This window comes from Cajanus cajan, chromosome 1, assembly GCF_000230855.2.
Source record: "Cajanus cajan strain Asha chromosome 1, NIPB_CcT2T_4, whole genome shotgun sequence".
Lineage (NCBI taxonomy): Eukaryota > Viridiplantae > Streptophyta > Magnoliopsida > Fabales > Fabaceae > Cajanus > Cajanus cajan.
Window position 1 is genome coordinate 83,186,587 of NC_138517.1, and position 72,089 is coordinate 83,258,675.

The 72,089-nt window shown below is 33.7% G+C and overlaps 4 protein-coding genes across 5 annotated transcripts; all 4 read left to right on the forward strand.

The window, feature by feature from the left end:
• Positions 1–19,882: 19,882 nt before the first annotated feature.
• Positions 19,883–33,007, forward strand: LOC109791374 (DUF21 domain-containing protein At4g14240). 2 transcript variants are annotated; one of them, XM_083065099.1, is made up of 13 exons: positions 19,883–20,241; positions 20,418–20,494; positions 20,908–20,991; positions 21,095–21,208; positions 21,633–21,716; positions 21,912–21,983; positions 22,586–22,653; positions 23,543–23,630; positions 23,730–23,803; positions 29,618–29,978; positions 30,074–30,120; positions 30,218–30,299; positions 30,404–32,192. In XM_083065099.1, the coding sequence occupies exons 1-13, from the start codon at positions 20,004–20,006 to the stop codon at positions 30,638–30,640; spliced, it is 1,626 nt and encodes a 541-aa protein (XP_082921225.1). In that variant the 5' UTR covers positions 19,883–20,003; the 3' UTR covers positions 30,641–32,192. The 2 variants fall into 2 exon arrangements, with proteins under 2 accessions (XP_082921225.1, XP_020206260.1); XM_020350671.3 differs by lacking the exon at positions 30,404–32,192 and adding an exon at positions 32,699–33,007 and having other exon boundaries at positions 19,894–20,241.
• Positions 33,008–40,870: 7,863 nt separating this feature from the next.
• On the forward strand, positions 40,871–45,750 carry LOC109819000 (Serinc-domain containing serine and sphingolipid biosynthesis protein). Its single transcript, XM_020384570.2, has 6 exons — positions 40,871–41,165; positions 41,671–41,907; positions 43,253–43,364; positions 43,433–43,607; positions 44,888–45,125; positions 45,225–45,750. The coding sequence occupies exons 1-6, from the start codon at positions 40,991–40,993 to the stop codon at positions 45,515–45,517; spliced, it is 1,230 nt and encodes a 409-aa protein (XP_020240159.1). The 5' UTR covers positions 40,871–40,990; the 3' UTR covers positions 45,518–45,750.
• Positions 45,751–59,852: 14,102 nt separating this feature from the next.
• MEF18 (mitochondrial editing factor 18) lies at positions 59,853–62,440 on the forward strand. Its single transcript, XM_020348237.3, has one exon. The coding sequence runs from the start codon at positions 60,014–60,016 to the stop codon at positions 62,141–62,143; it is 2,130 nt and encodes a 709-aa protein (XP_020203826.1). The 5' UTR covers positions 59,853–60,013; the 3' UTR covers positions 62,144–62,440.
• Positions 62,441–65,936: 3,496 nt separating this feature from the next.
• LOC109795065 (uncharacterized protein At5g19025) lies at positions 65,937–68,475 on the forward strand. Its single transcript, XM_020354475.3, has 2 exons — positions 65,937–66,579; positions 68,185–68,475. Exons 1-2 carry the CDS (start codon positions 66,011–66,013, stop codon positions 68,225–68,227), a joined length of 612 nt encoding a protein of 203 aa, XP_020210064.1. The 5' UTR covers positions 65,937–66,010; the 3' UTR covers positions 68,228–68,475.
• The last annotated feature ends 3,614 nt before the right edge of the window (positions 68,476–72,089 follow it).

Below are 72,089 nucleotides of genomic sequence, written 5' to 3' on the forward strand. Positions count from 1 at the left end.
ATTTAATTAATATCGTATTATCATGTTATCACAATACATAAAATTAATAAGGCAATTGTTCAAATTATTTACTTTTTATTTTTTAAAAAGAAAAAAAGACAACATTAACTGCGACGAAAATAATACAATAACTTTGGTAACAATAATTTAATTTTTTAGACACAAGAAACTAAACATCAATAGCATTAAGTTGTCGCATTTTTAATGTAACAAATATAATTATTATATTAATAAGACTAAGATGTTACGCCTAAATTAACACATTTTGTTATTAAATTGATAAAAAGAAAAGTAGTACCTATACTTCTATTTACATAATATTTATAGTATACATATTTTTTAATTTAGACTATTTTTTCCTGGTAATTATCGTCAAACTACTTTTTTCACCTTTATTATTTTTTATTTAGTTAGCTTTTGTTCTTTTATCTCTACTTTCCTGTAAATTTCACTCGTGATCTTCCACTCTCCAACTTATCACGATGGTAATATGTATGTTAAAAAATAAAATCATCTAGTTATCAAAATTCTCATGTTCCAAATTTAATTATGAAATTAATATTAATAAGGTGTCACTCTTAAATTAACCTCTTATTATTATATAAATATCTTTTTAGTGAAAGAGTTAAAACAATAATAACCATAATAATAATTATTTATTTTACTAAAGGAAATTTTGGAGCACCAACTTATCATAATTCAAGTGCCAAAATTGCCTTATTAAATTAATAAAATGACAATGAAATTAATAATTATAATATGATAAGTACGTTTGTTAGTTTGAGGATACTTAACTTAGTTTTTTTAAATAACTTTTTTATTCAAGTGTTTTATATATATATATATATATATATATATGTGTGTGTGTGTATACTTAAGAGTGGAGATTTCGCTAAATTGTGCCCAGCCAGGTTTCTGAAACTTCACTAATTAATAAACATTTAATACTAATAACGTAGTTAGAGAGAGAGAGATAGAGAGACAGAGAGAGAGAAAAAAAGAATGATGTTTAAGCATCAGAATGATGTTTAAGCATCAAATTGGGGGGTCTAATGCTATTTTAAAGAATGATGTTTACGTAAAAGATATAAAGCCTCTTGAATCGAGTGTTTTTCCTTAAAAATTAAATTTATCTAATGAATCACAATGCACTCTCCAACTCAAATGCAAACTCAACAATCAATATTGGATGAATTAAAAGACAAAAAAGAAAAATAATGGAAAGACATGAAAGGAGAACATGCTTGTTGAAAAGGTATGAAATGCAAGACATCAACCAATGTCCCAAGTAACTCAAACATTATCCTAGTTAGTTATAAGAATGATCCCACCACTCTCAAGTCTTGCTTTTCTCACCAAAGAAAAGATCGATTCCTACTTATTTTTAATGTTGAATGTCATACACAATGACGGCCTTAAGCATAGCTTAATAGGATAATCGCCTAGAGTTCCATTGTTGGAGGACACAAAAAAAAATATTATTTAGTATTTAATATGTTATTTAAGGTTCTATTGTTGGAGAAGCATAAAAAAATAATATAAAAAAATACATAAATAGATTATAAAAAAATTAACAGAGGACATAAATTAATTACGAACAATTAATGAATAGTCAATTTTTCCACTGGTAAACAAAAAGCTATGAATAATTTTAAGAAAATAGATCAATAATAATAGAGAGAAAAATACAATATATTATTGATTTGTTTTCTTTTTTGGTATAAACTTGCATAAGTGTTAACATGAATAAAATCACAAATAAGAGTTATCTTTAATTTTCTTCTTTTCTTTTATCTTTAATTTCTTTGATTTTTTTTAATATTTTTAAAATCATGATCTATCTTATTTCGTTGAAATCTTATAATTAAATTATAAACATTCATTTCTTCGTCACAAGATTTTTTTGTAATGTGTCACTATTAATCTAACTTATCCCATTGAAATCTTAAAATCAAATTACTAATTTCTACTTCTCTGTCGTGGGTCTCTTTATGATGTATAATCATTATTGATTTATTTTTTATTGCATATAATAATCTTTAATGATAATTTATAGTCTCGAATAACTGTATGCTACAGATAGCCATTTTTATGTAACTGCATATTTAACTATTTATATATCTATATTTTTAAATTTAAAAATTAGAATCATGAATAATACTCAAATATTTATTTAAGCATTATTTTTTCACTTTACTCTGAGGTCGTCAAGAGGAGACTTTTTTTTTATCAATTGTCACTACCTTTTTTGTTGAGTTTTAGCAGGAAATCAAACTTTAAGTTGCCGCTAATTCTTCCATGAAATATATATAGTCAAATTTATTACTTTCTAACACTTCATAGCTCACTGTCTCACTCATCTCATTCATTCTTATCATGCATTATTCTTAACTTGTGATTCATCCTCCAATGGGAGTTCCTAATGTTATTCCTTTCCATACCAAGACCCCATATTGGCTATGATTGCTTGTGTTGATGAAAATTGATAATAATGGAATAACCGGAAAATTCTGTTTTTTCTAAGGTACAACCATTTCTTTTCTGTTTACATTTGAAAGATCTAATTATCCCAAATCTCTCCACCAATAAATACAAGTTACTACCTCTTCCATATTCTTTTAAATTTTGATTTCACCCTTCTATTCCACAACTTATCGCCTTGAAAAATCTCCATTACCCCAAAAAATGCTAAAATAAATTACCCTAAATTCTTTATCCCCAAGCATCCTTGCTTCTTAGCCCTAAAAACTATATCTCAACATTTAACCCATAAAATTTTCATTGTTTTTTGATCTTCCTCCACAAGATATTAATGTCTTTAAATTTGGTTGAACTAGAGAAACGGTTGCCTTGTCTAAGAGCTTTGAAGAAAAAGAGAGGAAATAATATGGAAGATAAATATAGACGACATATGATGATTATACCACAAGATAAAATTTTGCTTCTACATCCTGTCAACCTATTTTGCACCAAATCAAATAAAAAGATCACAAGTAGAAAGCCTTCTTGGGTTTGCTTTGTACAATACTACTTAAAAGAAACATTCCAATGTTATAATTTAGAGTTTTAGGGCTTTGTAGCAGCTTGAGGTAAGGTTCGTGAGGCACATTAAACTCAACCAAACAACTTTTGAAGTAGATATATTTCAACCCTTTTGCCCTAAAGCCAGTTCATAAAACATTCTCAAGATGCATCTCACAATCTATATATGAGTTGATGCTGTCATGTTGAAGAAGATCAGAAACACTGCCCTCCCATTAAAGCCTTGAACACAACCTTAACTTCTGCACTACTAACTAAGTCACTAAAATCAGTGGCTACTATTCAGAAAACAAGAAACGCGTAACATGATCTTCTTGTCTAAGTTCAGCTAATATTAAGAACAGGAAAGGTGTCAAGGATCTTTTGTAATTTTGAACTATTTTGTTGGAGTACTACCACTTGATACTGATACATAGGAGGTGTTGAAGCGCGCCTGAAATTCAGCACCTCCACTTGTCACAAAGGCTCAATCTATCAAGGGATTCAAGACATATAGGTCAAAAAACCCAACTAACGGAATCGTACGTTTTTTGTTTTGAAAATGAAACACGGCCTTCTATGCTCCCAACATAATCAACAATCTCATTTATGATACAATGTCGATTTGACATCGCCACATCATTGGTTTAAAATCCGAATCCCCATAATTGCAATAATTTTAGAAGCCTAAAACCGTCAGTGCAATAATTGACTATAGAATTTGCCGCCGTGACACGACACTCTTTGTTGCAGTTTTGGCACGAGGATTTGACGAGAGCCCAATTTTGAGCAGGTTCTTAGTATGTGCGAGTCCTACATGACGAAACCGAACGATCCATCATTTAATAGCCTGTTCAAAATGCATACTCGGATGTACCCTTCTGAATGTGACCCTCTAACCACTCCCTTCACGTAACATCAAAATGCATCAACCAGAATACTACACGTGTGGACGCTTTTGCCAAAACCAACAGCTCAGAAAGTCAAAAAGCGTGTCTAGGAACTTCTAATTTGGGTCATGTGTTCGTCTCTATTTTGAGTAACCTGATGCCGGATTATTTGTGGTGCATCCCTTAGTGCATGTTGATCGCTTTGTTTTCTTCGTACGTATATCCTTCTGTACTTATTTTGCTTCCTGTGTAACTCTATCCAAAGTATAATAATATACTTTGTCCTAGATTTACACGACCCTTACTATCATCTAAATAGAATACATAAGTGAACATAATTTTTAATCTTATCAATTAATTTCTTAAATCTTATAAAATTAAATTAGATCAAAATTTATATTATTATAAGATAATATTATAATTTATTCTAGTAATTATCATCAATTTATCACACTCGAAATATCGAATTCTAAATACACGAATGTGCGAACCAGTAACCTAATTGTAAGATACTTTAAGGTGTGCACCTTGTAACAATTCTTTTTCTCTACCCTACTGTCCCGGCTCCTTTCGTTTCTTCTGAGCTACATTTGTAGCCTTTTGCTAGGCCTTCTATTGCTAGCATGTGTCTTTAGTGGTTGAGAGTGATATGTGTAGACCACATTAGTTGATTCTCGCCACCAGATTAAAAACGCGTAAGCTAGTAGTGCTATAGTAGCCTCAGATTCTAAGAAGATCCGGGAAGAAACACGGTTTTGGAGTCACTAGAATCTACCACTCCACTCATCAAATCATTGTAAGCTCAAAATTCAACTTTGACGATAGAAACAGGGAGAGAATAAAATATCATATGCCCGAATTACACCCGCTATCGACATATAGTGACATGATTATGTGAATTACGCAGTCAAATTATAAATTAAAGTTGGCAGGGACGTTATTCTAATCAACATATATATAATCAAATAAAGGAAGGGATCAAAATATATAGGGTAAGGTTTTTACATTTATATATACTTTATCATACTAAACGTAAACTCTCAAAAGCACGATTGGACTGATAAAATACTAAATATAAAAAGTTAATAAGTGAAGAAAGTTAAACAAAAGTTACACTCATAATAATTGAAAATTCCTTCTTATGTAGCAGATCTTATAGTAACAAAAGTTAATTGATATAAGGTTTGGATAAACTTATATAGAAGAGCTTATAGGAAAGGAGTTTATATATATAAAAGTTTTAATATAAACTGTTCTTCCTAGATAAGCTAATTTTGTAATTACTAGCTTGAGTTTTTTTTTTTACCATGTTATAGATGTAAATGTTTCACCAACTTTAATTGAGGACAAACGATAAATAGTAAGATCTTGAATTTAGAAATTTTTTTTATAAGAATGTTAGTCTAATTTCATTAGAACTAACGTAATGTTAGTGTTGAAGTGATTATTTATTAAATGTTATCTTCAAAAAAAAAATTGGTAAAAGAAATATTTGAAATTTTTTTACGGAGAAAAACATTTACTCATAAACATAGTTTTAAAGACGTTACTCGTTTTGCGAAATTAAAATAGTTTTAAATTTTTGCAAAAGTAAGTTTTGAGCCTTGGCTCTCTTTGAATTTACCGCTAGACCAAATGCATTTATATATTAGGATAATATATGTGTATTTGACAGATGTTCTGCTGAAGAAAAATAAAAGCATTTTAAAAAAAATAGAACTTGAATCTTGGTGGACGTAATTGTTTAACATACTAATGACTAACAAATATGATCGATTATTATACCATTAACTATAATAATTTATATAGTATGATTTTAATTTAAAATTATATCTTAATTTATACAGTTCATTCGACCTATAACTATAACTTAATTGCTCTGACTTTAATATATTAATTAAAATATTTTTTTCAAATTTCTTTAAGGCATGATGTTAATTTTATTGAAATTTATATGTGAAATATATATCTCAAACATATTTTTACAAAACTTTAATAGGACCTGATCATGCAATTCAATTAGTAACCTATCGATTTAACATTTGATCCATTAATTCAATATTATAACCAGTTTGATAATTAGTCCAATTTTTTTAAAACACTACATATAAAATTTCATTATTTCTTATATATAAAAATATAATTTTTTTTGGCTCCGTATATTAGTAATTTACACATTAAAAATATAACCATTCCTACATTATTTTTGCAACTTGTAATATTAATCACTCACCTTCCAAGTAAGAATGTAATATAAAATATTGGTTTATAACATTAAATATAAAATGTCGTTAACCTTATAATAGTATCATTAATATAAATAATAATAATAATAATAATAATAATAATAATTTGTCGATATATATATATATATATATATATATATATGTTAGTCCCTTAGCCTCAATTAACTTAAGAGGGGGTGAATTAAGTTTGCTAAATTTTTTCTTATAAAAACTTTTCCAATTACTTCTTAATCAATTTATTTCCTTAGACAAATTTGTATGTAAAGAATGAATGATGATGCAAACTACACAATTATAATTATTAACAAGAAATTAAAAGTGTAGGGAAAGAATAGAATTGCAAACTTGATTTTATACTGGTTCGGCCAATCCTGCCTGCATCCAGTCCTCAAGTCTCCCACTTGAGATTTCCACTACTCTTGTAAACCTTACAAGAAAATGAATCATCCAACACTTCGGAACTCCCTTTCCTTGTGTTGAGATTCAAACACCAACAAGGAGAAAAACTCTTTCTCCTTTACAGATCCAATTATCTATTAAGTATTACAGAATAACTCTCTTGAAGAGTGGATATTACACTTTCATGATCTTTGATGAACTCTTTAGAGATTTTGCAAATGATTTTGGCCAAGTGATTTGTAAAGATTATTTTCACAAATAGAGTTCGTCACCTTTCTCTGAAAAATTATAGGTATTTATAGACAATTGTTTTTTAGGTTATGTCTTTTCATGAAGAGTTGTAATTTTCTATAGTTTTTCAGAAAATAGGCTCTGGTAATCGCTTACAAGACTTGGTAATCGATTACAACGGTTAAAGTTCAAAATGATTGAAACGTTGTATAATTTAAATTCAAATTTTGAAGTTTTATCTTCTGGTAATCGATTACAAGGGTCTGGTAATCGATTACCAGAACACATTTTGTATTCAAAATTTGAACTTTGAAATTTTCTGTTCTGGTAATGGATTACAAGGTCTGGTAATGGATTACCAGAACATATTTTTATTGTTTCAAAAACTTTTATGTAGAAAACTTCATCTCAATAATTTCTTTCACAAATCTCTTTTAAGAAATGATTTGAACTATTCTTTAAAGCTTTTGTTAAGTCTTTTGAAAATATTTTTACTTACTTTCAAAAGATTTAAAACTTGTTTAAATTTAAAGAGATTAATTTGAGATTTTTGAAAACTTATTCTCAAGGCCAAACATACTTGCAATTTCAAAAGATTCTTTTACATACTTAGCTAAGTTGACAAGACTTATCTATGTACCAATTGAGATCTTGTTCTTGCATCAACTTGTTTTAGCTCAACCTTGATTCTTCTTCAATGCTTTATAATCACTTTGGCATCATCAAAACATTTGTGCATATTTTCTTCCACAATATATATATATATATATATATATATATATATATATATATATATATATATATATATATATATATATATATCATGAACATAGAACCATGTCATCTAATAAAAAAAAATCCATTGAAATCAAACTAATATTAAAGGCTTGAAACAACTCATGCACTCTACTTAATCAAATGAATTAGATTTCATTGATTTAGAAAAAAAAAGTATTTAAATATGATAATTAATTTCAAGATAAATATAAGAAATTAAGCATGCATAGCAAACTTGTTTTTATTGGACTCTTTGACTTGTTCCAATTATAAATCACTTTGAGCATTAAATTATTTTTACATGACATTCTTAGGGTCAATTTTATCTTCCTTTTCATCATTATTAGTTTCATAATTTTCATTACATGAATCAAATTCTTCATCAATCCTGCGATTTCTTTTAATAAGGTTATGTAAAATCACGCATGCATGCAATGAATTGACTTTGTATCTTCAAAACAAAGAGAAACATATTGTATGTCGAATATCATCCTAACAACCAAATGTGCATTAAATTTCACTTTGAAGAGAATAATGGTATACACTACATGAAAGGACTAAATAGTCACTAAACTTATTTATTATAATAAAAAATAAGAGTTTTATAAGCACCGCAAGAAATGTTATGTATAATGACACATAAAACGTATCCCTCTATATATAATATAAGTAAGTATAAACCTATTTAACATATATTAATACATGATTTTATTGTTGATTTTGAATGAAATTCATTAACATATTTTTTTTTTGTTAGGCATTCATTAACATATATATTGTATGTCATTATAACGTATACATATATTTTTAACAATATATCAATATTTATTGTATCTATAATATAGATAAAAAATAATTTTTATTAACAAGTATTATGTCACTACATATTTTTTTAGTAGTAATGTAATCACTAAGGTCAACCTAACGAAGGGTGAGAGTTGCGGTAAGTATACGAGTTTAGGTTCAATTTTTTTATTATTGTCATAATATTTTTTATATATAGATTCTTCATGTATGATACTCTTGAGTATATCTTTCATTTTCCTTTTCATCATTATTATCTTTGTATTTTTCATTACATGAATAAAATTCTTCATCACTCATGTCGTTTCTTTTAATAAAGTTATGTAAAATGATGCATGCAAACAATGAATTGACTTTGTGTCTTTAAAACAAAGAGAGACATATTACATACCGAATATCATCCTAACAACCAAATGTGCATTAAATTTCACTTTGGGACAATAATGGTATACACTACACGAAAAGACTAAATAGTCACTAAATTTATTTATTATAATAAGAATAAGAGTTTTATATGCACTACCAACAATATTATGTATAATGACACATAAAAAGTATCCCTCTAAATATAATATAAGTAAGTATTTAACATATATTAACGCACGATTTTAATGTTTATTATGTATAATGACACATAAAAAGTATCCCTCTAAATAAATATAATATAAGTAAGTATTTAACATATATTAACGCACGATTTTAATGTTTATTTTGAATGAAATTCATTATATATTGTATGTTATTATAACATATACCTATATTTTTAATAATATATTAATATATATTGTATCTATAATATAGATAAAAGTAATTTTTAATAACAAGTATTGTGTTACTACATATTTTTTTGATAGTGATGTAATCACTAATGTCAACCTAACTAGGGGTGAGAGTTGTCGCAAATATATGAGTTTAGGTTCAATTTTTTATTATTGTCATAGTAATTTTTTTTAATAGATTCTTCCCGTATGACACTCTTAAGCATATCTTTCATTTTCCTTTTCATCATTATGATCTTTGTATTTTTCATTACATGAATAAAATTCTTCATCACTCATGTCATTTCTTTTAACAAAATTATGTAAATCATGCATGCAATAACTTGACTTTGTGTTTACAAAACAAAAGAAGTCATTATCAAATATCACCGTAACAACCAAATGTGCATTAAATTGTGCATAAAATTATGTAAAATCACACATGCAATAAATTGACTTTGTGTCTACAAAACAAAAAAAGTCAAAAACCAAATGTGCATGAAATTGCGTTTTGGAGATAACAATTGTACACTCACAAAAAAAAAGACTAAATAATCATTGAATTATTTATTAATAAGAAAAAAATGTTATATATAACCACTAAAACTAACCTAGCTAAGGATGAGAGTTGCAATAAATATGTGAGTTTAAGTTCAATTTTTTTTGTTGTCATTGCAATAATTTTTGTTGATATAAAGAGAGAGAGAAGTTTTATATTTATTGATTTTCTATAATGATGTACCAAAAAAATATATTTGAAAATTTAATTAAAATAAAAGGATGAGTTTCATTAAATAGCAAGTATTATTCTTTAGATATAGTACTTATTAATTTTTTTTTTTATTGTAATAGAATACGATATAATAATAACTACTTATGTATCTTTTTTGAAGATTATGTAATCATATGATCGAAGTGACTGTAATGTGATGGCATGTGAACACATGATGCCTATAAAAAATAATCTTTAAATAGGTATTATTTATCTATTATAAAATAAATGTTGCATAAATTTTCAAATTTAGTGAAATGAAATTAAGGATTCTTTTTACAAATATTAAAATTAAAATTTGGTCACTTTATTTTGACTAGAAATTATAATTTAAAATTTAAAATGACAAAAAAAATACAAAATTACAACCAAAATTTATTCATTTTTCATAAAAGCAAAACGATTTATATTTAACCTTTTTTTTTAAGCGAGGTGCTTTGACTGCTTTCCCTTTTATAAGAGTTAAGTTTTGGCTACAGTAGCACTAAGATACAAATTCTGGGCCATTTCTCATAATGGGCCTGATTCACTCGTAGTATACATCACCTTTGGGCCATAGCCTGATCATTGATTTCAAATTTCAACATATTGAACATATATACTAATCAGTAGGGAGTTTTAACTTATAACTTTACACGAGTAGTTCATGATTCATCGCTTCTAGCACCACTAGTGTTCAAATTGCACCTGACAATATTTTAAATTTTTGTATTTATATTCCTTTTAATAAACGTTAAATAAATAAGGTTCATAAAATTTAATAAAGAAAATATACATATTTCTTTTCTTTTTTACGAGAAAAGAAACATTTCAACACATAAACAATGTAAGATATTTTTTATACCATCATATACAATCATATATAATAATTACAAGAAATATTACATATAATTACATACTAAAACTGCCACTATAGATATAATATATATATATATATATAGTTATATATAGTTACACAAAATTTTAATATTAACTTTGAATAAAATTTAATAATATATTTTGTGTGTTACTATAATTTATACTCATATTTTTTAACAATATATCAATATATATTGTATTAATTGTATGGAATTTTTGTCACTATAGAATATATGTCATTATATAATAATTTTTCTTGTAGTGATAAAATTATTAATTTTATAATAATTATCTAAAATTTATATTTAAAATGATTTATAATTAATTGATAATGTTAAAATATTTACATAGATAATAAATGGAAGTTGAACTTATTCTTACTCACATATAAAGAAGATACTAAATTTTTTAATCGTTTTTTTAATTTCTATTTTTGTAAGACAAATTTTACTTTCAAAAACATGTAAATATATTAATTATCTTTATTTTTTTCATCACTTTTGTTTTTTTACATTCTTTATTTTCTTTATTTTTATAAATTTTTCACTTACACTTATCTTTATTTCCACTCATTACTCACATAATAACCAACCATACTTTATTATTTTTTAAAAATTCTAGAGGCATAAAGTGCGTCATTTCTCTATGAATGTATAAGATATCCATTCTCATCACCAATTTATTTTCGCTTTTAACTTTCGTTTGTTTATTCTTTTTGATGTTTTAATGCCGTGATGTTATTTTCAAGAAATAAGAAAAGTATTCCCAAAAAAAATTTGTTGTGTAATTTAATTTGTTTTTATTTTTGGCTATGGTAATTTAAATATATTAGAAACCAGAAAAGTCATTCTTCAAAAAAAAAGTAACATATATATTATAAAAAAATCACTTTTGTGTAGAATTTTAGGGTAAAATTAAATTTGATTAAGTTTTGATGTGCAGGCTTATATATATTTATTTCTATAGCATACACTAAAATTGTTAGTATGTTTCAAGTAATAACCAATGGGAAATATTTTAGCGTAGATTAATTTAAAATATAAATAAAGACGAAAAATATAGGGAAGCTATCTGGTTGAATACTCTATAATCTATAGTTGCATAGGGTCAAGTCAAACCAGTAATTTGACAACTTATAATAAAAATATGTAGTTTTGGCCTGTTGTGAGTTGACTTGCATCTGGCATATATAGTTGCACATTTTATTTATGACTATATCTATTTTGAAATCCTAAGGTATGAGTGGTTGAGATCTCACTTCACTCACTTTCTTATGAACCAATCAATATTTTTAATAGTGACGAAATAAATGATATCTTAAGTTTATTCTAGAAAAAAATTACGATACCAGCATAATTAAGTCAATGTTATGAAATTAACATATTTTAATACTTTTTATTTAAAATTTTAACTGCATTGCAATTTATTAGATTACCTATCATATATTTTCATATTATAAATTTGGCATATTAAATTATTGTCAAATTTTAATAATAGTTTTTAATATTAATTTCATTTAGAACAAGTAATTACACATGTAAATTATATGAAATATAATAAAAAAAATTGTGACATCATCTACCCAATATACATAGACATATAAAATAATAAAAATAAAAAAGTGTTCAAAAATAAATCTTGTTGATTTAACAAAGATTCACAAATTCTCCTAGATAAATGAATCACATAGAAATACATCATCAAATTTCAAAAACTAAAACAAGTATTCAATATAATAATTACAAAACAGAATCTAACATGAAGTCCTAAACACAAAGAAATCAACAAAATGAAATTCTTAACTAAACTATGATGTCACATTCTATCAAAACGTGAACCTCAAGCAAGGTTTAAATCTTGTCCCCAACATTGTAATATCATGTTGAATCTCACCTACAACAACATTCTCATAAAACAAATACAAGAAATAGAGAATAATTAAAAAATATTTCACTTTGAATCCTGACGCAAAATATAATAGGATGGTCAACACACAATAATACAATAAGACAAATGGAACATAATAACAATGTAACATAGTATCATAATTTATCATATAACAATAAGGTAAGACACAAATGATAATACAACATGTTCCATTACAACACATCAATAATTCACTACATAGTCTCACTTCACACATGTAATGCAATGGACACAAACTCTATAGTAAATACATGTGGTACCCATTGAACACACCACAATGCATTGTCATACGACAATGTGCAGAGTAGTCTAGAAAATCATGTCAGGTCACATCCTCATAACACTCTACACTTGGAGGAGATACACCAGGGTTTGGTTAGGACAATTGTGTCACACAAGTTCCACCCCATGCACGCAATTGGGGAAACTAGGGGTTCCCAGACCCAACTGTCCCGAAGGTCATGAATCCCTAAGCTTTTATACAAGAGAGTCTTCCTTAGAGCATATTCCATATCATACTCATCCAACAAAAATTATGCATATAATGCATGAATGTCAAAGAACGTATGCATAAACTTTTGATGATGCCAAAGTATTGAAGAAAATAAAAGGTCAAGATAAAGCAAGTTAATCAAGAAGAAAAATCTCAAGAAATAACTAGATAAGTCTTGACTACTTAGCTTGATATGTAAAATGAACTTTTAGAAATAGCAAATTTCACTTGGCCATTAAAATAGGATTTCAAAAAAATATAAATTTAGTCTTTTTGAATATAAGAATAAGTTTTTGAAAAAGAAGGTAACAAAAGTGTTCAAAAAGATTTTACAAAAATATTTTTGACTAAAAATTAGAAGTTTCCTATAATCAAAAGTTTGTGTAACAAATATAGTAATATTTGTCTAGTAATCGATTACCATCTTATGTAATCGATTACTTGAGCAAGGAAACTTTAAAGTTCAAATTTCGAATATAAAATGTGTTCTGGTAATCGATTACCAGACCTTGTAATTGATTACTAGAAGAGGGAACTTAAAAAATTTGAATTTAAAAGATACAACATTTCAATTTTTTAAACTTAATAATCGTTGTAATCGATTACCAAATCTTGTAATCGATTACCAGAGTAACTTATCTGAAAAACTATAAAGAGTTACAACTCTTCATGAAACACAACCTAAGAAACAATTGTCTATAAATACCTATAATTTTTCAGAGAAAGGTTATGAACTCTATTGTGAAAAAATCATATACAAAAACATCTTGGCCAAATTCATTAGCATTATTCTAAAGAGTTCATTAAGATCATCAAAGTGTAAAATCTACTCTACAAGAGAGTTATTCTGTAATTACCACTTGATAATTTGATCTGTAAAGGAGAAAGAGTTTTTCTCCTTGTTGGTTTTTGAATCTCAACACAAGGAAAGGGAGTTCCAAGGTGTTGGATGATTCACGTCTTGTAAGGTTTACAAGAATAGTGGAAATTTCAAGTTGGAGACTTAAGGACTGGACGTAGGCAAGATTGACCGAACTAATATAAAACGAGTTTACAATTCTTCTTTCCCTACACTCTTAATTACTTGTTACTTAATTGTGTTTGAGTAGTTTTGCATTATTAATCTTTACATACAATTTGTCTAAAAAATTGAATATATGAGAAAACATTTCTAAAAACTCATAAAAGTAGAAAAAATTGGATAACTTAATTCACCACTCTCTTAAGTTATATGAGGCTATTTGACTAACATAATGCATGTCACACAAGATTCGATATCACATCATTTCATCACAACCACATCCACAACTGTATATCCACAATTGATTATCACATGTTCACCTCGTGGCTAAGCCTCAACTCAAACTTTCCGTCATACAACTCTCACATGATCCACACACATCAATTGTACCAATGCTAGAGCACATCAATTAATTCATACATAGCTCAATATCATAATTACATACTCAATATATCATACTCAATTGTCGACATTAACTAATATAAGAGTCACATATTCACCATTCAAATACAATAATTACACAACGTCATTCAATATACCTCAAGATAGAATCATTAAGAAATAATTTAATCATATATTAATAAGTCAACCATAGTCACTAAGAGATTAATATCAAACTAAGCATTTAATATTAATAACTTAACTAATCTCGTAACATATTGATATCATACATTAACTCCTAAGACATCATTATTCCCAAAACACCTCAAGTCATTAATAATCAACTCATGTCATCACTTATTCGCAATTGTTCTCTCTTATTATTTCTCTTTCCTAAATATTGATATAGGGTCTAAGGTAAAGTCATTTATCATCATCATTCTCAAACTACATTTTCATAACTCAATCTCCTATAATGTGGTATGGTTTAAACACGATATCTAGCTAGTGGTATATACATGTTATCAAGTTATCTTAATTTTGTTAAAAATATAAAATAATTATCTATAATTTCTATGTTGACCTCAAGAGTTAATTTTTTCATCAACTATTTTTAAAATTTACAAAATTATATTATTTTAACCTAAATTTGACAGTTTGACTTTTGTTTACTAATTTTATCATAACTTGAGTTCTATACATCTTTTTGAGTGATTTCAACGACATTGGAAAGCTAACATTTGAGGCTACAATTCATATGAAGATCACAAAATCTAATTTTGACATTATCATCTTCGATGCAACGTTTTTCATGTCTGATGCAAAGAGGACATAACCTTTCTATCGCATATGCACCCAACATGACTGATGTCACGCCCGACATGAAACCTTGTAGGAGCAACGTCAAATTGTGCTTGACACAACCCACTTGAATCCCAATATAATACTAGTTCATGAGGAATCGATTGACTATGCAGAAATTGCATAATATGAACCTAAAACCTCAAAATTCCAAATTAATCAGTAAAAATCACGATTAGAGTTCAATACTACCCTATTATGCCATCAATCACTCAAATTCAACCTCAATTTCACGTATTCATTCAATTAACATTAGTCTTCACTTTGCCCTATAAATCAAAGGTTTTCTAAAGGAATTACAAACACTCACAAATTCTCAAACAATTCAAATTACATGAAATTAATTATAAATATAATTCAAACATCACATGTATCACACATAAGAAAAGTACAAAACACGAATTCATAAAATTACAAGACAAAATTGAGATTCCTTTCTTACAACATACAAGAGCAAATAAGAGATTGAGGGGTTAACTCTTAGAAGATGGTACCTTTTATTTTTGTTTATTTATTTCTATAATTTAAAAATCCCATAATTAATATAATTAATGTTTTATTTTATTATGTTGTTGCAGTTTCAATTTCTTATAATTTTTTTTGGGAAACCCTAGGAAGGAAATCTCTTAGGGACATTTAGTAAAGAAAGAGGTTTTTCATACCCATAAATCATGATTATTGGGAATTAAAAATTCCAAGAATCATGATTTTTAGAAATAACTAAAATTTGTTTGGTTATTCATAAAGGCATATTGCAATATTCATACAAGATTCTCAAAAAATTAAAGATTTTCATATTTGGTTATAGTTATATATTTTCAGGTTTATATTTTTTTACAAAAGTATTCTTTATTAAAATAATCTCATTAAATATATTTATATACTAAAATCTTATTACAAATATGACATTAAATTATTTTAAAAAGTTGAAAACTTATAGTTAAAATTATTTAAATATAGAATTCAACAAAAGAAATAAATAATAAAAAATGCTACATAATAAATAAGAAGGATAAAAATTTATTATTTCATTTCATTCAAATAAAAATAAATAAATAAATAAATGTTAACAAATATCATTAAATTACAAAAAAAAAATACTTTAATAATATTATTAAAATTAACAAGGTCAAGAAATAAATGAGATACAATAAAGAGAAAAAAATAGGGATGTGGGAGGGAGAGATGGACAAAGGGGGAGTGACAGTGAGAGTGACAGAGAAAGAGAGGGATAAAGAGAAATAAAACGAGAAAGAAGGAAAAGGGAGAGAAACATAGGAAAAGAGGGGGAGTGAGAGAGATAGAGAAATTGGAGAGAGAGAGGGGGAGACGGTGAGAGAGAGGACTAGAGGAGAGAGAGAAAGAAAGGGAGAAAAAGACAAAGATATTTTATGTTTTTAAAAAAGATATTATGATCTTTTTATATACATAAAACTTCCCTTGTAACTCAGAAAAAAGGAAAGTTAAATTCCTACCCGTCATGAAAATATTTTTATGGGAAAGATAGATAAGTTGTTCTCAAAAAATTATATTCTTAGGACTTTTTTTAAATAACTACTAAATATGAAAAACTAAAATTAAGATCGCTCACCTTCTTCTTTCTTTGCTTGCAGAGAGGGAAGGTTCTATTTGCTCGGTTGCATGTCATGACTTTATGAGCTTCTTTCCTTATATCCTTTACTTGCTGAGCTTACCCCCTTATATCGAAGCATGTACCTGCCTGTCTACTATTAGACATGAGCTCACCTCAACGAAGACTCTTTTCAAAAGAATCGCTTTAACCGTCTTGCTTGCTTTGAAGAGAACACCTACTGTTCGTTAACAGTTCCTTCTCCCCTCGTTTGAATAGGGATTATGATATGAGAACCTCATTCTTCTCAATAGCCCGCCCATGAAAACCTAGTTTGAAGAGAACACATGCTATTCTCACCCTAGACCAGTCATTTAGTCAACTAAATCTTTTCGTTGAAGTAGTTCCATCGATGAGAGCGAAATGCCAGTACAGTGAAAAGTTAGACAGGTGTGTGTTTGCCCTCTCTAATAAGAGAAAAGGAAATGCGGGGTGCATTACAAGTCAAGACCAGGTTTTGGGGAACGCTCTGATTGTTGTTGTTCTCTTTGCTCCTCCGGTCACCACAGAAAGGGATGAGATAGGACGAGCTAAGTCAGCAGTACAGTAGAATTCAACCTTATATCCTGTCAAATGCCCCCTTTAACAAAATTTTTTATGATTTATGAAGAAGTTTTATTACATGTAAATAATATAAGAATAAAATAAAACTATTGCATGAAAAAATTATGGTAAAGTTGTTTGTTTTATCATAAATAAGATAAGATTTGCTATAATTAATAAGATAAAATTTGCTATAATTAATACTTTTCTTGTAGGAAATCTCTTAAGAAAACAATATTATGATTTATGAAGAGGAATTATTACATACAAATAATATAAAAAAATTATTGTATGAAAAATTTATGAGAAATTTGTTTTCGCTTACTTATAAGATAAGATGTTTCATGAAAGAAATATCACATATCTATAAATGAGTTATGAATTCTAGATATCAAGTTTTTAAGACTTGGCCTTAGTTAATTTAAATAATAAATCTGTTTGATAAGATGTTTCATGAAAGAAATATCACATATCTATAAATGAGTTATGAATTCTTGATATCAAGTTTTTAAGACTTGGCCTTAGTTAATTTAAATAATAAATCTGTTCCTACCGTAAGTCTATTGTCATCGTTAGGGTTATCGCATTCGAGGTATTGTCCGCTTTGACTCGTTGGGCCGTCACGGTTTTGTCATTTAAAAGGCGCCTCGGTGGGTTAAGGAGGAATGATGTTTATAAACTACCCTTAACCTCGACTCCTAAGCGATGTGAGACTTTTAGGCATACCAGAACAAAATCTAATTTAAAACTTATGTTTATTTATTTGATTAAATAAATAAACTTTGATGAATAATTGACAAGTAAAATCTAAATAGTTAATATATAACTTGACTCGTTTATCCTCTCATTCATAGTTTTAAAAATCGGACCGGTCATCGAACCAGTTAAGGTATTGGGTCAGTGGATTAAAGGTTGAACCGGTGGGTCACTAGTTGAACCGCATGACTCAATTTTTATTAAAAAAATATTCATATTAAATATATTTTATACTTATAAATTTTAATAAATTCATATCTTATTTTAAAATTTATTTTTTCTATGTTATTTGAATTTATTTTTATTTTTATTTTGTAAAAAATACATAAAAAATTGCATGTTAAATTGTAGATTAATACAAATTAAAAATATAAATAATATGTACATATATAATATGCTTGCAATTGATATCACAAAATAATATATGTAATATCTACATAGATATTATATTATTAAATATATAATTTAAAATTAATAATATACTATAAAAGTTATTTAAGTTGTATATATTACAAACAAATATATTAGAACAAGTAGTCATTATTATATTTAATAAGACTCTTTGCTCTTCCATTAAGAAATTCAATTTTCATTATTATTTTTGTGGTTTATGGTCTCTTAATTTTTTTTTAAAAAAAATAAGAAAAAAAGTAGTTGAACCAGTTTGACCTACTAGTTTACCAGTTGAACCAGAAAATTAACTGGTTTAATCCAGTTTGAAACGGGTCGACTGCATAACCGATCCAACTTAAGATTCGGACCGGTTGGACCATCAGTTCCCAGTCCAACTAGCCGGTTTGATCCAGGTTTTAAATCACTGCTCTCATTTGTTGATCTAGTAATAAAAATGTTAAAATAACTTATATAAAGTCTTAAGTTCAAGTTATGTTGTTGTTTTAATGATAAAAATAAATGCTTAAATATATTTTAGTTCATGTATTTTTCTTCTTCTTTGTTTATTGTTCTTTTAAAATTTGAGATGGAATTTTTTGTCTCTTTTATTATATGGCATTTTTAACTATATGTATTTATTAAAATGTCATGTGACTATTTTAAGTGATATTCACTATTATCTATGATATTTTATCTACATGTAAGTGAAGTTTCTTTTTAATAAATCTTTAAAATAAATATTTTATATATACCTTAAAATAGTCATTAAGAAAAAAATAATAACTTTAAATTTTAGAGAGATAAAATTTAAAGAAAAATATTCTATAAAAATTAAATTTTACTTACTTTATAAAGACTAAAAATAATATTTATAAATTTTAAAAATAAAAAATAAATATTTTTTTACAGAATTTAAAAATAAAAATTTACTCATTTTACGTATTATTACAACCTATTTAAGGAAATAAAATAAAACGATAGTATTATTCGGTGCCATGTTTTGTTTATCTTTTACTTTTTTTGAAATATTCACATAAAGGTTGCGGAATTGGACGGCTGGGATTGATCGAGAATGAGATGGAATGACAGTGCCGTCGTTGTCCACGCATCCAAACGAAAAGGTCCTTGATTCCGCCACGTGTCCAAGCTGTTGGTTGCGAGGGAGGTACACGAGTTCCACGCAGCGTAAGAGAGCCCAAACGATAGGACGAACGAACAAAACAAACAGAAGAAGACGAAGACGATGATGAATGTGGTGAGTGCGTTGATGGTGACTCGGTTACTGACTCGGGACCAACTCGCTGCACACGAAGGCATACCCTTGGGATCCGTGTGGTGGTTCGTCTATGCCGGGATCTCCTGCTTCCTCGTCATCTTCGCCGGAATCATGTCCGGCCTAACCCTAGGCCTCATGTCTCTCGGCCTCGTCGACCTCGAGATTCTTCAACGCAGCGGTTCTCCCTCCGAGAAAAAGCAAGCAGGTTTCTCCTCTTCTACTCCATTTCCTCTTATTATTCCGTTTCTCTGTTTTTCAGCGATCGTATTTTCGCATAATCTCATTGGATTACGGAATTTCGAATTCGCAATCGTCAACGTGCTTTTTTTGGTTAACTATGGAGTTGTGTGTAACATTTTGTGTCTGCGTGCGTGCATGCAGCGGTCATACTTCCTGTAGTTAAAAAACAACACCAGCTTCTCGTGACTCTGCTTCTGTGTAATGCTGCTGCCATGGAGGTAATTAATCGGATAATTTTGGATTATTGTAATGCTCTTTTTTGGTTTTAATCTCTATTGCCAAGTTAGAGTAACACGCCTTATTTGTTGGAGGAGAGGTTATTGTAACTCTTTGTATGCTTCATGCTATGTTTTTAGGAGAAATCACTTTGGAATGATGACTTCTGTGAAACTAGCTTCTTCTATGTGCTTAAATTGAAACAATGCTTATATATCAAATAATGGATTAGGCTGATTGGAATAACTTGTCGAAAATTGTCGGGATGATATTGGATTGGCTCTAATAGATGCATATGCTTTTTGGTTTGCTGAGTGACTGTATCTGTATGTATTGATTATGTATGCTCTTTATGTAACTTCTCAATCATGCCTGACTTTTAAGCAACTTTTGGCTTTGAAACTTGCAATTGCAGGCCCTTCCGATATACCTGGACAAGATGTTCAATCAGTTTGTTGCTATCATTCTCTCTGTGACTTTCGTTCTGTTTTTCGGGGAGGTATGTGATTGTGCCATCTTTCATGGTTCTGTGGTTTAGCATCACTGTTTGTACGCAATGAATGTTATGGAATATCAACTCCTTTTTGCTGCTCTGGTTTCAGGTTATTCCACAAGCAATTTGTAGTAGATATGGTCTAGCTGTAGGTGCTAACTTCGTATGGCTTGTACGAATTTTGATGATAATCTGTTATCCAGTTGCTTATCCCGTCGGAAAGGTAATTTATCACGCAGGATAAATTGCCAGTCTTTCTAGTATATGAACTGTTGCTGAAACTGATTATGCATTAACCTGTAGAAGTTATGTTTCTTTGTTTTCTATTGGATAACCAAAAAGTGGAAATTAATAGCATATCATCAGATGATGTTTCCGTGAAACTTTGATATGCAAATATGTGTATAGATAAAAACAAATTAAGGCTTTTTTAGTCTTGCTTGGTGGATAAGAAATTAAGAATGCTTTACTGTGTTAGCAAATGAGTAATAATGCTATAACCTATAGGCATGCCTTTTGGATGAAAACTAGGTCATTTGTCTCTTGCCTTTTTTTGACTCAAATAGCCCTTTAAAATGTTTATATCAGACTAACTTATAGAAAGATTATGCCACAAGTTTTCTTTTGCTCACTGATATTTGTTCCAGGTTCTAGACTGTCTATTGGGGCATAATGAGGCTTTATTTAGGCGGGCTCAGTTAAAAGCTCTTGTCTCCATTCATGGCCAGGAGGTATGAAAATAATATGTATTATTATTGTGACTGTGATTAATTGAGGAATCATTGTGTCAAAATTGGTAAATTTATCCAATTATTACCATTGTAGTCATCAGTGTTGATTTACAAATGTTGTTGTTGTTGTTGTTGTTGTTGTTGTTGTTGTTTTTTTTTTTTTTTTTTTTTTTTTTTTTTTTTTAATGTTTTCAGGCTGGGAAAGGTGGTGAGCTGACACATGATGAGACAACAATTATTAGCGGAGCTCTAGATTTGACTGAAAAGGTAAATTCACATTTAACCCATGATATATTTTGAATGTCAATGTTTATCAATATTTCATTATATGACAGTAGTGCATTATAATTTATAATTTATGAGATCCAATGCATCAGAGTTAAGTTTATCACCTATTTATAAATTATAATTTATAATTTCAATACAATTGACGATGACGGGATGTGGAAAAATGTGAGGATTGCTTCATGAATCTGGTAATTTTGATTAGTTAGTATCTTATGTTTTTTGGGATACTAGGAAATACCAAGGGTTTTCGACATGGAATTGGGAACAGGGGTATATCAAATGCTTAAAGTTTGTCTCTCTTTTTTTTTTTTTTTTAAATTATTAAATGCCTATCAAACTAATCAAAGTCTCACTTGTTCTTGTTTGAAAATTTCCCATCCATTTCCCATGAACTTGTATTCTCCAAATAATATGTTGTCCTTTGTACTTGAGTTTTTTTTTTTTTTCTTCATATTTTACCTCAGTATTAAGTATGATGCTGTATTATTTTAACTTGTGCAAGGTATATTTTATGCATTCATTTTTGTGGTATACTTGTATACAATTTTCCTTTCTCCCCACATTGATTTTTCTTTGGCCAGACTGCTGAAGAGGCCATGACTCCTATTGAATCAACTTTTTCTTTGGATGTTAATTCCAAATTGGACTGGTCAGTATTTCGATACATCTTAGTCTATCTCATTAAATTTATTTATTTGGGTTGAACTTGTGTTATATTGTTCTTTAATTTTTGGTTTACCTAGTTCTTACATTAATACTGTGGTAAATGTTTATCTTGATTATTATTACAATTATTCTTGGGTTTTTTTTTTTTTTTAATGAGATAAACGTTTGTCTAGAGCTAAATGCTTAATTTTTGAAGTATACTTCCCGCCATGTAATTCATTCTTATCATGTTGAGTACTTGCTGCCTCATAATGTTTTAATACGCTAAACACATACACTCCCATACAAACCCATTGTAGGAACAGATATATCTGTCCTTTCTAACTTCTAAGATAGATTGAGTAAAACAAAGCATAAAACGTGAAATATCTTTGGTTTGATGAGGAACTTTGCTTACTTTATAAAGACTTTTTGGCTGCTCAAGATATATTTTCCACTGCACCATTTACTGGAGCATGTGACTGATATATCTCAAGGTGTTATCTCCCTCTAAATAAGTAGGACCTAACTTCGGTTGCATATTGAATAATTGAGAGTAGAATTATTGGTTAGAAGATACATAGAATTATTGTTAAGTAGGTTGTAAATAGTTGATTGAAATTTGTTTGGAAAATGGATCTTTGGTTTGATGAGGAACTTTGCTTACTTTATAAAGACTTTTTGGCTGCTCAAGATATATTTTCCACTGCACCATTTACTGGAGCATGTGACTGATATTTCTCAAGGTGTTATCTCCCTCTAAATAAGTAGGACCTAACTTCGGTTGCATATTGAATAATTGAGAGTAGAATTATTGGTTAGAAGATACATTAGGATTCACTCTTGCAATTTGTATCCCTTAAACCTATGTTAAGTTGTGAATCTCAAATTAGGGAGGCAATGGGGAAAGTTCTTGCTCGTGGTCACAGCCGAGTTCCTGTCTATTCTGGAAATCCAAAAAATGTTATTGGGCTTCTACTGGTGGGTGTTAAATCCTCCCCGTTTTAACTTTACTTTAGTCTATCCTATTTTATTACTTTCTGAATTTTCTTTTCTTCACTTATATTCTATTTAAATTAGGTCAAAAGTCTTCTCACTGTACGACCTGAAACAGAGACACCTGTCAGTGCTGTTTCCATCCGGAGAATCCCACGGTATGTTTGTTGTCATGTAGTGGCTCTCCTAAAAGCACAAATTGTTAAATAGTGTCACAATTGTGATTTTATATCTTTGACACTCCCTTATGCAAAAATCCTTTTGCCTTGGAGAAGGGAGAACGCACTATTCAATTTAGCTGATGCTGAGTTTAATTAAGAATTATTTGGGGTTTTAAGGATCAAATTCCTAACCATTTAGTCATATAGCTCTACTTTGCCAGGAACTAAGGGGATTTTTTTTCCATGTATTATAACACCATTCCTGAGTAGAGAAGAGACTAGGATAATAAATACTTTTATTATTTTATTGTATTGATAGTATATTTTTCTGTTTTCTGTTAATTACTGCCGACTCATCAAGTTGGTTAGATTTGTTAGGTATATATGTAAGTGATATCTCACGGATATCACTATCTTGTTTTTCACCAATTATTCAATCTACTGAAATTCTCTCAATCCTTTCTCTCATATGGTATCATCGTGAGCACGGTGAGATCTGGGCTTCTGTTTCTTCTGCTTGCGCCCTCTTCGTGTGGCTTGCTTCTCGCGCCCCTTTTTTGCGCGATTCTATTCTTCGCGCTCTCTTCGCGCGCTCTATTTTTCGCTCGCGCGATTTTCTGCGTTCCTCGCGCCTTGCGTCTCTTCTTGATTCTTGTCTTCTACTTCGTAGTGCTGGTCCTGCACAACTTTGCTCCAATGGCCTCCGCTTCCGCAAACCCGAACAATTCTGTTTCGCATACGTTCTCCCAATCTGTCACATGCAAACTGGATGAAAAGAACTTTATGACCTGGCAGCAACAGGTTACTGCTGTGATTCGCGCACATGACCTTGAACGGTTCGTCGTCAACCCTAAGATTCCGCTGAAATTTCTCACGACTGAGGATTGTGACGCCAATGCTATCAATCCCGAATACACTGCCTGGGATCGCAAGGATTCGCTGTTGTTTTCCTGGCTTCTCGCAACACTTTCTGAATCAATTCAGGCCCGTGTTGTTTCCTGTCGTCACTCGTACCAGATTTGGGATCTGGTGTTTCAACATTTTCAGTCACTCACCAAAATCAAAGCGACACAATTACGTCTGGAGCTTCGCACCATCAAGAAAGGAACAAAATCGTGTTCTGATTATCTCCTCCGCATCAGCACCATCGTTGAGACTCTTGCTTCGATTGGTAGTCCCGTTTCGCCCCGCGAACATGCTGAGTGCATTCTTGGTGGTCTCCCACCAGAGTATGACTCTCTAATTTCTACTGTCACCGCTTTTGTTAGTCGTGATGATATCATCTCCCCGGCTGAACTTGAGAACATGATTCTTGCTCAGGAAGCAAGACTTGAACAAGCAAAGGCTGCTGTTATTCAAGAACCCTTGTCCATCAATCTTGCGCAAACCACTTCTGTCCCAAATGGTGTTCCAAATGCCAATTTGGCTTTCCAGCAGTCTCAGATGTCAAACTCTCAGCCCAATACATTTCAGAATTTCTCGTCTCAATCTCAAGGTGGTTTCAATAATCGTGATGGAGGACGTGGCCGTGGTTCTCGTGGTGGACGAAATCGTGGTTCTGCTGTTCAATGCCAAATCTGTCACAAACGTGGACATGAAGCCTCCACGTGTTATCAACTCTCTACAAGCTTATCCTTGGGTGGTTTTAGATTGCCCTTCCATTCACTGTTTGCCCCTTACCCCACCTATGGTTCCAGTTCTCAACATGTGTATGTGCCTCAGAATCCTGGCCCTGGTGTTGTTCCCTACTATGGATCTGTCAATATGCTTGGACATTCAGGTCCAGTTCAGTGGCCTCCTTATCCCTTTGGTGGCTCATTTTCTGGTTCTGGTTTCCCACCTCCTGGATTCACCTTTCCCGCAACGACATCCACCCAGTCAAGTCATTCGCGTGCTGCATCCCCTGCTCAAAATGCTGCTCCAACTCCAAACACTGCTACAGCATGGATTCCAGATTCTGGTGCCTCTCACCATGCAACCCCTGACCCTCAATATCTCTTGCAGAGTGCTCAATTCATTGGCGCAGAGCACATTGCTATGGCCAATGGCCAAGGTACATCCATTACCTCAATAGGTTCTAATATGTTTCGGTCCCCTATGCATCCTTCCACAATTTTGTCTCTCAAAGACCTATTACTTGTTCCCTCTTTAACCAAAAACCTAATAAGTGTTTCAAAATTTGCTAAAGACAACAATGTCTACTTTGTTTTCTATCCTCATCCCTGTTTTGTCAAATCACAGGATTTGAACGAGACTCTTCTTGAAGGGAAACTTGGTGAAGATGGTCTCTATCATTTTCACCCTTATCTTGTGAAGAAGGAATCTGTCAATATTGATATTGAGAAGAATTCAGCTTTTCTTAAATCTGATCCTTGTATTTTTCTTTCTGAAAAATGTAATCACATTGTTTCCAGTACCTATAAACAGTGGCACTTACGGTTAGGGCATCCTTATCATGATTCCCTAACTAAAGCCTTACAAACTTGTAATATTCATCTTCCCACTATTAATAAAATTTCTGATTTTTGTGAATCATGTTGCATTGCCAAGTCTCATAGACTTCCTTCTAAATCTTCCACCACTGTTTATTCCAAACCACTTGAACTCGTTTTTCTAGATGTTTGGGGACCTGCATCATTAGAATCTAGTTGTGGTTATTTGTATTTCTTAACGTGTGTTGACGCTTGCACCAAATACATGTGGATTTACCTCCTTCGTAGAAAATCAGATGTGTATTCCAATTTTCAAAATTTTAAAGCTCTGGCCGAGAAACAGCCTCTCAAATCTGTTCAAACAGATGGTGGTGGTGAATTTCGCACGTTAATTCCGTTTCTACAACAAGGCATTATTCACAGGCTTACTTGTCCCTATGCTCATCATCAAAACGACACTGTTGAACGGAGACACAGACATGTAATTGAACTTGGATTGGCAATGCTTCACCATTCGGCCTTACCACTAAAATTTTGGGATCATGCCTTTTTAACTGCTACCTACTTAATCAACAGACTACCCTCCTCTTCTGTTGGTTTTCAATCACCCTATAAACTGATTCATAACAGGGATCCAGATTATACATTTCTCAAAGTCTTTGGTTGCTCTTGTTTTCCATTACTTAGACCTTACAATCAGCATAAGATTCAACCTCGATCAGAGGAGTGTCTATTCTTGGGATACTCTCCTAGTCATAGGGGTACAAATGTCTAAGCAGGTCTGGCCGAATCTATATCAGCAAAGATGTGATATTCAATGAAGGCAGATTTCCCTATAATGACCTTTTCATTACAAAACCCCAAGCCTCTCTCCCTGCCACATCTGTTTCTACACTTCCCTCTCTTGTTTGTTCACACAACCCATCTTCCTCTACCATAATACCACCTACTATTTCTGCTAGTTCTGACTCCTCAGAATCCAATTTCCTTCCCTCTACTACGCCTGCTAACATCTCTACTACTTCCGCTACTGCTTCATCTTCTTCAAATTCACCTCCAAACATACCTCCTAATGTTCATCCCATGACCACTCGCTCAAAAAATGGGATTATTCAACCCAGAATTAACCCCACACTTTTGTTGTCTACTACTGAACCAAAAACTGTCAAAACTGATCTTACTGATCCTAATTGGCTTGCTGCCATGCAAGCTGAAATCACTGCCTTACATGACAACTGTACCTGGACATTGGTTGAATTACCTTCTGGCAGAAAACCCATTGGCTGCAGATGGGTTTTCCGTATTAAAGAAAATCCTGATGGCTCAATTAACAAGTACAAGGCCAGACTTGTTGTCAAAGGCTTTCATCAGCAACCTGGCCTTGATTTTTCTGAAACTTTTTCTCCTGTTGTTAAACCTGTCACCATCAAAATTGTTCTCTCTCTTGCCGTGACTTTTCATTGGCCCCTTCGACAACTTGACATTAATAATGCATTCCTTAATGGAATGCTTGAGGAAGACATTTATATGTCTCAGCCTCCTGGTTTCATTGAACCCAACAATAGACACCTTGTCTGCAAACTACACAAATCTCTGTATGGTCTCAAACAGGCCCTTCGTGCCTGGTTTGACAGATTAACATCTGTCCTGCTGAAGCTTGGGTTTCACAAAAGCAAGTGTGATCCTAGCTTGTTTATTTTTTCTACTTCGTCTGCTACTGTCTGCATGCTTGTTTACGTAGACGACATTATTCTCACTGGCAATTCTTCCTCCTTATTGCAAAAATTAATTGATCAACTCGATGAAAATTTTTCTCTCAAAGATCTTGGTACCTTGGACTACTTCTTGGGTATTGAAGTCAAGTCACTTTCTGATGGGAGGTTACTGTTATCTCAACACAAATAAATTTCTGATCTTCTTACCAAGGTAAAAATGGAAGACTCTAAGGGAATCTCCATTCCTATGATTGGTGGTCAGCAACTTGCTAAAACGGGAACCTTGTTTGATGATCCTACCTTGTATAGGTCTGTAGTTGGTGCATTGCAATATGCCACAATTACACGACCTGAGATTGCTTTCAGTGTTAATAAGGTGAGTCAGTTCATGTGCTCTCCAATGGAGGAACATTGGAAAGTGGTTAAAAGGATACTTAGGTATCTCAAAGGCACTCTTAAACATGGTCTGGTATTTACCCCTGCTCGCTCCACTTCTTCCTTCAATCTTACAATCTTTACTGATGCTGATTGGGCAGCTGATCCCAATGATAGAAGGTCTACTTCGGCAGCCTGCATTTACCTTGGTCCTAACCTGGTGTCTTGGTGGTCCAAGAAACAATTGCTTGTTGCACGGTCAAGCACTGAAGCTGAATATCGAGCTTTAGCTCAAGCTGTAACTGAGGTCTTGTGGATCCAATCCCTTCTAAAGGAACTGAAAGTTCACCTAAACACTCCTATAGTGCTCTGTGATAATCAAAGCACAGTAGCACTGTCTCACAATCCTGTTATACACTCAAGATCTAAGCATATGGAACTCGACATCTTTTTTGTTCGTGAAAAAGTCATCATTAAGCTCTTATTGTCTCACATGTTCCCGCTCAGCATCAATATGCAGATGTTTTAACCAAGACCCTGTTGCCCAAGAGATTTCTGTTTCTGCGTTCCAAGCTCAATGTTGCTGATCCATCTGCTATGTTTCATCCCCCTTGAGCTTGTGGGGGGTGTATTAGAGAAGAGATTAGGATAATAAATACTTTTATTATTTTATTGTATTCATAGTATATTTTTCTGTTTTCTGTTAAGTACTGCCAACTCATCAAGTTGGTTAGATTTGTTAGGTATATATGTAAGTGATATCTCACGGATATCACTATCTTGTTTTTCACCAATTATTCAATCTACTGAAATTCTCTCAATCCTTTCTCTCATACCGAGCATGTGAGCTTGGGAATGTTGAATTTCCATGTTTGTTACAAGTTTAAAAAATATATTCCTGGGTATTGTTCATTTTTGGGAAAGTAGTTATCCCATATTTCAAGCCATTTTGATTCCCATGGTGGGGGTTGAGAAAGTTATATTCCTATGAGAATGTGGGGAGTTATTGTCTATCTCAACTATAACTTCCATTCTAAACAAATGTATTTTGAACTACTCTTAGAAATAACATTTCTGATTATATTATTCCTGGGAATATAATATCATTTGGTGAAACAAATGTCCCCGAAGTCTCCTAAAAGCATATGGGATTAGGTAAAAGCGCATGAATGGTTTTCATGTCCTTAACAATTGAAATTGATTCTATTAATTTTTACTCTTGTTATTTTCTTTAAAAATTTAATGTCAAATATCAGTAATTTGTGAAATGTTTTATATTGTATTTTCAGAGTTCCATCAGATATGCCTCTTTATGATATACTGAATGAGTTCCAAAAGGGAAGTAGTCATATGGCTGCTGTTGTTAGGGCTATGGGGAAAGGAAAAACGACTCCTCAAACAACTGATGGAGAGACATGTGAAGAAAACAAAGGGGTTGGTGGGGATTCACAGTTGACTACTCCATTACTACTGAAGCAGGATGAGAAGTCAGAAAGTGTTGTTGTTGACATTGACAAGTTTTCAAGGCCTCCCAGCATTAACAAGTCACGTAGTGATGCCACAACAAATAGTTCCTTTTCAGATAATATTGAAGATGGTGAAGTGATTGGTATTATCACTTTAGAAGATGTATTTGAAGAACTTCTGCAAGTAAATGGCAGTAATTTTATATATTCCCCCACCCTCAGTACACTAGTACATCTTTATTCCCTCGATACTAATTGTATTTGTTTCCAATGATGCAGGAGGAGATTGTGGATGAGACCGATGAGTACGTTGATGTTCATAAGAGGTCATGATGAATATAAACTTTCAAAACTGAATCTGCTGAGTTGCATGAAACTGCTATAAATCATAATTTGAATGCTGATTTATATTTTATGTTGCAGAATACGTGTGGCTGCAGCTGCAGCTGCTTCCTCTGTGGCACGGGCTCCATCAATACGAAGGTTGACTGGCCAAAAGGGAGCAGTAAGTGATCAATTATTCAAAAAATGATTTCACCGTCTCTTTCATGTTTCATAGATGTCAATCTTTTGCATTATGCATGAATTGAGAAAAATGTTCTTTTAAAGGGAACGGGAGGAGGGTGGTTATACAGGGGTTTGGATGAGAGCTATATAAAGGAGCCAACCTATCACCACAGGTTGAGCTCAAAGGCGAACCAACTAAACCCGGCACACCTTTGCAGCAAGCGAATAAATTGCGAACCCAACTCAACCCACTATTTGTGTTTGTTTGCCCATTTCACATACATTGCATACATTCCAAAAAATTATCAGGAAAGGAAGCTTTTGATGAATTCATGTTAAACTTGAGTTCAACTGATACACACTATAACTCGGTGGGTTGGCTCAATGAATAAAATCAGAAAAAATTGAAAAAAGCAGAAAACCCCAAAAAATATATAACAATAGCAGAAAAATAGAAAACTTCATTAAAAAATAACCCAATTCATAAAAAAATAAAAGTTGAATATGTTCTTTATTTTGACATCAAATGTTATTTAATATTAATTTTAAAAATATGTGGGTTGACCCCAGCTCACTAAGGTTGGCTTGGTATAGTTTGGGTTTGCATCTTTACATGGTCTACTTCTCATTCAACTATATGATTGGTAGGTATTGCTAGGTAGACTGAAATGATTTATATTTTGTACTTTCTTCCGTTAAATGCTTCAATCTTAAATTAGGATAGAAGAATTAAAATGAATTTCACACTGATGGGTTCAATGATGAAATTATTGGTTTTCGAGTTCATTTATGATAATTCCATATTTGTATTCCGGAAATGCGTTACTTTTCTCCGTTATATTTTTTTTCTTAAATTTTACTCATTTTCTAAAATTTATTCAAGCATGACCTTCATGGACGTGAAAAAATGCTAGTTATATACACATGATATGATATGTTCCTCAGGAAATTGAATTCAAAATTAAACAGTGAAACATGCTTTTTATATTGATTGTCATATCTCGTACCTTGGTAATTTCATTTGCAGAAATGTTATAGTATTATGCACATAAATTTGGATTTTAAGAAATCAGTAGCCACTAATTGTATCATCTTCTCATTGGTTGAAATGGAGGGTTATTAATGATTCATGCATTTGTTTTGGGATGACTTACTGTCTTTTTTAACTGTTTATAGTCAATAGATTATCTAAATAATGGGGCAATTGAACTTTTGTGGTTGTTGAATATTTTCAATATTGAGATACCTGCTTAGTAGTTTAAATGGTGAGTTAACAGGTGATTCTTCTGCATTACTTAATTATTTAGGGTTTTTCTATTTGAATAGATAAAAACTAATCGATATAACTCCTAGTATTGGTTTCTCTTTCTTTACCAATAGCAAGATTGATAGGAGACTTTATATATTTTAGACTTGCTCAGCGTATGAGTGCTTCCTGCCCCATGAAAAAAGAGTACCAGTACACACACTGACACGCATACATATATACTAGAAAATTAAAACAATGAACAGCTATTTTTGTACTCTCTGATATGTGAATACTGAATAGTAAGAAACTGGTCCTGGCTTGTTACCAAGCAAGCATTCATGCAGTATACAGATTTGTCATATGGCACATTTTCTATTAAGGTGAAGTTGTTCCAAAGTGTAATGTTATTGACGCAAGATGTTTGTGCCGAAAAAGTAAAAGCAACACACCAATTAGGCCATCAGATGACCTGCAAAAGTGATTGATTTGACACTAAAGAGATTAAGAGCATGTTTGTTTTATAGTTGAGAAGCTTTGAATGTAATTTGAGTCTAAAGTTACAAGATTCATGAATTAAGTTAAACGGACTTTGAAAAGTGTGCTGACGTTAAAACAAACACACACTAAATAGCTCTTCCTCTATTAAGAGTGTTCCTTTTATCATTGGTGCCTACGTGAGTAGCGTTAAGTTGCAGTCTTGCAGATTCCCCCTCTTACCCTTTGCAATTCTAATAATTTAGAGTTAGTTTTTTTAGCCCAAGAGGTATGAGACGAGTTATGTATATTATCAGAATTGTGTAACAAAGAACCAAGTAAAACCAGAGAGGAAATTGAAAGGATAATTCTCATTCATTAGTATCTGAAATAATGAGTACAATTAGTATTTATAATAGGAGAATGAGAAAACAGTTTTTGATAACTGCCATTAACAAACTCCTAACAACCTGCAAGATTCTTTAACTAACTTTTAATCAATAGCTAAGGATCCAATTCGGTATATGTCAAATTTCAAATTTTTAAAGCGAGAAAATTGTAGTTTGAGAATGTTATAACTTTAGTTGCTTGAAAGCCATATCTGTAACTCATGCACAGACGCTCAGTACTTTTTTGCAAAATATAATTTCTGGTCTTGATTTTTAATCATTCAGGGAGGCCAAATTAAGCCAGGGCTAACTCTGAAGAAATCTACAGAGGAGGATGGATTGAATACAAGGTCACATTGAGCTCGTTCTTTTTATAAGGATGGGATTCTTATTCGTACTTTTTTGTGCATAAAGTATATACAAAAGGGTGTTCATACAAAGGCGACAAATGTTACTTACAATGGTCAATATCTACCCATCCTCTCATAAAAAACGTCTTTATACTTGACATGTCTCATATTTTACCCGTAAGTTTCGTTTTTCATGTATTCGAATTTTGAAAAATTAAAATTTTACTCATAATTTTTTTTCTTCTGTTAACTATCTTAATTAGGGTCTTTAGCTCTCCGGTGAAATCCCGACTTCCAATGTATCCTTACAAACTTCAGTTCCTTGGAGTTTGGACTATGCGACCAATAGGGCTAACTATGAGACCGATATTTGGTTCGTTACTTAGTTACACATAATTTCTTTGCACCTCGCGCTAATCCCCCCCTCCCCCAACACGCACACACATATAATAAAGGAATACCCCTTTTTAGTGTACACGTTTTTTAAAAGGAGGCAGGGAGTTTACACATTTTACTGGACACTCCCTTTTTAGTGTACTCTTTTTTTGAGCCTATTTTACTCTTAGAAACTACTCCCTCCTGTCTTTTATATAAAATATAAACGAGTACACTTTTGCGGTCTTAATTATGAGAAATAAGTACTTATTTTAAGATATATTAATTATTAATTTCTTTTTATATCCTCATGCAAGTGGATATATTTATTAATAAATTATCAATACAAGTTACACTCGGAAAAAGTTATCTTTTAAATTAGATGTAGTGTTATTTAAAGTTATACAAGTGTAATTATAACCTTCCTTATATATATATATATATATATATATATTAATTATGAATTTTGCAAATCTAACAGTTAGATTGAAAGTTTATATCACTTTATACGTGTGTATCAAATTTTGTTAAAATTAAACAATAACTTGAAGGTAATCAAAGTATTCATATTTTAGTGTATTTTGAAATGAATATATTACGTCAATTTTGTTTTATAAAAATGGAGTATCAAATTATATTGGATTAATATAAAATTTTGTATATATGATCTAAGAGATATGAACTTTCAATCTAAAAATTGGATTTACAAAATTTACATTTAAAGACAAGTAAAGACAAGTAAAGAATTAAATTTAATAATTGTAAAATGGTTAAATTAATATATTGTAAAATATATATTTTATAACAATAAATAAAAAGAAATATCTTTTTCTCAATTGCTTTTGATCTCCATTTTTAATGGAATCGTTTTGTCCTTCAAAACTTCCATAAAAAATTAAATGATTTATTTTATCTAAACTTTTATTTCTATGTTTTAGTCTTTTAACCTCCTTAAGTAATTATCCCAATTACATTTTTATTGCAAATGAAAACTTTTCACTACTCATTCAATTGTGTTTTTTCCCCTCTCTTCTCATCTCTTATTTTTCATCATAATGTAAGACTTTCATCTTCTTTTACATTATTGATACACAATTATTCTCAAAATTCTTATTTTTTTAACAGAAAATAAATAGAGGCACGAAACCCACTAGTTTTAGATAAAAATTAAAATGTATATGCAAAATTTTTGGTTTTTGAAAAAAAATATTGGATGAGGGCCGAAGCCACTTTTTCTTTCATATGCAACAGTAATCTGTGGCTCTTACAGTTTTACGATTACGAATCAAGTGCTAACAGTGCTTCTTAAGTGTTCTATTAGTAACTTCTTATCTGGGATATATATATATATATATATATATATATATATATATATATATATATATATATATATATATATAATTTTTGAAAACTGAAAGTAACTTCTACTTATAATAAAGAGGCAAGTAAAGAAAATAAAAAAAAAACTCGAGTGTTATTAGACTGGTCTTTTTAAGTAATCTGTTAGATTTGAGTCTTTAAATGTAAAAAAATGTAATTAAAAGACGAAACCATGTTAAACTGATGCTTGTTCACTTTTTGTTTTTCCTCTCTTCGACCGTGGCTTCTCATTGTAGAGGTAACAGAGAATACAATACCCCGTTTCTAATGGACAAATGGAAAATTGGAGTTTCAATTTTGTTTAATGAAGATTGTGACAATATTTTAAAAACTAATCCGTCATCAAATCTATTAAGATAATAATTTAGTGAATCAAAAGTTAAACTCATAATTACTCATCAAACCTAGTGACAATTTTAATTAAAAATATTTAAAAATATCCATGTCATATATATTTCATACTTATAAATTTTAATAATTTTTTTTACTATATTTAAAAAAACTTCCAAAAAATTTCAAATTATAAAATACTTGAATTGTAAAAATTAATATATATATTTTTAAATTAAAATATATAATATAAATTATTTAAGTCAATTGTATAATAATAAAATATATTAATTTAATAAAATACTAAGTTAATGGATAGTAAATCGAATAAATTAATTATATATAATTTAGCACAACAGATATGATATTGAAACTATTAAAATCACACAATTATTAAACTCACACAATTGTCACATAAAAAAGCGCTGGTGCAATTAATCTAGTTGCATGCTCACTACGTCAAGACGCTTGAAATGACAACGTAATGGCTTGATTTGTTTAATATCTGCAGCTGGAGAAAACGTGCCTCACTTTGGAAGGAAACCAAAATGATGTTCCCTATCAATTCAATGCCCTTTTATGATCCATTTAATGGCTAATGTTAATCAATCAACCCCTCAATTCGACTTCAATTCCTTTTTGGCTGTGTTAATCGATTATTAGCCGTATTATTCTATCATTAGATATAATAATAGGTATTTTAAGGGTAAAAAAGTCTTTTCATATAACCTTTTTTTCTTACTCATCAGAATAAGTAGGGAATTTTTTCCATCTTTTTTATCTTTATTAATCCAAATGATAATGTTTTCTACCCTGTTTTTCTTTTTCTTTTTTATCTATTTTTTTTTCTTATTTTTTCCCTTTATATGAGGATATCATAAAAGATTAACATAAATTAATGAAGTGAAATTTTAACTTTAATTAAAAGAAAGTATCAAAATATCTGTAATACTCCCCTTAAATTTATATATAAGTGGCTAAAATCACAATTGGTAGAAAGAAGGGGATTGGTTCACTAAAACCTTTTGTGATGAGTACAAAATGTTTGAAGTGAATTGAGAAGAAAAAGGATATATCATGCAGATATTTCTTTCCAAAAATATGACAATTCACAATTACAAAAGGTTGGCCGAGAAAGTTCAACAAAAACACCCCTAAAATTTTTTAAAGCAAGGAAATAACGTACAATTTACATTTTTTCAACCACTGAAATCATCTCAGGTACTTCAACTGGTCTCTACAACTGCATTTCGGCTTTCTAAGCTATAAGCAGTGTACTAATTAACAAGCTGGACTAGCTAGTAGAGAAGAAAAAGAAGAAAAATACAACTATGCAACTTTAGATACACATAGATATCTTCAATCCATGAGACACTTGATTGAGTGGACCATGTAGCTGCATTAGTAATCCATGCCTTTGCACATATAATCAAAAAAGCTCAACATATACCCTTTTTATGATCTTTCCTTTGATCATCAGGCACCTTCTTCATAATAGCTCATGCTGCAACCTTAGGAGAATCACTATACACCTCCATATGATATAAAATCTAGTTTTCTGCTCCCGGAAATGCCTTGAAAACCGTTTCCATAACTCGAGCTTTGGAAATCTCCATGACAAGAAATGTCTTGCCATGCAGTAAAAGCCTAGACAACATAGAGTTTTTGCTCCTTGTAACTTGATATAATTTCTCTCTCTCTCTCTCTCTATATATATATATATAACATAAGAAGAAGGTGGTGGAGATAGTGAGAAATTGCGTGGTAGGTGTGGCTTGAAACTGAAAGGGGTGAAATGGAATCTTAGATGTCGAAGTGGTCTCTGTCACTCTGTCCCCTTGCCAAAATCATCCTTGGAAAGGATTTGTTCCAATAGGACCCTGTCCGTATTAGCCTATTTATTTATTATCTACAACCTTTCTGTTTCTGACTCTATATGTAGTATATTTGCATAACAAGTGCATTGGTACCTTTATTTCAGCATTCCTTTGTATGTATTCTCTTAGATAGTCTCAATTATTGCACAATTAAAATATATTTTATTTATAATAAAAAACTTGATCACATAGTTCGGTAAGGATTTCACCAGAAGCAATATAACATTTAATAGTTGAAAATTGAACATTATTTTGTTGATTTACGTAGTGTATATATACATACACATATCACTATATATCAGTAATACATATACATACCTCAAAGAAGTACATTAACTTCTAATTATCATTACCAATCCTTTCTAAGCAACATCGATTTCTGCTGAAATGGGTGTTTTTAAACATATTCAAGAAGTGAGACAAGACACAAGCAAGAAATTACACCAAAAAGGTTCCTTTGAATACATTATTTTTCATTTGTATGTTTTTGAGACAACACAAACACACACTCAACACAGCCTTTCTCTAGGGGTTGGGGGCCGGAGAGAGAATAAGTGAGATTGAGAGAGAATTTTTACACTTCTGAGTTCATTTTCAAATCTCAAGTACAGTCTAATAAAGTTAGATACAAAGGAACATTGATTGCTAATGTAAAGTGTAAACTGTCAAATAGAGTAATCCACTGAGGTAGATACACACAGCACCTAAAAGTGATTGAAAATACTTTAAAAAGTGTTTCTGGCTAAGAGTACTTATGCCAATTAAGAAGCATAGAGATACAAATCCTCATAATATATAGCTTCCCCCTCTGTTGCTGCACAATTCTTCTCCACTTGACATATTTTCTACCCATTTTGCTCATCATAAGTTTCTAATTGCATAACATATGTTGCTCGGTTGCTCCTACTAACTGGCAAGCCACACAATTTATTGAAGGTTAAAATCCGATGTGGCAGTAGGGAATATGCTATTTGGATTCACATTGCGTTATCCAATATTTAGTCTCCACCTGTGCTTGAATTGGACACTAATACACGTGCTTCCAAATTCAGCTCCAATGCATTTAGCCTTTTAGTTTAATCATGCCGGCCATTGATGATTGTCGTTTCTATGAAAAAGATTAGCAAGTAAAAAACACCACCCTTATCTTAAACAGTGACTAACCTCACATCATTATCCCCTCAAACATCAAGGGTCTCTTTAACTTCCTCCTTCAAGGATATCATACGAGAGACACATGCGAGGCTTTGTTTTTTTACACAAGCCTCGGGGATGATTCCAAAACTTCACGTGAGATCCACACCATGCAGCCTCAAGAGTCATAAAGGGGAGCTGAGATTGTTCTTCGTCAAACAGGTGAAGCATGTGACTTGTAAGCTTGTCAAATAATGTCTCACTGTTTCGGAAAAGATTGGAAAGAGGAAACGCTCCCGTATCTTATCTCAAACCAGAAGTATCACAGATAAGATCTTTTGAATATGTAACTAATCTGTGTGGCCATGAAGGACTTAATCCACTGATATCCAGCTATTATGGGGCCTAGTCAAATAGCAATATGGTGAAATTTGAGCACTAGACCGACAGGAAAAATTTGTAGGTGATTTTGAAATCACATAATTTTTAACTAATCATTATATGACATATAATTAAGTGTTATTATTTTTTTTTAGAGATCGAAAAACTTAAATACATATTACACAGTGATTGTTTGTGACCATGAATATTTCGTAATCCTGTATTACTTATATTTTTTTGTTCTAACAGGACTGGCAATAGTGCTGCACCAATGAGGGTGATGCACATGGAAGCTAGTTGCTGAAGGGTGAATATCATGCATGGGGACATCATGTTATTTCAAGGGTTGGAATTTTGTGCTGTTTTGGTTCGAAGTGAAAGAAAAGATAGCTCCAGGCTGGTGGCAAGTCTTGCACTGTGCCTTCAATTTTTGTGAAACGCAATAATGAGCACAGAGTTAGATGATGAGTGCAGTTCAAGATGTGACTAACTGAAACCACACACGAACAGTGTGTCATCATTCCTTTTAGATAAACATATATCATGCATGCAAATTAAATGAGTTTTAATCCGTGTGTCAGGAAAACCGGTTCATCAGAGTGATAGAGACAGATACTTTGTCCTATTGAATTTGGAACACATGTAGACATAGCAGATGTATAAAAGTTTTGTATTAGAGGATAAGCCTTAAACCCTTTATATAACGGTAAGGATTTTATCTTTTGAGTTTAAGTCAAAAGTGTAAATCCTAAAATCATTTTTTTTAATATATCTTCTATGAGAAACAATCTTGTTCTAGTCCATTCGAATATTTAACATAACTTACACACAAAATTCAAGATTACTGCAGGTTAAAATGCAACAATGAGCTATTTGTTTGGTTGTATATCTATCAATCCCATGCCTTACAATGTGGAAGTGTAGTGCAGTGCACCACCCCTTTATTGGAGGTCCTATCGCATTGATGGATTATTGTTAGGAACATGGGTACAGTGAATTTGACAATTCTAGGATCGGGAGTTTTTATTTATGATTTGGCAGGAGAATTATAATTAAGTGAGGAGTGATGAGGGAGTGTGTTCTGATTAGTCATCACGTGGATATGCTGCTGAAGGGTGGTTGAGATCTGAGACTCAACTATCACCACAAGAGTAAACACTTGACGGTGCTAACTGCTAAGGGAATATTGCTACAGGGAGAGAAGAAAACTCATGTTTCAGGAATTATATTGTTGGTCATTTGCAGCCTGTATGTTTCCAGCCATATGATTCAATTCTTCTTTTTCTATTGCTTTTATAATCCTTCACTCCTCTATGGAAGAAATTAGGAGAATAAGAAAACAAAATTAATTAAAAATAATTAATATTTTATTCTTAAAAAAAAAACTATGCAAAAGTCAATCGATTGGTAAGCCTATTCGTTTAAATTAACTAAGATCTTAAATTGAAATCGATTTTATTTTATTTTTATATTTTATATTCTTTTATGAAAATTTACATTGAGGATGAAGTCAACGAATTGTAATTTCATAAATCCTTAAATCATAAAAAAAATAAAATATTATATTGCATAACTTACTAAAATTGGATAACAGAATCTTGTTAATCTTTGACTCAACTATGTCAGTTAGGTATGAAATTGCTGAACCATCACTGGTTGAACCACATGATATATATTAAGTATATAATTTTTTTACTAAAAATGTTTTATATAAATTAAAATTTTCACACATACACTAGCGTAGCTGTTATCTATGTTTTAACGCTCTATTTGGTAGAGCTGAAGCAATGAAGAATATACACAGAGGCAGAACAGGGGTGAAGAGATAAGATAGATTGTTAGATTAAGACTGTTTGATTGGGAAAAGATATAAAGTAAAGAAATACAAAAAATAATGGGTCCATGTAAAAAATAAATGCAAGAGAAATTGGCTAAAAAAATTGGAAAAATAGGTTATATTTTTATTTTTTTGTCCATAACAATCATAATCCATCTTTTGCATAATTGATTATACATTTACTAATATTTTTGTTAACACGTTTAATATTTTATGTATTCAATCACTCATACTTTTCAATTTCTATATTAAATTGAAGTAATACTTTTAAATTAATTAGTTGCTTAATTAAAATTTAATTCATAATTAAATTTTCTTATGAATATATATAAATTATTATAAAAGTAATTTTAAGATTTAAAATTAAAAATTTCAATATATATTTTACTATTATTAAAATAGTCTCTTATTCATTAACTTTTTTTCTTCAATATACTTTATAATGGAAAATAGTGTACTTTTTTTATACTGTCAGTGAATATATTACTTTATTATTTTTAAAAAAGTCCTCTTAATATATTTAATCCAACGTCTGTTTTAAAGAGAAGAAAAGTTAGAGAGAAAAATCTGGACAAAAACTATAAAATTTAATTTTGTAAATTTCCCTTGCGCTCAATTTTTCATGGCATAAAGTTTGTTTCATTAATTTATTTTCAGTGCACAAAAGAGAGATAGATGAAAGTATAAAAAATAAAATACGCACAACAAAAAAATATTGATTGCGAGGAAAAATCTGTTGCGGAATCTTTTGGAATGATAAGAATGCGACAAGTGTTTCCTTAAACGACGAAGGAAAATAGTGAAACGACAGAGAGTGAAGAGCTCCAAACAGAAGCAGTCTCTGTTGAAAATTGAAATAGAAGAGAAGTGTGAAAGGAGAGAAGAAGAGGAGTTATCTGCATCGATCATCACCATGTCGTGTTGTTTATCTTGCTGCGCATCTTTGACCTGTGGTCTCTGCACCTCTGCTGCATCTTGCATCTCTCAGAAATCCGCTAGAATCGGTTACTGTGGTCTCTTCGGTGTCTCTCTCGTAGTTTCGTGGATCCTTAGAGAATTTGGAGCACCCCTCTTGGAGAAACTCCCATGTATTTTCCATTCCTTCATTAAAGCTTTCAACTTTAATCATAATCTTCCATTAGGGTATTTGTGCATCACGGGTGAAGACTGATTAATTGGATTACTCTTGCTTCATATTTATGCCCTATAGTTTTCTGAATTTGCCTTCTAGGCAGCCTCATTTTCTACGTGTCTAGATTTCGGATTCAAGTTATTGGAAGAATTTTTGGTTCAATGGAAACATATAGAAAATTAATATCAAGTGTATTTTTTTATCGATTATAATGACGTCAAAACCTTTAGGCTAGCCTAGTAGGTAAATTATCAGGTGTCGGTTTTGTTTTTGATAATATTTTAGAAAGACACTGTTTTATTTATTTATTTATTATTATTACTAGGTAAAAAAAAGTACATGGTACATGGGATGAATTAATGTCTTCACCCTTGAAATCCTTTTACTTTTGTTTGGTGCTCGTATAGGTATTTGAATATTTTTGTCTTTTAAAGTGGTAGTATATTAATTCTTAATTACAGGGATAGGTGCATCCAATACCCACACAAAGGAATGGTATCAAGAAGAAGCAGTTCTTCGTGTGAGTTTGGGAAATTTCTTGTTCTTTGGCATCTTGGCCCTTATTATGATTGGTGTGAAGGACCAGAATGATAAGCGGGATTCGTGGCACCATGGTGGTTGGACTGTAAAAGCGGTGATATGGCTTTTGCTTGTGGTCCTTGCATTCTTCCTCCCAGATGTTGTAATAGTAGTATATGGTAAAGTTTGTTAGCTTTCCTATCTTGTTCTCAATACTTGGTGGCATTGATGATTGAATATAGAGTCTGACTATTGAATTATTCAGTTCGTGCATATTGTATTTTCCATGAAATGTAGTTTTCAAAGAGGGTTTCTGGCTATATTTGATGACTCAAACTGAATTTCAGATGTTTATACCCCATCTTGCCCAACACCTATCACAATTTTTGTTGAGTTTCATTTTGATGTATTGTTGATGCAAAACACTTATCAATCTTAACACCTCATTTAATAAGTTTGCCTATCTTAACAACCACATAATATATCAAATTCCTTACATTATGTGGCAACATATCATCGGATGCAAGTACAAAACTGTTATACACTAATATTATTTCTAAATTGAATTCATTTCCTTTTTGGTTAGAGCTTTGTTCTTTTGACTCTTATATACGGTAGGCTCTAGACTTAGTCTGTTTGGTTAAAAAAGGGGAAGGGAGGGGAGGGGGCTGACATTTTTCATGTTTGGTTCACAAGGAGAAGGGAGGAATTTTAAAAATCAATTTACCTTTGTATCCTTATAATTTTAAATTTAAAAACCTATGTAAGGACATGATACTAAAAATGTTTTAAAATTCCTCTCCTCTTACTCCCCTAATATTGGAGGGGAGCTATAACAACATTAGATGAGGAGAGGATGAGGAGAGGTTTTGCTGCTCTCCATTCTCCTCCAACCAAATATTATGTTAAAAAAAAGACTCATGGTTAGCTTGCCTTAGAATTTGTACATTTTAAGGAAAATAAGATTTGCTTTGCAATTTAGAAACTGATTTGACCTAACTGAACTCTAAAACCTTGTTCAAGCAAGGAGGATTGCCCAAGTCTTTTAAGGATTATTTTGGCCATATTTCTAACTAACGTGAGACATCTTAACACTTTACTCGTGTGCCTAAGATTAGACATTTTCAAGTGGCTCAACATCAAGACTGGATAGGCTATGATACTATATTAAAAATGGATAGAGTCTAACTTAAATACAAGAGGGGAGGATTGCCCAAGGATTATAAACCATATTTGTAGCCAATGTAAGACATCTTAATAGCAACAAACTAATGTCCTCTTTTCAGGTTTTACAAATACGGATGTACTATGTCATTTGTTAATATATCAGAAGGAATCTATTTTGTTAAAGGTCTTCATCTTGTTTAGTGTGGTATATATTTTTTGTCTAATTGCATACCCTACCTATATAGAATGTATGGGAGGCCTGATTTCTGAATGGATTTTCCTTTGAAGGATTATTTCCCCAATTGAATTTAATCCCTAATTTTAAAATTGACATGTGCATATTTATAATGTTTGCAGGATTCATATCAAAATTTGGGGCTGGCATGTTTTTATTGATTCAAGTGATAATTTTACTTGACTGTACTCATGCTTGGAATGATGCATGGGTTGAGAAAGATGAACAGAAATGGTATGCTGATATTTTTTCCTATAATTTTCTATTTTTCCATTGTTGTCCTAATAATTTTGCTTGTTTAGGTATATTGCTTTACTTGCTGTATCAGTTGGATGCTACATTGCAGCATTTACGGTGTTGGGACTTCTTTTCATTTGGTTCAATCCTTCTGGATATGATTGTGGCCTCAATATCTTCTTCATTGTCATGAGCATGATTCTTGCTTTTGTGTTTGGAGTTATTGCCTTACATCCTAAGGTAAAGAATAAAAAATGCTTTTAAGCAATTGAACTTTTATTATATCCAATGCCATCAATATGAATTTCTAGGTGATGAGAGAACATCTGAGGTTTCTGCAACTTCCAATAAGATATTGTTTTTGTATGCTTAAAAAGTCCTAAATCATGTAGCCTTTTTGTGGCTTCCTTGACAATGAAGAGGGCTTTCTGACATTACTAGTAGTCATTTTCTCATGCTTAAGTTTGGCAGTGGGATATGATATCTATTGTTTAAAGAAAATGATTAATTAATTTTCTGAATGAGTTATTAAATGACAAGTAACAAACAATCTACATGTAACAATGTTGCGGTGGTAAAAGCTTGGAAGACGTAGCTTAATGGAAGAGGACATGTCATGAAACAAACATCTGAAAGAAAATTCTTTAAATGAACGCTACATCTTTCTCTTTCTGGACTCATGTCATATTTACATGTCTCTTGCATACAATTTTGATATATATCAAACTAGTTAATCCACAACCTGGTGTAAAATTCATGCTTTATTTTTCTCCTTATTTCCTTTCAAATGAAATTTTTATGGATTTTTGGTATTCCAATGAACTGCTTATGTAAAATTGGAAAATCACAGATTTCATCAGTTTTGGTCTGGAATATTACCAGCACAGAATACCTTAGCAATTTAGCTCTCGTGTAATGATGCTGGGCGTCATTGTGAGCTTGATAAGTTGTAATAGCTTTGATATAGTTTATAAAGTTAAGTAGATCATTAGCATGTTTTGAATTTGGTTACATTGTTAATTTTCGTTTTCCAGATTCTCAGGGCCATTGTATTTAACTGTCTGTTGTAGTTGAGGCCTTGACCCTGGTCTATTTATTAATTCTACACCCCAAGTACGTTCCCAAGTTGATCTTTGTTTGTCTTCATATAGTTTCTGAGCTTCAATTTGTCAAAGTTTCTGCTCCTTTACCCCCTCAAATCATATGTTTTTCCTTCCCAGAATTCGTCGACTTTCATACAAATCTTTGTTAAAGTGTCTTGTGATATACTCCTTATGTGACTTTTATCTTCAACTGCATTAATTAACTTCATTCTGTAATGCTAGTATAAATTATTAGAAGTAAGCAACTTTTGGGTAATCCAAAGAGTTATCAGTATATCAGATGCAAGAAATTGCCCAAGCAGGTGAGTGGTATTTGGTTTTGAAGGGAAGTGTGGTACCTGGTTTCTTCCATGTAGCCTCATGTAGTCATTTACTTTAATTATTGAAAACTGAATGATAATTGGAGTGCAATAACAGGTGAGCGGTAGCTTGTTGCCAGCCTCTGTGATTTCCCTTTACTGTGCTTATGTGTGCTACACGGGCCTTTCTAGTGAACCTCATGACTACGAGTGCAATGGTCTCAACAAGTCCAGAGCTATCAGCACAAGTACACTCGTTCTTGGCATGCTAACTACAGTGCTATCAGTGCTGTATTCTGCTCTTCGTGCCGGATCTTCAACCACATTCTTATCACCACCATCTTCACCTAAATCGGGTAATAAAGATGTTTGCAATCCTTTATGATCTCGTCTTATGATTTGTATTTGTTGTCATTTTGAATGTTATTTCTCATTTTACATGTTACATATTTCAGCTGGGAGCAAACCTCTTCTTGAAGATGTAGAAGAAGGAAAGACAAAGAAGGAGGAAAAGGAAGCAAAACCCGTTAGTTATTCATATTCATTCTTCCACCTAATATTTGCCCTGGCTAGCATGTATTCAGCAATGCTTCTTTCTGGATGGACCAGCACATCTGAGAGCTCAGATCTCATAGATGTTGGTTGGACTTCAGTATGGGTTCGAATTGGCACCGAGTGGGTCACTGCTGGTTTGTATACATGGACCCTTGTGGCTCCTTTGCTGTTTCCTGATCGTGAATTTGCTTAGCTCTCTCGTCTTTAAATTACTATACGCTATGGCCTTCACTTTGGTTGGTGTATGGTATTTAAATTTAAGTTATCATCTTCGGTGTGTACATATTGGAATGCTGTGTGTTGCTTGCAATACATGATATATGTACAGGTTCACCCCCTTCCATGTGAGATGTAAAGCATTTTATATCTACTATAATGCATTATAGTACGAGATGAGCTAAATAAATAAATAGTCTATTGGTCATAGTTTTTCTGCTTGATAACTTCTTTTGATCATCATAAATAACAGAAGATTGCAATATCTGGTCTTAACAATCCTTGCCACTATCTACTAGTCTATAAACTTTCGAAGGATCGCACAGAATTAACTGCAATAAATGTGATTCATCGTCGACCCATTTTATATTAATTGTAGGTGTTCTTTCTTAAACTTGCTGATTCCATTGTTTAATAAATTATTTCGCCTAAACTAAGCCCTTCGGAAATGCAATATTTTGGATTGACGTAGTCGTTCAAATCATTGATCAGCTTGTTAATGGTGTGAAACTGTGAATAACCTGATTGTACCCAATGTAGACTTTTATGCTTAAAAAAAAAGGCATTACATTTTCAATACAAAAATGATCGTGATTTCAAATCATTTTTTAAAATTTTTTTTAAGACGATTAATTTTATTAAAAACTGTCAAGATTACACAAGAAGTGGTCTTGACTCATTACATCAACATCCTGCAATCCAGCTACATAACTAACTCAATCCAGATCTAATCAACAGCAACACATTTTCCACATACAATTAAACATAATAACAAGTAAAGAAAACACACTGATCTAATGTCGTCGTGTTACGATCTTAACTAGCTCCTTTATACTATTCATATTCAGTCTGAACTTTATATCTATCAACTTACGACCATGCTAATCATGAATTTAGCTGAAACACAATGATCAACAAATAGATACATTTATCTCCATTAAAGAGGTATTCCTTTACGGCTCAAAGAGGTTATGAATGCCACTAATAAAAGGAAAAATTTACACCTCTAAATTTAGCCTTAATCCAACTCCAGGCTATCAGTTTTGTGTCTTCAAATACTTGATCCACACATAGATAATTATTTTTGAAGATTATACCATTCCTATGTATCCATAAAGACCATACATATTCACTCCAAACTACTAACAATCATCTTCATTTTCCTTCTTGCAACCATACCCATATGTTGCCACATATGATCTCTACATGTATTAGGTAAGGGATTCGAAAATCCCCATCACTTGTACAAAATTTGCCACACCCTATAAGAGAATATACGACCAAAAAATAAATGATTTGTTGTTTCAACCTTAAGCTGACAGAATGGATACAAAACATCATCCTCATCTATGATGATTTTCCTCTTAAAAAGTTATCTCTTGTTTGTATTCTATTATGAGCCATAGTAGTGAATCCTGAATAACAGAATGGAATAGCTAACTTTCAAAAAGTGGGATAGCGGAATAACAAATAATGAGATACTATTATTCTATTTTTTTTAATTTATATATATATATATATATATATATATATATATTAAATAATTTATAATACAAATAATTAATAATATACATATAAAAATAGAAACATAACTTAATTTATTCATTAAATATTTTTAATAATAAAAATTTATAGTAGTTAAACAAAAAAAAGAAAGAAATTAAGAAAACAATGATCTTATATTAAATTTTTTATTACTTAAAATATTATATAATTATAATAATAATTAATAATAAAGAAAAGTTCTTTTCTTAAAAAAAATAGTGAAGTAAAAAATTGTTAATCAAATCAAAAGATAAATAAAATGTGGCCCATTTGGCCCAATTTTTCCCACCCTAATTATTTTTCCACCCTTCTAATCCTCAGACACGAGTCGAAGAAGACGTGTCTCTAGATCCTGGAGAAGACAGAACCACCATCGGAGAAGACAGAGCCACCATCGGAGAAGACGGATCGACGGAGATTCGCCAGAGAAGACAAATCGACGGAGATTCGTCGGAGAAGAAGACAGATCGGCAGAGATCCGCCGGAAAAAGAAGAGAAGATCCGTCGCCCACCCGCGATCGCTCCGCCGCTTTCGCGGCCGATCCGACCGCTCCTTCAAAGCGCTCCGCAACAAACTTTTTGAAGCAGCACGGAGCCGCTCCGCTCCGACGCGCCGCGATTGCGGCCGCGACAACCGCTATGAGCTACTCCCCACAAAAACTCAACTACTTTAGAAGGTGTTCTTACCAGAAATCTACTGTAGAGATGATCCTCCGAGTAAGATTGGTGAGCCTCCTTCGCTGGTACGCTTGATGCTCCAAGATGGGGGTGGTATATGCAAAAGAGACTCCGATGCTAAAGTTAGTGTTTGTGGGAGTATGAATCTTGTATAAGTAATGCACGTACCTTAGTGTGAATTAGGGTTGCTTTGGGCCTTGGGCCTGAGATAAGATATAATATGATTAGATAACGGACCTTGTCTGGGACGAGATCCTCGGGAATCGGTTATGATTCGCTTAAATGCCGAGCTGATGCCATGTGGTGCGCGTCCAAGGTCGGCTTGCGTTGTGGTGCCGAGCTCGGAGCTCGGTTACGCGGTACGGATAGTACGCTAGCCCCCCGAGCTCTGAAGACCGTAGGTCGAGGAGTTAAGACTGGGCTCGCTGGGGGGAGGTGATCTTTCGCGTATGTTTGCTCGTTGTGGTGCCAAGTGTCGCGACTGTTCATTTCCCATAAACGTGCAAGTGGCGCGTTATGGGAAATGACGGTTATGTAATGATGGTCTTGCAATTAATTGTGTTGTCAGGCATGTCCCTTGGCTGACACGTGGCATGACCGTTTTGAATTTTGGAAAGGCCTTTTTCTCTCCCTCGCGCCTCTTCCCCTTTTCACTTTACTCATTTTTCACTCTTCCAGTTTTCTTGCGCACGTTGTCTCCTCCGCCTGCCTGTTCATCTTCCACTCTTGATTTCTTCCGTTTCCGCCATCGTTTCTGGTAACCCCATCATTGTTAGGGTTATTATCTGACGAGGAGTACCAGGTACTTCCTTTCTACTATTTTGTTTTCTCTTGTACCCAAATCTTCTTTGAGCCTTCTCGTTTCTTTGATGGCTGGTGGGAACGGTGCCGGTTCTTCTGTGCCTGCCAGGGGCAAGGCGCGTGGCAAGGCGGCGGTTACTGGGAAGGCCGCTGCCGAGAAGAAGGATGTGTCTCCACCTAAGGACTTGGAGCCGGGTATCCCTAGCTACGATTGGGTGAAGCGTGAGATGGCGGGGGTCCAAAGCGTCTTTCGGACCTTTCTTGAGGTGAATGGGATCTCAAGGTCGTGTAGGGTTTGCGACCCTTCTATCTCCCGAATGATCCGGCTTGAGCCCTATCAGGCCGGTGAGGGCGTGTACATGGGGAGGTCTTCCGACCCTCCTCATTTCTATATGTACCATTGTTTTTTTAGGGATTTGGGTGTCTGTCTTCCCTTCACTCAATTCGAGTGTGATTTCCTGAACTATGTCAACTCGGCTCCTTGCCAGTTGCACCCCAATAGTTGGGGTTTTTTGAGGGCTTTTCAAGTCTTGTGTACAGTTTTGGGGATAGAGGTGTCTCTTCCCGTTTTCCTTCATTTTTATCAATTGAAGTTAGGCGTTCCGCCTTATGGTATATCGTCTTTGAGTGGGAGTAGGGATGGGGGTTTGTTTACTCTCTACTCCCAGTCGTACAAAAATTTCAAACAAGAGTTTTTCCGGGTTTCTCTTGTGAACGTCGACCCCTCGGAAGATGGGGCGTTTTATTTCGGGGGGCTGCCAAGATTTCCCTTCTATTGGTGCCCTTGACCTTCTAGGTTTCACGGGGTGGGCCAATTGAAGCTGACTGCTTCGGAGGCGGCTGCCATTGAGAATCTCGCCGCGCTTCCTCGTCTGCTGGATTGCAAGCTCGTTCTGTCTCTTGCGAACTCGGCGTTCAGGGAGAGGGGTTTGGAGAGTGAGTATTTGGTTTTTTGGTGGTTTGGGATTTGTGTAAATTTCACTTGCTGATGTGTTTTATCTTGTGAATGCAGGCATCATGGGGAAAAACCTGTGGCGTGAGCTGAAGCATCGCTACAACGTCACCGAGCTCGAGGTCCCCGAGCCTCAAGAGGAGGATGTTCCCTCTCTGAAGGTCAGCCGGAAGAGGAAGAGGGGAGCGAAGGAGGTCGGGGGGACCTCTGTCCCTCCGGACGCCGAGGAGGAGACTTCCAAGGCTGCTGATGCTGGTGCAGTGGACCTTACCGAGAGTCCACCGCCCAAGGGGGCCCCTCAGGTGGCTTTTGAAGAGGTGGTTCAGGCTGCCGAGGTGGCGGTTCCGGTAGCCGAGCAGGTTATTCCTGCTGCTGAGGTAAGTAGTGTTCCCCGACTTTCGTGGTTTTATGCATGTCACCTTAATTATTTTTTGACATAGGGCTGGTTTTCTCAGGCGAGGTCGGAGGTTCCTATTGCGGACCTTCCAGATGCCGAGCAGGGGACGCTGGCTTCCGCCTCTGTTGAGGCTCGTGAAGGGGGTCCGAGTCGTGAGGTTCCCCCGTCCACCGCTGGAGCTTCGGCGCTGCCGTCTGGCTCGTCATAGGGGGCTTCCCGGAGCCGATACCTAACCCATCGCTTCGGGAAGGGCCTTTCAAAGGTACGGCTGGACCACGTGAGCGCCTTGGCCGACATGGACTCGCTGTGGAGTGCGGGGGTGACCGCCGAGAAGTTCTTTCCTCAGGGCTCGTTGAGCTCCAAGGACCAGGGGTTGATAGACGAGGTCGGCCCCGAGGATAGTTTCGACGCTGCCCAGGTCCTTCTGCAGAGGGCTATGGGCATCCTGGGTCACTGGAAGCCTAGGTGGGCTAAGCAGCAGGAGGACCTGGCCAAGCAGCAAGAGGACCTGGCCAAGCTGAGGGGCCGGCTTCAACCCTGGAAGGATGCGAATAAGATCCTGAGGGAGGAGGACAAAGCTCTTAGTGCTGCCCTTGGTGAGGCGAAGCGGCAGGAGGCCGAGCTTCGATCTGCGCGGGGCGACCTTGCACGGGTCCAGAAGTCTCTTGAGATCGCCTTGCGATCCAACGAGGCTTATGCTTCCCAGGTGGGGGTGCTGTAGGAGCTCGTCGCCTTCTCTCGGGGTTGCGCCCGCTCTTTGGAGGATGAGGTGACGTCTTCTCGTGGCCAAGTGCAGGCTCTGGAGGATGTTGTGACCTCTCTTAAAGGAGAGTTGGCGGAGGCGGCTGAGGAGAGCCTTCATAGCGAGGTCATTCTTGGTGGCCGGGAGGACGAGATTGCCACCTTGAGGGCGGAGCTTGCAGAGCTGGCGGCGGGGAAGGTGGCCGTGGAAGGGAGGCTTGCGGAGGTCGAACGCTCCGTTGTGGTGGAGCACAAGAGGGGCTTCCACAAGGCTGTCCGTCAGGCACGGCTCCTTGCTCCCGGGTTTGACTTTTCCTCCATGCATGTGGAGAAGGTTGTCCGCTTTGGGAAGCTGTTCAAGGAGGACGACGTTGAGGATAGCTCCGGCGAAAATGCCTCTGTATAGGCCAATTTTGTGATAGCCTAGTTTAATTTTCTATTTTGGATTCAAGTGTTGAACTCTGGGAACTTTGCTGGTATATATATATATATCCTTTTTTTTTGCTTTTATGTGTTTGCGCTTGGTTTTTGCTTTGTGCGCGTTTTGAGGTATACGTTCGGTGCCTGTTTTGTGTTTTTATAGATCCGAGCTGGTCACGCTGGGGTTAAACCTCGACCTCGGTTTTTCGTAAAGGAATCTTTCTAGAGGTTCAAATTTGGCCTGAGGTTCGGATTCGGTCTCGAATTGAAGTGAAGTGAGCTATCCGAAGGTTCGGATTTGACCTTGTACTTTTGTGGAGGTTCAGACTTGACCTGAATAAACCGAGGTTCGTACTCGACCTTAGATTTTCGTGAAGGTTCAAACTTGACCATAATGAACTGAGGTTCGGACTCGACCTTCATTTGAGGTTAGACGTAAAATGATGCGAAAAAGATGTAAGTTGAGTGGAATGAGTCATTTTGTTGATTATGTAAGTGTGCCTCGTTAAAAACCCTCTCAGTCCAAACCCATCTTTTTGTTTTTTTTTTGTGGGACAAAAGACTGCGGAGGGAAAAGAGTGCACCGCCCCAAGTAGGTGCGAGTTTCCCATCTGTTGTGTCCTTTCTTGCTTCGCCTAGTAATCGCCATACCAAGTCACCGACTCGGAATGACCGAGGTTTTACTCGGGTGTTGTATCTTCTGGAAGCTCGGAGCTTGGAGGCTTCTTCGTTGATTTGGGCTTCGATTCTAATCTCGTCCACTAGGTCGAGGTCAGCCGCCAGTTCTTGGGCATTCTGCTCGCTGTTGAAGACTTGGCGTCTGTGGGATTTTTCGCCTACTTCTACTTGGATCATTACGTCAGCTCCGTAGGTCATCCTGTAAGGCATCCCTTGTGTGCTTGACCGGGGGGGTGCAATGATACACCCATAGGATGCTGGGGAGCCCATCGGGCCACTTCCCTTTGGCGTTTCTTAGTCGCTTGTTGAGTTCTCGGAGGATGGCCTCGTTGGCGGCTTCGGCCTGGTCATTGGTCTGGGGGTGTTCCATCGAGGTCGAAAGGTGTTTAATTCCGAGATCGCGGAGGAAGTCTTCGAATTCCTGTGCGATGAACTGTCGACCATTGTCGGTAACGAGGGCGTGAGGGATTCTGAACCTGCAGATGATATTCTTCCAGGTGAACTTCCGCACGTTCTCAGTGGTGATTTTGGCGAGTGGACATGCCTCGATCCACTTGGTGAAGTAGTCGATTGCTACCAGGAGGAACTTTAGTTGGTCTTTCGCAGGGGGGAATGGTCCGAGGATATCCATTCCCTATTGGGAGAAAGGCCACACCGGCATCATGTGGTGGAGAGTTTCGGGCGGTTGTCGGTGTGCGTTGCCAAGCTGCTGGCATTCTTTGTATTTTTAGATGTGGCTTTGGTAATCCGGCTTCAGAGTGGACTTTGTATGTATATTGCTCGTCGAGATTTGATTGTTTTTCTGCCTTATCGGGCTCAATCTTGTTTTTAGAGTAGGGTAGACTGTATTAAGGGTTCGAATTCGACCTCAAACGGTGGTCCTAAGGTTCGGACTTGTTCTCGGGTTTCCGTAGAATGAATTGTATTGGGGTTCGTACTCGACCTCAGTTTTTGTGTAATAATGAGTTTCATCGAGGTTTGTATTCGACCTCATAATCTTAACAGGGTTCGTACTCGACCTCGTTTTGGAGTAGAACGAATTTTGCCGAGGTTCGTACTCGACCTCGTTTTGGAGTAGAACGAATTTGTGCATTTCATCAAGGTCCGAACTCGACCTCGGATAAGAGTGTTAAGGTTCGTACTCGACCTTATAATTTTACCGAGGTCCAGACTCGACCTCGGATAAGAGTGTTAAGGTTCGTACTCGACCTTGTAATTTTACCGAGGTCCGGACTCGACCTCGGATAAGATTGTTGAGGTTCGTACTCGACCTCATTTTTGGGTGTTGAGGTTCGTATTCGACCTCATAATCTTAACGGGGTTCGTACTCGACCTCGTTTTGGAGTAGAACGAATTTTGCCGAGGTTCGTACTCGACCTCGTTTTGGAGTAGAACGAATTTTGCCGAGGTTCGTACTCGACCTCGTTTTGGAGTAGAACGAATTTTGCCGAGGTTCGTACTCGACCTCGTTTTGGAGTAAAACAAATTTTGTCGAGGTTCGTACTCGACCTCGTTTTGGAGTGGAACAAATTTGTGCATTTCATCAAGGTCCGAACTCGACCTCGGATAAGAGTGTTAAGGTTCGTACTCGACCTTGTAATTTTGAGTGTTGAGGTTCGTATTCGACCTCATAATCTTAACGGGGTTCGGACTCGACCTCGGTTCAGAGTATTAAGGTTCGTACTCAACCTTGGTAAGGGCGAAAGAGATTGGTTCGATTTTGTTTTTTTTTTTTGTAAAAACAATAAATAAGAGAATAGATTCAGCAAAATGAGTAATTTTATTGATCGTTTTTGTGTGCCTCGTTAAAAACCCTCTCAGTCAAGGACTGAGGTGGGAAAAGAGTGCACAATTTTGTTTATACAGAAAGGAGAAATAGAACCTAATGAGCTATGGTGGGGGGACCCCCCTTGCTCCAGATGAGGAGATCTTCAGGCTCTCGGCGTAACACTGTCGAGCTGTCTTCTGATTTGCCTTGACGGAGATGATCTTGCCGTCATTCCCTGGGAACTTCATGGTGAGGTGTGGGGTGGACACCACCGCTCCGAGCTGATTCAAGGTTGGCCTCCCGATGATGATGTTATAGGAGGTGTTGGCCTCCACAAGGAGGTATCGAACCATGATTCTCCTTGTATCCGGGGGTACCCCGAAGGTTGTCAGTAGGTCTATGTACCCGCGAGTGTGAACTCGCTCTCCTGCGAAGCCGACTAAGGGCTCCGTGTGCGGCTGGATGAAAGAATGGGGGACGTCTAGCCTAAGGAACGTTGGCCAGTACAGGACGTCGGCCGAACTTCCTTGGTCAATGAGTGTCTTCTGTACCTCCCAGTTGGCGACCTCCACCATGATAACCATGGGATCATCTTGGTTAGGGCTGACACCCACGTAGTCCTCGACAGAGAAAGAGATCGGCGGTGAGCTTTGGTGCGAGGCCGAGGTGGTAGAGTGGATGCAGTTGACATTCCGCATGTGCCTTTTTCGGGTTGAGCTGCTGGCGCCTCCCCCAGCGAAACTGCCTGTAATTGTGTTAATCACTCCCCGTAAGGGGGCTTACCCTGTCTCCTGGCTTACCTCGGCCTGCACTGCGCCGTCGGCATTTTGTTGGGAGCTGGAGGGTTGATCCGTGCGGGCTCCCGAACCTCGGCCTCTGCCAAGTCCTTGGCCGCCATGCCCTCCTCGGTGACCCTGTTGCCGCTGGATGTATTGGCCGAGATGGCCTGCCTGTATGAGCTCTTCGATACGGTCCCGGAGCGTGCGACATTCCTCCGTGGTGTGACCGTGGTTCCTGTGGTACCGACAATGTTTGGACTTGTCGGCACTGTTTGGAGTGTGGCCTGGTGGTGGAAGGGCGAGTAAGTTGTTATTGCTAGCTTCTTCCAGAATGTGGACTCTGGGTGCGTTCAGGGGGGTGTAGAAGTCATATCTCCCCCCTCTGTTTGCCCTAGCCGACTTCTTGAACTGGCTGTCATTGTTGACTTTAACCTTATCGTTGTGTCCCTGCTCTGGCTTTGCTGGTCCTTTTCCGCGAACCTGGTCGCGGAAGGCGGAGTGCTCCTCCATCTGGATGTAACCTGCAGCGTGGGCGCGGAGCTCGTCCATGTCGCGGGGAGACTCACAACATAGGCTGTCGACGAATGGCCCGGGCTTGAGTGCCATGAGCATGGCGTGTAGGGCGACCTCGGGATTCAGGTTCCTGATTTTGATCGAGGTGGCGGCGAATCGTTCCATAAATGCCCGAAGCGATTCGTCGTCACTTTGCCTGAGACTGGCCAGGGCGGCTGAGGTGACATGGTGAGGTCGGCTCGTCGCATATTGCACGGTGAACCTCCTGACTAGGGTATTGAAGCTGTCAATGGATTGAGCAGGTAGTTGTGTGTACCAGTTGAGCGCAGCCCCCTTAAGTAAGGTCAGAAAAACCCTACACAAGATAGCATCGTTGTTGGTGTAGAGATTTACCTGTGTTGTGTACAGGTCGATGTGCTCATCCGGGTCTGTCGTGCCGTCGTAGCGGTCGAGGTGGAGAGGCTTCCATTCGTGAGGGAGTGGTGTCTCCATAATGCCATCCATAAAAGGGTGGCGGCGGAAGGTTTCTGGTTCTCCCGCAGCATGAGTAGGGGCCTTTCTGATTTCATGGGCTGACCTGTGTGTCGGTGCGTGAGACCGATGTGTGGCCGGCCGCTGAGTTGGTGTCTTGGTTGCGGTCCGTGGTTGAGAGACTGAATGTTCCTCTTCCTCGTGGTGGCTGCTCACATGAGGAGGATGATCAGAGGGACGTCGAGGGAGTTGGGCGCGGATGCGCTCGTTCTCGGCGCGCAGCGCTGCCAGGTTGGCTTCATTAGCGGTGCGCATTGCCGCTAGATCAGTGTCGTGCTGGGCACACATGCTTTGTAGGTCGGCGGCGTGTTGCTGCCGCATCTGCTCGACCTGATCGATCAGCCTCCTTAATGCCACTTCACTGTTCATGGTATTCGTATGATCTGCGTCTTCTGTTGCGCGTCTGCTATGGCTTCTGGTGCAAACCATAAGCGTGGCCGATAAGAGCTGTCTTGATCAGCCCCACGGTGGGCGCCAAATGTTCTTACCGGAAATCTATTGTAGAGATGATCCTCCGAGTAAGATTGGTGAGCCTCCTTCGCTGGTACGCTTGATGCTCCAAGATGGGGGTGGTACCTGCAAAAGAGACTCTGATGCTAAAGTTAGTGTTTGTGGGAGTATGAATCTCGTATAAGTAATGCACGTACCTTAGTGTGAATTAGGGTTGCTTTGGGCCTTGGGCCTGAGATAAGATATAATATGATTAGATAACGGACCTCGTCTAGGACGAGATCCTCGGGAATCGGTTATGATTCGCTTAAATGTCGAGCTGATACCATGCGGTGCGCGTCTAAGGTCGGCTTGCGTTGTGGTGCCGAGCTTGGAGCTCGGTTACGCGGTACGGATAGTACAGAAGGTATTTTAATTTTTCACAATAGAGTAAACCATTCATCAGAATTAGAATTTCTTATAGAATTTAGCTTTGAGTAGATTTACCTGACTGTGTATGTACTTAATGTTGCACTTTTCCGGGTCCAAGTGTCTTGCTGATCTCGAGAAGGTGGTAACCCATTCAAAACATTATTGAGTTCTTCAATTAGCACTGTTTTCCTATCCAATCCATGTCTTCTCCAACCCAGCTTCCACTTCCATTTAGATCCCTCAAAACTTTTTATATTAGCTACAAATGCTTATGTACTATTTGTCAAAGTGTACAACCTTGAAAACTTGCTTTTCAAACTATCTAACTTTGTCCAGTTATCATCGCAAAAGCTAAAGGCCTTCTTATCATCAAGGTTGCATTCAACCTGCTCCTTGAACCACCCTTCATTTTCAAATTCACCACTTAGAACCAACACATCTTTCCACCATTGTGATAATTTATTCTTTTTTAATTCAGAAGTATAAGGCAGTCATTTACCATATTTGGAATACAAAATTTTGGTCCAAAGAGACTCTTTTTCCACCATTGATATCCACCTCCACTTACTAATAAGCACCCTATTGAAAACATTAATATTCTTCAATCCTAGACCGCACTTCTCCTTACTTCAGCACACGTTTTCTCACCTTATCCACATCACGATTTTTCACCCTCAACTGCACCCTACAAAAAATCTAATGATATTCAATTATAACTTTTTTCATTTAATTTTTCTTATTGGTATTAAAAAATATACAAATTTCAATGAATTGTTTTAATGAATAGATTTTTTGAGATTTTTTTAGTAAAATTTACATATAATTTAGATAGAGAGAGATCAAGAGAGAGAGAAGCTCTTTTTCTTCTTGCCTTCTTCTTTCTAGGTTCTTCTAGAGTGTTTGATTTGTAGCGGGGAGTATCAAATTTGAATCTTAAGCTAAGACTCAGAGGGTTGTGGTTGTGCGGAGTTTAAAAGCTCAAGATTCTCCTTTCTTCTCCTTCTCTTTTCTCGCAATTTAGTTCGAAATCGAGGTAAGGGAAGCCAAAACTTAAAATATTGCTACATTTGAGTTACATGTTGGATCATCATCAAAGATGTGATTTGTGGCTGAATTGATTGAGTAAAGTAGATTGCATGTTTAGTTGCGGTTGTGGATGTTCTTGAATGAATTAGACAAAAATGAATGATCTTGATACGTTGATGGTTGTATGTGGTGTTTTATGAAATTTTTGAGTTGTATGTATGAATCTAGTAGTGATAATGACTTGTAGATGGTGTTTAGGAGAAAAATTTGTGAACTACAGGTGACTCAAAAACCATTTTTATCTTTCAATATTAATGTATAATTTATCAATATTTATTTTTTAATTATTAAATATTAAATTATTTTTGATCTATTAAATATTATATATCGTTATTTTTTTTAATTATTAAAATTTAACAAATGTTTATTTTCAATAAAATTTAATATTAAAATATCACATTTTTAAACATGTATTAAAAATATATTTTGACAATTCTACTGGTTAATGAATATCATAAATTTGAATATGTTTAAATTCAATAATATGAATAAAAAAATATAAATGTATAGAGGATTGTATGTACAAAAATGTTACTTAAAAGAATATGAAACTAAAATCATTTGTTTATGAAAATGTTGAAAATTTTATTAATTTTATTTTTTTTATTCAAACCTTGTCCTTTATGTTATTTTTTATGACTTAAATATGTTTTTATTTTATATAAAATTAACAAGTTTTGATTTTAGTCCTTGTAAATTTTTTTCTATGTTTTTCATTCTTATAAGATTAAAACTATTATTTTTAGTCCTTATTTTATGTAATCATGTTTAACTATTTTTTATTTATTGAAAAATTAAGTAACTATTTTAAGTGTTATTTACAAATATTACTAATATTATATTGATATTTAAAACTTCTAAAAAAATTTATAAGTCTTTAAAATAAATATTATTTATCTATCTTAAAATGATTATTAGAGACTAAAATTAGTTAGTTTAAATTTTAGAGGGATGAAAATCAAAGAAAAATATTTTATAAAGATCAAAATTAAAATTTACTTATTTTACTAGGACCAAAGACAATGTTTATAAAATTTAGAAAGATGAAAAATAAAAAAAAAAATTTATAAAGACTAAAATCAAAATCATTAATTTTATAGAAACTAAAAACACATTTAAGCTTTTTTCTATTAATTGTATTATGTTTTAAAAATTCATATTATCCTTTAAAATCTAATAAAATCATTTCAAATCTTATAAATTCTCAAGATACAAATCAATTAAAATCTATATTACAAAATATTAATTAATTTTTTTTAAAAAAATATTAAAAAATTATTACATTATTACAAAATCATTTTAAAAAAACTCTTAAAAGTCATTAAATTTTTAAAAAATCTTTTAAAATTTATAAAACTATTTTTACTATAATAACCTTTTAAAATCTCAATCCAATGCTCTCACTTTATACGTAACTTTTCCTCCCCTACTTCAGCACCTTGTAAAAGATTTTTACTCACTACCTCCCTAATCAATCCCCCAATTCCTTCCACTACAATTAAAAATAGGAAAGGCTTCATAGGGTTGCCCTGGCAAAGTCCCCTCTGGACCGAGAATTCTATTGTTGCACTACCCATTTACTAACATCGATACTATGCAAATTCCAACCACCCCTTTGATTCAAATAATCCATTTTTCTCCAAATCCCATCCACCTAGCATATAGTAAAGAACCTCCTAACTGAGAAACATATAATCCATTTTTCTCCAAATCCCATCCACCCTAGCATATAGTAAAGAACCTCCTAACCGACAGAATCATATGCCTTTTCAAAATTTGCCTTAAATATAAACACAGTTTTTTTTTTTTTTTTTTTCAATTAGGCCTCATGCAAAATTTAAAGTAAAAAATGTCATAAGTATGACGAAAATTGTATGAAAATAAGTTTAAATACCAACTAAATTTTTTAAAAAAAAAATCACATTATTTTTTAGTTACTTATAAGATATATATATATATATATATATATTATAATTTTTACTATATTTATAATTTTTGTAAATTCAAATATTAATTGAATTTTATAATTTTTATATAGGTGAGTTCGATGTTAGAAGTTTCATGTACTAATTAATTAAATCAATCAAAAATCAATTTAGAAGTACATTACAAAATAAAAAAAAAAATTATTTAAAAGGAATAAAATCAACATAAATATAAAAGATAAAAGACTAAAATAAATATTTTACAAAGAAAATTAGAAATTAAGATTTAGTCAAAATTAAGATAAAGGAAAAAATATAATTTAGTTTAAAATTTATGAAGTCTTAAACAATTATTCTAATGAGTAAGAATTTATTTAAAAATCTTTAGAAACATTTTTTCATATCTTTTAAACAATTAAAACCCATTTAAATAACCACTTCTCTTGTCAAGTGATCATGAGACGTGTCCTTGGACACGAGAGTTAACTTGGTGATTCTAAGATGATTTCAAATTCAATTTTTATATGTATTAAAATAATATTTAATCAATAAAAATTATTTTCTGTAAATGTATATTAATTTAAAGTGATTTCTATCTATATCAAAATAATATTTATAGATTAATTCTTCATCGTAAACTTTGGGAGACTACGTAAATCATGTATATGAGAAAAAGAAAATTTAAATTTTGTGATTTTTACAGATTAATTTAGCAACTATAATTTTTCAGGTAGATGACATTTGAAAATCATGACAGAGCAGAGAAGGATCGAATTTTGAGTCTAATGGTCGCGTCTGATGTTGGTGTTAAATTCTGCGAGTCTCAGACTCAAAACCTTGTCCCGATCTCTACACTTTCTTCTTTCAGTTGAGCTTTCATCACCAAATCCAATTCTAAGATCAAGATGGATTTCCACCAAAGCCCCTCCGCACGTGCTAGACCCACTTCACTTCATTCGCATTTTCTGCAATGCGAGGATTCACCAGAATCATTACGAGTGCGAGCTTGCGTTGGTTTCCGCTCTCAAATACTGTTCTTCTTCCTCTCAGGGCCGCCAACTTCATTCCCTGACATTGAAACTTGGACTTCACTCCAACACCTTCATACAAAACAGCTTGATCAACATGTATGCAAAACGCGGTTCAATTAATGATGCCCAATTGCTGTTTGAGGCTTGTCCCACGATGGACCCTGTTTCCTGTAACATTATGGTTTGTGGGTATGTCAAAGCTGGTCAATTGAACAATGCCCGCAAACTGTTTGACATAATGCCTGCCAAAGGTTGTGTCTCCTATACCACTATGATCATGGGTCTTGTCCAAAATGATTGCTTTCGAGAAGCTCTTGAGGTTTTCAAGGACATGAGGTCTGATGGTGTTGTCCCTAATGATTTGACTCTGGTGAATGTGATATGTGCTTGCTCACATTTTGGTGAAATTTTGAACTGTCGAATGATTCATGCCTTGGCTATTAAGTTGTTTGTCGAGGGTCTGGTTCTTGTTTCGACGAATTTGATGCATGCGTACTGTCTTTGTTCTGGTGTAGGGGAAGCAAGAAGGTTGTTTGACAAGATGCCTGAAGTGAATTTAGTCTCATGGAATGTAATGTTGAATGGATATGCTAAGGCAGGCCGTGTAGACATGGCCAGGGAGTTGTTTGAGAGAATTCCTGATAAGGATGTGATTTCTTGGGGCACAATGATTGATGGCTATATCCTAATGAATTGTTTGCATGAAGCTTTGGTGATGTATCAGGCAATGCTACGAAGTGGGCTTTCACCTAATGAAATCTTGGTTGTGAATTTGGTATCAGCATGTGGTCGTCTGAATGCTATCAGTGATGGTCGACAATTGCATGGAATGGTTGTTAAGAAAGGCTTTGACTGTTACAATTTCATACAGACTACTATCATCCATTTTTATGCAGCTTGTGGGATGATGGACCTTTCTTGTTTGCAATTTGAAGTGGGTGCAAAGGGTCACCTAGAATCATGGAATGCTCTTGTTTCTGGATTCATAAAAAATGGAATGATGGACCGGGCAAGGCAAATCTTTGATGAGATGCCTGAAAGAGATGTGTTTTCGTGGAGTACCATGATTTCTGGCTATGCACAAACCGACCAGTCTAGAATGGCTCTTGAACTCTTCCATAAAATGGTAGCTGGTGGGATCAAACCAAATGAAGTTACCATGGTGAGTGTATTCTCTGCAATTGCCACTTTAGGCACATTGAAGGAAGGAAGATGGGCCCATGAATACGTTTGTAATGAATCCATTCCATTGAACGACAATTTACGTGCAGCTCTAATTGACATGTATGCAAAATGTGGGAGCATCAACAGTGCCTTACAATTTTTCAATCAGATTCAAGATAAAACCTATTCTGTGTCCCCATGGAATGCCATTATATGTGGGTTAGCCTCGCATGGACATGCAAGTATGTGCCTTGAGCTTTTTTCTGATATGGAGAGGTATAATATTAAACCCAATCCAATTACATTTATAGGAGTCCTAAGTGCTTGTTGCCATGCTGGGCTGGTGGAGCCAGGGCGAAGAATATTTAGAATCATGAAGAGTGCATATAATGTGGAACCAGATATCAAGCATTATGGCTGTATGGTTGATCTTTTGGGCAGAGCCGGGCTATTAGAAGAAGCTGAGGAAATGATAAGGAGCATGCCAATGAAGGCTGACATTGTGATATGGGGAACTTTATTAGCAGCATGTAGAACTCATGGAAATGTCAATATAGGAGAGAGGGCTGCAGAGGGTTTGGCACGGTTGGCACCATCGCATGGTGGAGGTAAAGTTCTCCTATCAAACATTTATGCAGACGTGGGAAGGTGGGAGGACGTATCATTGGTTAGAAGAGTCATGCAGAATCAGAGAATGGAGAGAATGCCTGGGTGCAGTGGTGTTGTAAGGTAGCTAAGGGGTTTCAAGTCCCTTAGATTATTTTGCTAATTTTAAAGATGAAGATGCTGATCTTTCAGTATGAAATGTTTTCTGAATAATCTGGCATTCAGATTTTGTAAATTGTTCACAAATACACTGTTGTACTAGTTTTGATTTAAACTCAGTCACGACAAGTACACTCGTTCTTGGCATGCTAACAACAGTGCTTAGTGCTGTATTCTGCTCTTCGTGCTGGATCTTCAACCACATTCTTATCACCAACATCTTCACCTAAATTGGGTAATAAAAAATGTTTGGAATCCTTTATGATCTCTTATCTTATGATATGTCTGTTTTGTTATTTTGAAATGTGCATTTGATTTAAGCTTATTTTAAGAATACTTTTTCTTTTCCTCACATTTTGAAGAGAGTTCTTGAAAAAAGTGATCATTCCTTAAAAAAAAAAAAAAAACTCTCCCAATCATGAAAAAATTACTCCTATTTTGATTCCATAGTTTTCAGAACTGGACTGAAAAAACTTGGAATGATTCATTCAACTGGTCCAATCAACCTGCAAAAATCAGATTTTCAAAATCTGGTATTCAGCAATGCTCCTTTCTGGATGGACGAGCGCATCTGAGAGCTCAGATCTCATAGTTGTTGGTTGGACCTCAGTCTGAGATGTAATGCATGTACAGGTTCATCCCCTTAATGTGAGATGTAATGCATTTTATATCTACTCTAATGTATTGTAATACTAGTTGAGCTAAATAAATTAATCGTTTATTGGTCATAGTTTTTCTGTTTGATAACTTCTTTTGACCATCATAAATAACAGAAAATTGTAATATCATTGCAATATAAGATTTTGATCTTATTATTTAATTGTATATATTATTACACTTTTAATTTTGTTGACTATCGTACTGTTACTTTAGAATTGATATTCAAACTGCATGGTTATTGGTTATCTTTAGTTGATTCCACCTGTATCGAGATGAATTTGCTTGTGCAATTATAGATACTGCAGAATATAAATCCGTGAATATGAAGTTAACTAGTAGGTTTTTTTTGTTAAAAGAGTTCAATTTGTACTTTTCGTTTCTATTTAATATAGGAGCATATGCGTCATTGCAGATTCGTGGATTTAAATTAAAGTCCATTATGTTATGTTTGATTTACCTGCCGACACTTCGTGGACCTCACCATGATGTCAGTAATTTAGCAACTTAAAAATGTCGGCGCCCACAACTTCCTTCCATCTGCATAATTCCTTACCAAAGTTCATTGTTCGTTAATGGCAAAAAAAAAAGCCATCATAAGGACAACAATAATTGTGGCACCACCAGTAAATGTTTAACACTTTTTTCTATTAAATGAGGGAAATGCTTTGTTTTAAAAACAAATCTGATAAAACTTACACAACATGCCCGACCCATTAATTTTAAAGGAAAATAAAATGTGCATCATGCTTTGATCAAGTTTCATCAATTGAAATGCTAAATGGCTAATACGGCACTCACTTTTCACACATGAATTCTTGATGTCATTTTGTTTGAGAGTTTGGAATGCATGAAAAACGAGTGTTAGAACATCCGTGTAACGAGCATAAGGTTAAGGAGGGGAACCATCCCTCAAAAGCCGGCCCAAGAGGTTGGAGAACCTCCCGCCTTATAAGGCCTCCCTAGTAAGGAAACCTCCCCGATGTGAGACTTGTTACATTATCACCCCCTTCGAAAGTCAGCGTCCTCGATGGCTGCACTCCACGGTACTTCACTCACCGGTACTTCACTCGGCCTTTGATGGTCAGAACCCTCCGGTGGTCAGAACCCTCCGTGGGTAGCCCTTCTCGAGTTGACTAGCTCTCAATGAAAGCACCATTATAACAAGTATAAGGCTAAGGAGGGGAACCATCCCTCAAAAGCCGGCCCAAGAGGTTGGAGAACCTCCCGCCTTATAAGGCCTCCCTGGTAAGGAGACCTCCCCGATGTGGGACTTGTTACAATCCCACTTAGAGCTTTCATCGCGATGCCCTTAATCCATACTCTTTTCAACCCAATACTCATCTTAACTCGTACACTTACAAGTAGATATGCACTATGCAGAAAACCTCTATTTAAATACGTTAGTCCCATCCATTTGTGAAGAAGACGAATTTAATCACTTTTTACTTGTTTGAGGAAAACTGTAAAATTATCTAAATGCTAATTGAACGAGTATTTTGCTTTAGATATTTACACTTTCATGTTTTTAACCATTAAAGATTTTTAAATATTTTGACTTTCTTTAAATATTTTAAGAGTAAAGAGAGGAGGATGTGGTTTGAACCCTCATTTATATATAGAGAGAGAAGAGAGTTATAATAACACTGGTGTAACTTTTATTAAGTATTACACTGCTTAATAATTTTATATTAAATATGAATTTTGTAAATTTAACCGTTAGATTGAAAGTTCTTTACCTTTAGGTCATTTATACAAAATTTTATATTAATCCAAGATGATTTGATACTTATAAAACAAAATTGAAGTAATATATACATTTCAAAATATACTAAAATATGAACATTTTGATTATCTTTAAGTTGTTGTTCAATTTTAACAAATTTTGATATAAATATATAAAGTGATATTATGAACTTTCAATTTAATGGTTGGATTTACAAAAGTCATATTTAATATAAAGTTATTGAGCGGTGATAAAAGTTACACCGATGTTATTATAACCCTCCTTTTATATATATATATATATATATATATATATATATATATATATTACATATTAATAATTTTTTATTTATACATTTTACATCCTTTAATTAATTATTTAAAATTTTATGCTCTCTGATCGCTAATCACTTACATATATTTATTAACTTCAATTACTTTTATCATTATTTTGTTTTTATATTTTAAAGAAATGCACATAAGTACAAGAAAAAAAATATTAGGATAATATTTATAATAACTTTTCCATTTTTTTTTCAATCAACTGACCTCTTAGTTCTAGGTTTAGTGACTTGTATTTTTTCTTTATAAAACTCTCACACGCATCCTTTTTTGTCCTTGATATTTTCTTTATAATTTTTTTTTTCTTTTTCAACAAATTAGAGTACTAATATTTAATAAAAATATTGATGTAATCTTGTGACATTTTCTATTTTTTTTTCTATTTAAAATGCTATGGTGATGCTAATTTGATTGTTTAATGAACGTAAAAAAATTAACCTTAAAATATACTACTTCCTTCATTCTTTTTTTCATAGATATTTTGATATTATTTTTTTTCAATTTTTATTATCACTTTTTTAAATCAATAACTTATTAATTTTATTTTTTATTTTTATTCTTAATAATTAATATGTATTTACTAAACAGTTTATTTATTTATTTTTAATATACTTATTTCTTCTCTAATTACCTAAAAAGTATAAAAAAAAATAAATAATAAATATTTTTAAAAACTAAAATATCAATCATCTTCTTAATTTTTTACATAAATCTTAAATGTTAAATAAAAAAAATGGAGGGAATAATATTCTATATATTCCTTCGGTAAATAGTATTGAAAAATCTTTAAAGAAAAGTGCTGTATTTAATTCATATAAAAACCATAATAAATTATTATGAGAACTGGTGAGAAGACCCTTTACTTTTATCTGTAGAGTAGTATTTATAAATGCTTGAAAAAATAAAGTAGTAAGATTTTCATTTATTAAAAGAGCCTGGTCTAAAGCATTCAATAAATGTGATATCATGTTCTTATCCTCTGTATATATTAATATTAATATAAATATATAATATTATAATAGCATAAATTAAACTTAAACTTTTGTTACTTGTAAGTTGTAAGGTGTTTGACATAGGCTGATAGGCATAGGCATAGGCATTGGGGGTGAAGATGGTGCAACAGCAAGAGGAGAGCATGAGCAGAGGGGTGATGGTGGAGTGCAACAGCAACAGCAACAGCAACAGCAACAGCAACAGCGTGTGCAACTGCAAGCACTCTCCATCTGCCACATTGGACCTTCTCATCATGCTTCTCGTCCTCTTCTCAGGAGCATTCCTCCTCTCCTCCTATCTCTGCTACATCTTCAACGCCCTCACCCTCCTCCTCCCTTCCCTCACGCTGCCCCTCGCCTACCTCCTCCCCTTCCTCCTCTTCCTCCTCCTCCTCGCCCTCTGCTGCGCCGCCCGATCCCGCCGCTGCCAGCGCTCCGGCTGCAAGGGCCTCAAGAAGGCCATGGAGTTCGATTTGCAGATTCACCGCTTCGCCTCCCCCCACGAATTCGACAAGCTCCCCTGGAAGGGCGGCACTCAGGCCAACCCCGACTACGACTGCCTCCGCCAAGAGCTCCGCAAGATGGCTCCCCCTAACGGCCGCGCCCTCCTCCTCTTCCGCGCCCCCTGCGGCTGCCCCATCGCCAAACTCGAGGCCTCCGGTCCCAGAAAGCCCAAACGCCACAAGAGGTCCAGATCTCTTTTCTATTATTCTTACTCTCCAAAATCAATTCACTTTACTTTAAATCATAATCAACCCTTCCAATTCTCACCTTACATATACAATACACTATGTTAAGAACCACATTAGTTACTATTTCTAACGGTGGATAGTTAGTACCAATACGATACAAATGACAATCAAGGTTGTTCAAACTATCATTCCTTTATTGTGGATCAATTGATATGAGGTTTTTTCAGCTTAACACTGATTTCGAGGTCGAATCTTGGGTATGCAATTTTGTTAAATAATCATAGGGAGAGTTTTCCCAACCTGACTTGATTAGGATTGTCTTCCGTGAATGATACATGGGGTCTATATAAATCTATGATTCAACAATTTCATTTCCTGAAACCAAGGACTCAGTCGGGTCTCAATTTCATTTCATTACACCTGGTTTAATTGCAATTCAGCTTGCAAAATTCTCTGCTTTGTGACTCTTTTCCATGCTTTTCAGTCTGCAATTCAATCTTTGATCTTGACCCGTCCTAGGTTAAATTCACCTGGCTTTTTATTCTCCTCAATTGCATTCAATAGAGCTACAAAAGAGATATCTACTTTAGACTAGATGTTTAGGACAATAAACCTACTTTGTAAATAATTGTGCAATATGATATGCTAGCTTAAACAATATATATTGGTTGCATCTTGCATAATACATTACTTAATCGACAAGTAGCCAAATAGGCCTATTGGGTGTGAGCACTTTGCACATCGGCCTTACCTGTGTGTAGCATAGGTGGATGCCATAGAATGGCTACCCATCTATGAAATGCTACTCTGGTCTCTCTGAGCCTGTTTTTGTCTGTCTCCCGTGCCTCCCCCAATCGGGAATGTTGTTGTAACCTCAAACATGAACAACTTTTTATGGAATTTTGATGTGATCGTCTCACAATTTTGAATCCTTTATGTTTTCACTAATTAAAATTATTGATGACACCAGATGCTTTGGTACAAAAGCATGGAGCCTCAACTGTGTTCCCAGTTCAATAATCACTGTTTTATGAATCTGTAAAAGCATATAATAATTTCAATTTTCAACCTGTTGTGCGTATGTAACTGACTGTCATCCGGCTATATAGTTCATCTCAATTTGTTTTCTCAACATGCATTATTTGACTTTGAACTTCGTTGGCAAGTTATTATCCGAAATATTCGTAGTGTGATTCTTTTCTGTCATAAACATTCACGTTAACTTCTGTTATGTTATCGCACGAAATCTGAAGTAGTGGACGTATTGCATTTTTTCTATTTCAGAATTTATTGGCTATCCACTAAGGTAACATTTGGCTAATATTTTTTTTGTTTCCTTTCTCCTTAAAAAGAAAAGTAAGGCTGATTACAACTTCAAAGAAACTCTAGAATATAAAGTACCTCTTTTTTTAATGAAGAAAAGGCTAAAAAACAGTTTCTACAAAAGTCAATTAGAGAAATTTCTGTAATTAAGGTGTTAATAAAATGTCGGGCCAAATGTTACCTATTTGAATTTGTTGCATACTTGAAATTTTGTTTGATGGACTTGAATAATTTTTTGAATGGTATATCTGAACTTCTGGTTTTAATGGTTTGAGCAGGACCCCACCCAGTGCGACCCTTAATGGAGGAGATCATCGTTGATTGACTCTGATGTTTTCACCGCTGGTATCTCATTTATATCATTCTCATGGTCCTTATTCACTGGAAAACTTCTGATCAGAACCATTTTTCTTAAGAAAGAAAATTGCAATCTGGTTTTAACAATCCTTCCTTATCGCTGCACTATCTAATAGTCTATAAACTTTGGAAGGATCGTACAGAATTAACTGCAATAAATATGTGATTCATCGGCGACCCAATTTATTAATTGTAGATGTCCTTTCTTAAAATTGCTGGTTCCATTGTCTCTTAAATCATTTCACCTAAACTAAGCCCTTCGGAAATACTACTACATCATGGATTGAAATAGTCGCTCAAGTCATTGATGAACTAGTTAATGGTGTGAATAACGTGATTGTACCCAATGCAGTGCGTGTTTGGTAATACGTTTGGGATCTACGTTTTCTCCTATTTTCACGTTATAACGCAGCAAAAGCAACTAATAGTTGCTTCTCAAAATCACGTCCAAGTTTTCAAACGTAAAAGCAAACAGGCTAGTAGACTTTTACATGTTTCGTTGCACCTGTGAAGCTGCCAAATGCGCATATGGATCCTACTATGCAAGAATCCGTGTGTTTTAACTTATCAAGATGGCTATTTGCTTATTTATTAATAAGAAACCCAAGTAATACATTATCAACTAATATATGTGGGTCTCACTTAATATATGGATTTCATTCTTAAATTTGTGATGTGAGTTTTAATTAATAAAAGGCAGTGTTAGTCCTAGTAGGGAAATAGATCCTATCAGGTTGAATTTCATATAATCATGTCATGTGAAAATTGTGTCTATCTCGTTTTAAAGGTACACAAATTTTAATCTAGTCCTGCCTATTTAATTTCTAAGAAGGGAGAGATACACAAATTTTCACACATGTTATCAGGTGAAAATTCAACATGAAAGGATCCATTCCTCTGTTGGTAGAGTTTTGGAGAATTAACACTTTTTTTAATCGATTTATGCATTGAACTCATCAAACAGATGGAAAAGGTTTATCTAAACTATTATTATATTTTAAAGTGAGTGAGTACAACTATATTCATGCTTGATTTAAATTGAAATGCATAATTCACTACATAAAAAACATGTAATGTTATTGTATGTTTCTAGATGATTAATAAATTATAAATCATCATTGGAAGTTTTTTAAAAGTGATTATTATAAAAATAAATTTATTATACATAATAATCTATGATTGAATGTCTATATAAAAATAATTATATAAAGTGGTCCTATATAACTTGAACAAGATTATCTCTAATGAGAAATATATGTGATCTAAGTCATAGAAAGAATGAGTATATAAAAGACTTTCTTATTGTCCCCACACATGCTCTATTTATTCAAATATAAAAACTTATTTATTGTGCCATTTACTCTCAAATAAAATTAATGGAATCTTAAAAGATTATTCTAGTGAGAAAGAATTTATTTAAAAATCTTTAGAAACATTTATACTCGACTTCTAAACGACAAAAATATTTCATTACATCGTTTTGGTTCCAAATTTTTTTAAGGAAATTTTTAATTATGACCTCTTATTTATATATATATATATATATATCAATTCCATTTTTTTATACTTTAGTAATTTAATTTCTGAACTCAAAGTTCTGATTACAATTTGTAAGATTTGATAGAATATTCTTTATTTCATCATATTTGAACAATCACATCATATTGAAGAGGTGAAAATATTATGATTTGTAGAATTTGAAAGAATATTCTTAATTTTTTTTATTTATTATTTACTTGTCATGAATATTATTCTTTATCAAAGTTTATATATTGATACCAATAAATTTAATGAATGATCATTAAAAAAGTTCAAGAAATGAGAGAGAATATTAATTTTTCAAATCCTCTTTTCATCTTTCAACAAAAAAAAAACATATAAATTCACAATCTTTAATAGAGAGAGACAAGATGAGAAATACGTTTATTGCTTTATAGAAAATTATAAAATATCTTATAATAAGGATCACAATTTTCTTCTACATTATGCCTTATAATAAGAATATAAGAGAATGTGTTTTAATTGGCATAATAAGAATATAAGAGAATATGTTTTAATTAAGAATTATAAATCTGTAAAGAATTTTAATGGATAAGGATTATTAAAACATGATACATATGGATAATGAAAGGGAATAGTAAACTTAACATATTTGTCCAAATATAATAAAAATATAAAGAATACTTTGTTAAATTTCACAAATTGTAAACAAATTTTTAACCTCAAGACTAAATTACAAAAATATAAAACACAAAAGACTCAATTACATATATTTTTTTTTTAATTTAAAAATTTACAAAATGTTTATAAACTAAATAATGTATTAAATCAATAATTTATTTTTTTAAATTACGGTTTTGATTCCTTTATTTTAAAGTAATGATATTTAGTTTCTCTAATTTTAAAAATACAAAATTTTAGTCTTCTCGTTAAATTGATATCTACATTAATATTTCTATATGTGATATCATTAAATATTACATGAATTTAATGATCAATCAACATTAAATTGATAATAAAATTAAAATTTTATAGTTTTAAAAATAGGGATTAAATATTTATATTTGTAAAATAAAAAAATCAAAATTATAGATAAAAAAAATCACAAGTTTAAAAAAAAAAAAATAGTAGTTTAAAACCTTGTTGCGAGTTGGTATACATGTCTGCGAGTCTGAGATTAAAAACCTTGCCCCGATCTCTACCGTTTTTCTTCTTTCAGTTGAGCTTCCATCACCAAATTCGGTTCTAAGATTCCAGTTCAACCAAAACCCCTCCACACGTGCAAGACCCACATTTAGATCATAAAGTAAAGTAATTCTTTCCTACTGTTTGCACAAGTCTTCGGTGTATGTTTGTGTTAACGACTTTATTAATTATGTACTTATTCAGTGTATGTTTGGCTGAATTTATTGGCATGAGTACAAAAACATCTTATCTGGGTTCCATGTGAATCTTGAGGTGAATGCTGATGCTGACTTCAAGGCAAAACATGGATCTCTTTTATTAGATGTGATGTGAGAATGAGATAACAAAATACTACTTGGCCTAAATTTTTGAATTAATTTCATGTTATCAACTTTTTCTTATGTAACGACTATGGTTTAGAAGGGAAAATCGTAGCATTCTAGACGTGAACTTCATTCACACGATAGTGTCCGTTTTGTGATGGCGCATGCATCGGCCACGATCGATAACGTTACTCTTTTTTGGCCCACAGTTTTGACTTACTCCGCTGCTACAACGAATCTCCGGTGCCAACCATTTTTAGTACGTTTTCTCATTTCTGGAAGAAAGCAACGTTGCTTTGATGGCAAAAGAAATCTAAATACAAGTAGCTTGCAAAAATATGATATTAGTATATTTTGAAATTTTCATGAGCTATGGATAAATATGTTTTTAATTAGTTCTTCTAGAAAATTAAACAATTAAAATTCAGTTTTACTTTTCATAAAAGTTGTCCTATTTTCCATCTTTCTGATCTGAAAATCCTCTATTTTTATCATCAAATAATTATAATTCATTTAATAGTAGTTATAATTCTCTACGGGATATACTTTGAGATAAAAAAAATTATATGTTTCTAAATTGCAGGGACGAAAATAGAGCGAAAATTCTTTTGAGGATCAAAATTGGATTTGAAAAGTTTTTCTTTTTAACCAAAAATATTTTATCACATATATATTATTACCTCGAGTCTCTTTTATAAGAAAGAAATGTATTGTAAAAAGTTATATTTGTTAAAAATTGTGTTTAACCAACCTCTAATTGGATATGAAATTATGATTGAATGTATCATTTTATTATTATAGGATTAACTCGATGAGGA

What these genes read in the sequence shown, in the direction of transcription:
- LOC109791374 (XM_083065099.1), top strand. Translation starts at nt 20,004, where the DNA reads ATGATGAATGTGGTGAGTGCGTTGATGGTGACTCGGTTACTGACTCGG. An exon ending in CTCTAGATTTGACTGAAAAG is followed by an intron (nt 21,984 to 22,585) that starts GTAAATTCACAT and finishes TTCTTTGGCCAG; the next exon opens with ACTGCTGAAGAGGCCATGAC. An exon ending in TGACTGGCCAAAAGGGAGCA is followed by an intron (nt 30,300 to 30,403) that starts GTAAGTGATCAA and finishes GTTCTTTTAAAG; the next exon opens with GGAACGGGAGGAGGGTGGTT.
- LOC109819000 (XM_020384570.2), top strand. Translation starts at nt 40,991, where the DNA reads ATGTCGTGTTGTTTATCTTGCTGCGCATCTTTGACCTGTGGTCTCTGC. An exon ending in CCTCTTGGAGAAACTCCCAT is followed by an intron (nt 41,166 to 41,670) that starts GTATTTTCCATT and finishes TCTTAATTACAG; the next exon opens with GGATAGGTGCATCCAATACC. An exon ending in TTATTGCCTTACATCCTAAG is followed by an intron (nt 43,608 to 44,887) that starts GTAAAGAATAAA and finishes GTGCAATAACAG; the next exon opens with GTGAGCGGTAGCTTGTTGCC.
- MEF18 (XM_020348237.3), top strand. Translation starts at nt 60,014, where the DNA reads ATGTTGGTGTTAAATTCTGCGAGTCTCAGACTCAAAACCTTGTCCCGA.
- LOC109795065 (XM_020354475.3), top strand. Translation starts at nt 66,011, where the DNA reads ATGGTGCAACAGCAAGAGGAGAGCATGAGCAGAGGGGTGATGGTGGAG. An exon ending in AAGCCCAAACGCCACAAGAG is followed by an intron (nt 66,580 to 68,184) that starts GTCCAGATCTCT and finishes TGGTTTGAGCAG; the next exon opens with GACCCCACCCAGTGCGACCC.